Source organism: Tamandua tetradactyla, chromosome 7 (assembly GCF_023851605.1).
Source record: "Tamandua tetradactyla isolate mTamTet1 chromosome 7, mTamTet1.pri, whole genome shotgun sequence".
NCBI lineage: Eukaryota > Metazoa > Chordata > Mammalia > Pilosa > Myrmecophagidae > Tamandua > Tamandua tetradactyla.
This window is the reverse complement of record NC_135333.1, coordinates 119,792,217-119,864,305: the sequence shown is the minus strand read 5'-3', so window position 1 is coordinate 119,864,305 and position 72,089 is coordinate 119,792,217. Positions and strand designations below refer to the sequence as shown.

Below are 72,089 nucleotides of genomic sequence, written 5' to 3'. Positions count from 1 at the left end.
CCTTAGTAGGTATCTTATAATACTACGGTACTTGCCATATATCTTCTTTGTTATACCGTACTTGCCATTTATCTTCTTTGGTCAAGTGTCTGTTTAAATTATTGCCTATTTTATAATTTGGTTTCACTTTTTCTTACTGTTGAGTTTTGATAGTTCTTTATATGGTCCTGATGCAAATCTTTTGTCAGATATGAGATTCACAAATATTTTCCCACTTTGTAGTATATACTTTCTTTCTCTTAAACAGTGTCTTTTTAACAGAAGATTTCTCAATTTTGATGAATTGCTTTATATCAGTTATTAATGGATTGTGTGTTATGTGTTTGTGCTAAGAAATTGTGACCTAACCAAATATCAATATTCATTTTGCATTAATTTTTGTAAATAGTCCATGGTTTGAATAGTTCATGTAATGCCATATGAATATCCAGTTCTGTGGTATTTGTTGAAAAGAAAATCCTCCAAAGAATTATTTTTGCATCTCTATTAAAACTCAGTTGATCATCAATATAAGGGATTATGTCAGGAATTGCAACTCTCTTTCATTGATCTCATGTTTATTTTAATGCAAGTATCACACTCTCTTAATTACCAAATCCCTACAGCACATGTTAAAATCAGATAGCGTAGGTTCTACAACTTTGTTCTTTTTCAGATATGCTTTGGTTATTCTAGGTCTATTGCATTTCCATTTAAGTTGTACTCAACATATCAATTTATATATAAATCATGGTTGGATTTTGATTGGGATTGCACTGAACCTAGAGATTGAACTGAAGTCAACAATATTTAGTCTTTTGATCCATGAAACTGGTATATACCTCCATTTGTATGTCTCGTTCTAGACTTTGTCAGCAAAATTTGTAATTTTCAGTATACAGTTTTTTCACATCTTCTGTCATATTTAGGCCTAAATATTTCATGTTTTAGGTGCAGTTTAAAATTTTTAATTACTATTGGTCTTCTCATTAATGTACCAATACATTTGGATTTTGCTTGTGGATCATATACCTGTAGCACTTAAAGCTCAATTGTTACTCCTACTGACATTTTTTGTAGAAATATATGATTTCTACATGGAATATTTTCTTAAAAGCAAATAAGGACAACTATCTAAATCCATCCAGTAGATCTAAGCTTTTATTTCTTTTTTGACTTAACTGCTGGACCATAACCTCTAGTAGAAAGTTGAATAGAAGTGGCAAGTGCAGATATTCTTGCCTTACCCTGCTTCTAGGGGTGAAAGCATTTCAATTTCACAATATTAAGTGTGGTATTAGTTATAGTTCATTATAAGTGTCTGTCTTAGCTTTCTAGGGCTGCCATAAGGAGGTCTACAATCTGGGTAGTTTAAAACAACAGAACTTTATTATCTCATGTTTCTGGGATCTAATAATCTGAAGTAAGTTGTAGACATTTCCATGCTTCCTCTGAACTCTGCAGGGTCTGGCAGTGATTTATCTAAAACCCAGGGCATTTTCTGCCTCTGCCACATGGCCACCTATCTCCATCTCTCTGTCTCTGTCCCATTTTCTTTTCTTATAAGGACATCAGGCATGTTGATTAGGGCTTACCAAGGTCTAATTTGGCTTTAACTAAAATTATCTTCAAATATCTATTTTTAAATAGGATTTTAGTATGGTAGGCAACTAGGACATGACTATATTTTCTTGGGGGAAACAGTTCAACTGATATCCTTGCTTGAGTGAAGAAATATCCTTTCTCTACTTGTGTGATGAAAATTTTTTGATGGAAATGGATATGGAGTTTTCAAATGCTTCTTCTGCATAATTTGATATGGCCACATGTATTAGTGTGTTAATCTTCTTATATGCAATATATCAGAAATGGAACAGCTTTTAAATGGAGAGTTCAATAAGTTAGAAGTTTATAGTTCCAAGGCCATGATAATATCCAAATTAAGTCACCATCAAAGCTTACCTTCACTCAAGAAATGCTGATGTGGTCCAGAACACTTGTCAGCAGGGAAAGCATGTGGCTGGCACCTTTTGGTCCCTTGCTCCTGTGTTCCCTTGCTTTCAACTTCTGTTTCCTGTGAGGGTTCCTTACTTGGCATTTCTGGGCCTCCACTTAGCTCCTCTAGGATGCAGTTCTGGGTTCTGACTTGCTTAGCATCTCCTGGGAAAGCACATGTTGATGTCTACTGGGCCCCTGCATCCTAAACCTTTGGGTCTTGTGTTGGCTTTGTCAGCTCTGAAGCAACTGTTCTCTAAGTGTCTGCATTTGCTCTGAACTCTCTCCAAAATGTTTTTGTTTTTAAAGGAATCTAGAAAACTAATCAAGAGCCACATAGAATGGGTGGAGTCATATCTCTATCTAATCTAAATGTTACACCTGCAACTGGGCATACCATATCTTTGTGGAAATAATCTACTAGAATGTTTCTTCCCAATGGTGTTGAATCAGAATTAAAAGCAGTATCTGCCCACTCAAAATTGGATAAGTATTAAAACATGGCTTTTCTGTTTTTATACATAATCTGTATAATATTGCATAATAATTTCAAACCTGCACACCATATTTATTCATATTTTTCACTTTTCATCTCACAATATGATGAACTACATGGACTGTTTTCCACATATTTATTTATGCCATCATTAAATAATCATGGTTTCATTTTTCCTTAGCTATATTTATATTTTTTTATTTATTTTCTTGGCCCTTTCAGTGGCAAGCACATCCATTTTTTTCTTGAACTTAGACTCTGCATTCACTTTTTCATCACTAAATAGAGTGCTGGTTGTAGACTTTTTCAGAAATTCTGTTTCAGATTAAGAAAATTCCCTTCCATTCCTTGTCAACTAAGAGATATATCATAAAGGCTCATAATTTTCATGCATTTCTACATCTACTTATATTCTCAAATAATATTTCCTCTTTCCTTTAATATTTGGTATAAGAAAAAAAAGGATTGAAGTGCCTGTCATATGAATCAGAAATTTCATACCATTTATAATTTTAAGAATTCTGAAGCACAGGAGAACCAGAAAGACTTCTGCAACCTAAAACAGAGCTCCTCATTCTCTTTCTTTACATATTAGCATGACCATTGTTCAAGAAATTATGTAGGTCTTGGTACTTTCAAGGGTTTGTGTCAGGTTTTTTAGACCTTAATTTCATAAGTAGTTTCAATTATTTGTTATTCATCCATATCTACAATTTTTGATATAAAAATGAAAAGTGTACTAATATTCTGACGTGACCAGGATGAATCATCCACAAGAAACAGGAATTCCGTGCATAAGGTATATTAATCATGACATGTTCCCTCATGTTACTTTTCATATTCCATTTAAGTTCAATTACTCTCTTTCTTCCTTCACCCTTTTTATAGTCCTTTAATCAAGTTTCTACTTTTTGAAGGTAGATTTTATTTCCTTTTCTGGAAAATTGGCTTACATATTTCATACATCATTTGGAGTTTTCAAATTACCATTACAAAGTATTTTCCGATCCTGTGCCTTATCTGAAAAAGGTTTACATTTGGTACTATCAACATATTTACAAACTCTGTTTTTTGTGATATAGCATAGCATTAGCAGAGAGATCAAAAAAATAGCCAGCACATTTTATATCCATTAAAATTGCAGTATTACTCTCCATTCCTTCTCCCAAAACAAAATGATGCTTTTCCTATGTATTTAAATATTCAATGACTTAGATCAAGATACTCAGTGACTCAGATCATGGCTATAGAATAATTAAAATTTAATAATTTAGGATTCCATCTAAATATCCCAGATATCATTGTGCAGGTGTTCACAGACATTGGCTTTTGAAAATCCTTGTGTAACCTGGTCCATCCACTCCCATGGAATTTACGTGGTTGTTTTTTAGAAATCACAGCCAGTTACACTAAAGGGAAGAAACTTCAGCTTATATATCCATGCATGATGTAGTAGCTTCCTAGACTTGCTGTAACAAATTACCACAAACTTGCTGCTTAAACAATAGAAATCTCACAGTTCTTCAGGCCAGAAAACCAAATCAAGGTGATTTAGGATTATTTGCTTTAGGATACGCTGAGGGAGAATCTGTTCTAAGCCCAGTAATGCAATTGCTGGGTTGAAAGGTAAATCCATTTATTTTTAAAAGGAACTGCCAAACTACCTTCTTAAGGTAGCTGTATCATTTTTCCATCAGTAACAGGTATGTATGAGTGATACTGATTCTCTGCATCCTTGCTCATCAGCGTTTTGTGTTATCACTATTTTTATTTGACCTTTTGTGCTAGTTTGAAAGGATATATGTACCCTAGAAAAGCCATGTTTTAAATCTAATCTCATTTTGTAAAGGCAGCCATTTATTTTAATCCCTATTCAGTACTGTATGTTTGAATCTGTAATTAGATTATCTCCCTGGAGATGTGACTCAATCAAGAGTGGTTGTTAAACTGGATTAGATGGAGACATGTCTCCACCCATTCAGGTGGGTTTTGATTAGTTTACTGGAGTCCTACAAAAGAGGAAACATTTTGGAGAAAGCAGTAGATTCTGAGAGAGCAGAATGGCATAGCTACGAGAAGCAGAGAGTCCACCAGCCAGTGATCTTTGAAGATGAAGAAGGAAAATGCCTCCTGGAGAGCTTCATGAAACAGGCAGCCAGGAGAGAAAGCTAGCAGATGACTCCCTGTTTGCAACATGTCCTTCCAGCTGAGAGCGAAACTCTGACTGTGTCCATCATATGCCTTTTCACTTGAGAGAGACCCTGAACTTCAATGGCCTTCTTGAACCAAGGTATCTTTCCATGGATGCCTTTGTATGGATTTTTCATTAGACTTGCTTTAATTGGGACATTATCTCAGCCTCAGAACTGTAAACTAGCAATTTATTAAATTCTCCTTTTTATAAGCATTCCATTTCTGGAATATTGCATCCAGCAGGCAGCAAACTAGAACACCCATTCTAATAGATGTGTAGTGCATATATTGTGGTGAGATTTTCATTTCACTAATGACTAATCATATTGAACATTTTTTCATGAGCTCTCTACACATCCTCTTTCTTGAAATGTATGCTTTTTTATTAAAAATAGGAACTGTATGGAAGCTATAGACCAATTTAAGGAGATTTAGCATCATTATCTTCTAATTGTTGCATTTAATGTGACTATCCAAGAATAGGGATGCTGTTATTGTTTATCTGTTTGTTTTTCCCCTTGTGTCCTTTTATTCATTCTTCTGTTTGAATCACTTATTTTATGCCCTAGTAATCCTGCATTAAATTTTCTTTCAGTAATATTCTATAGGCTTTGTGATGATATAAAATTAAATATATAAATGAATGTCTCTCTAATACGTGAGTACATACACACATGCACAGACACATATTCATATATTTTTTCACATACACACATATAGCTACACACATTAATTATTTTGTAATTATTTTATAATTATTTATATTTTATATGTCTTAATTTTTTTCTTTCTCCTTTATATTTATTCTTCTTATAAATTTGATATTTTACCAAATTTGGAACATTTTCAATCACTATTACTTCAAAGGCTTTTCTTTTCCAACTTCAATTTACTCAGGCTATAAACAGACATTTATTAAATACTTCATATAATCTCATAGATCACAGAATTCTGCATGTTTCTCAATATTTTTATGTTGTAAAGTAAGATATCTTCTCATGTTCAATTTTCAAGCACACTGACACTTTCTTCTGCCAATCTTAAAGCTACTCAGAATTGTTTATTTCAGTTATTTCATTTTATTGTACTTGAAATTATGTTTAGTTCTTTTTATGATTTCTATAGTTTGCCTTTATTTCTAAAATTTTTATTTATTATCACAATGTTTAAAATATTCTTTTCATTTCTGTTGTTTTTAATGCAATTTTATTGTGCTATTTTCATATACCATATAATCATCAGAATTATACAATGAATGGGTTCAGTATCATCATACAGTTGTGCATTCTTCACCGCAGTCAATTTGTGAATATTTTTATTTCTCCAAAAGTACATATAAGAATAAAAATGAAAATAAAAATGAAAAATAACATCCAAAATATCCCAGGCCCCTTAAAATTCCCTATAATTTATTGTGCTTATTTTCTTACTCATCTATCCATACACTGCATAGAGTGTCAGTCACACATTTTGATAATCGCACCATCACAGTGTTAAAACTTATAAATAATCATCTTCAAGAATCAACTCTACTGTGATACAGTTCATTCATTTCAGTTATTCCCTTATATACTACTATACTGCAAATGATGGAGGGAAAGCTATAGAATGCTTAAAAATACCCTCCAGAATGACATCTCAACTCTATCTGAAATCTCTCAACAACTGAGACTCTATTTTGTTTTATTTCTGTTTCACTTTTGGTCAAGAAGGTTTTCTTAATCCTGTAATGGCAGGTCCAGGCTCATCCCCAGGATTCAAATCTCAATGCCAGACCATGGGGGGAAACAATGAGTTCACCTGCTGAGTTGGATTAGAAAAAGAGGCCACACCTGAGCAACAAAATGGTTCTCCGAGGCTGACATTTAGGCCTAATAATAATTCTATATAATTTTAATTATAAATATTTTTTATAATTATAAGCTTCACAATTATGAAACTTATTGCAAGATTAAGTTTCGTATGGGCAAACACCAAGATCAAAAGTTCATCTCATTATATTGGTAATCCTCAATACTTGTAAGACTACCTGGAATTCCCCAGGTGGGGAAGTTTAACATTTCTGCATTTCTGCAGTCACTCAACGGGACTTTGCAAATACTTTTTAATTTCTGCCCCATTGATCTGGTATATGTTGGGCATTGCAGTAACTTGTTCAAACCACACGATTTTTACTCAGTATTCATGCTTCCATGTACATGTGATTATTGAATAAACTCACAACACAAGTTAAATTGGATAGTGTGCTGCAGAAAATATAAATTTTGTACCAGATAAACATCTATTTGGTCTCACCCAAAAGTTGATGTTTTAAAACCCAATTAAAATTATCCTTTACCATTTAGTCTGATTTACCTTAGTCCTAACCAGATTTGTTTCATTCTTAAATTGAAGACTGATTTCTTTTTCAGCTTTTTTCACAGTTGCTGTATGGGGTAGACTTTCATAGCTGTAGATCTCTATCTCCTAGTCTCAGGTATCAGAAAGATACCCAAAGTTCCAGGGACCGACCTGGTTATTCACAAAGAGAATTTAGAAATCATTTCAGAATTTAGAAATAAAGGTTACAACTCAGGAATTGACATGACTGCTGTAAGAACTTATATTTAGGAGCCTTTACCATAAGGCTTCTCCTGATAAACCATGCTCTTGAATTCAATTCTCAGCATTTGCACATTTTAGTTAGTCAATATTAATATGGCCTTATAATGTTTGTCTTTTTGTTTCTGGCTTGTATCACTCAACATACTGTCCTCAGATCCATTCAGTAGCTGCATGCTTCACAACTTCATTCCTTTGTGAGCCCCTCAATACTCCATAGTATGTATACACCACAGTTCACTCTTTTGTTCATCAGTTGATGTATCCTTAGGCCACCTCCATCCATTGCAACTTGTGAAGTCTGACATAAACACCAGTGTCCAAATGTCCTGGTTTCAGTTCTTCCAAGTGTACACTTAATAATGGGGTTTCAGGACCATATGGCTTCCCTATGCTTAGCCTCCTGTGGAACCACCACACTGCTTTCCAGAGGGTCTAAACCATTCTACTTCCCTATGAACACTGAATAGAGAACAGTACGTCCAAATTCCACTTTTCTCCAGCACTGTATATTTCTGCTCATTTTTAAAACAGTTTCATTCACACGCCATACAATCCATTCTAAGTAAACATTCAGTGGTTCCTGGTACGATCACATAGTTAAGCATTTACCACCACAATTGACATGAGGACATTTCCATTTCTTCCACAAAGAATGAAGAAGTGAAAGAAAAAAAATGAAAACTAAAAAGTGAAGAAATAATGAAAAAAATACAAAAGAGAAATGCCAAAACCAAGACCAAGAATCCCGTGTCTTTCCTCTTATTGATATTTTGCTTTGCTATATTGTCTTAGTTTCATTTACTGGAAGCATATTACAATGTTATTGTTAACTATAGATGCTAGTTTAAATTGAATGAATTTTTCCATATAATATGCCATTTTCAACACCTTGCAATGTAAAGTTAGCTCTTTCTCATATAAAAGTACTTGTATACTTGTACATTTAATCACCATCATTGACAACTCTAGGTTTCACTAAGTTATAAAATCCTAGTTTTTATCTTCCATCTTTCCTTCTGGTTTTATACATGCACCTAGCCTAATTTTTTCCACTACACTCACCAATTATCTTTGCTCTGTGTACTTATAATAATGTGTTACTATCAGAAAGTATTGTGCTATACACTTCTAGACCTATACAATCAATCCTTTTGTGCAGTCTAAACTCTTTCAGCATTAAATATTCGATCTCTACCCTCTATCTCCTGATAACCTCTGTTCTCAACTTTAACTCTAGAAATTAACTCATTAATGTTAGTTCATGTTAGTGAGGCCATATAGTATTTGTCCTTTTGTTTCTGGCTAATTTCACTAAATATTGTTGTTTTCTTCATGATTTTATTCTTTCTCACAGCTGCATAATTTTCCATTGTATGTATATACCACAGTTTGTTTACCCGGTTGTCCACTGATGGGCATTTAGGCTGTTTCAATTTCTTGGCAATTATAAATAATACCACTACAATCATCTGTGTGTAAATGTCTGTTCATGGCCCTGCCTTCATTTCCTCTGAATATATACCTAGTGATGGGATTGCTGGATCATTTGGTAATAATATATTTATCTTCCTGGAGAATCTCCATACTGCCTTCCAAAATGGTTGCATCATTCTACATTCCGCATAACAGCAAACAAGTGTGCCTCTTTCTCCACATTCCCTCTAGCATTTGTAATTTTCTACTTTTTCCTTTCCCTTGATAATGTCTGTTCTATAAGATTTGAAATAATATCTCATTGTGGTTTTGATTTGCATTTCCCTACTAGTAGTAAAATTAAGCATCTTTTCAAGTGTTTTTAGCAATTTGTATTTTATCTTTAGAAAAAGTGTTTTTCTATGTCTTTTACCCATTTTTAAATTAGATTTTTTTGTCTATTTGGTGTTGAGTTGTAGGTAGTATTTATATGTTCTAGATATTGAATCCTTATCTGATATGTGGTTTCCAAATATTGTCTACCATTGAATAAACCGATTTTTTCTTATTCTGACAGTCTTTTTGTTTGTTTGTTTTTATAAGCATTTTTTTATTAATTAAATAAAAAAGAAATTAACACAACATTTAGAAATCATTCCATTCTACATATGCAATCAGTAATCCTTAACATCATCACATAGATGCATGATCATTATTTCTTAGTACATTTGCATCGATTTAGGAAAAGAACTAGCAATACAACAGAAAAAGATATAGAATGTTAATATAGAGAAAAAAATAAAAATAATAATAATAGTAAAAAAGAACACAAACAAACAAACAGACGAACAAAAAAAATCCTATAGCTCAGATGCAGCTTCATTCAGTGTTTTAACATGATTACTTTAAAATTAGGTATTATTGTGCTGTCCATTTTTGAGTTTTTGTATCTAATCCTGTTGCACAGTCTGTATCCCTTCAGCTCCAATTACCCATTATCTTACCCTGTTTCTAATTCCTGCTGGTCTCTGTTACCAATGACATATTCCAAGTTTATTCTCGAATGTCGGTTCACATCAGTGGGACCATACAGTATTTGTCCTTTAGTTTTTGGCTAGACTCACTCAGCATAATGTTCTCTAGGTCCATCCATGTTATTACATGCTTCATAAGTTTATTCTGTCTTAAAGTTGCATAATATTCCATATATCACAGTTTGTTTAGCCACTCTTCTGTTGATGGACATTTTGGCTGTTTCCATCTCTTTGCAATTGTAAATAATGCTGCTATAAACATTGGTGTGCAAGTGTCCGTTTGTGTCTTTGCCCTTAAGTCCTTTGAGTAGATACCTAGCAATGGTATTGCTGTGTCGTATGGCAATTCTATATTCAGTTTTTTGAGGAACGGCCAAACTGCCTTCCACAGTGGTTGCACCATTTGACATCCCCACCAACAGTGGATGAGTGTGCCTCTTTCTCCGCATCCTCTCCAGCACTTGTCATTTTCTGTTTTGTTGATAATGGCTATTCTGGTGGGTGTGAGATGATATCTCATTGTGGTTTTGATTTGCATTTCCCTAATGGCCAGGGAAGTTGAGCATCTCTTCATGTGCCTTTTGGCCATTTGTATTTCCTCCTCTGAGAGGTGTCTATTCAAGTCTTTTTCCCATTTTGTAATTGGATTGGCTGTCTTTTTGTTGTTGAGTTGGACAATCTCTTTATAAATTCTGGATACTAGACCTTTATCTGATGTGTCATTTCCAAATATTGTCTCCCATTGTGTTAGCTCTCTTTCTACTTTCTTGATGAAGTTCTTTGATGCACAAAAGTGTTTAATTTTCAGGAGCTCCCATTTATTTATTTCGTTCCTCAGTGCTCTTGCTTTAGGTTTAAGGTTCATAAAACCGCCTCCATTTGTCAGTTTCATAAGATATCTCCCTACATTTTCCTTAACTGTTTTATGGTCTTAGACCTAATGTTTAGATCTTTGATCCATTTTGAGTTAACTTTTGTATAGGGTGTGAGATACGGGTCTTCTTTCATTCTTTTGCATATGGATATCCAGTTCTCTAGGCACCATTTATTGAAGAGACTGTTCTGTCCCAGGTGAGTTGGCTTGACTGCCTTATCAAAGATCAAATGTCCATAGATGAGAGGGTCTAATCTGAGCATTCTATTCGATTTCATTGGTCGATATATCTATCTTTATGCCAATACCATGCTGTTTTGACCACTGTGGCTTCATAATATGCCTTAAAGTCTGGCAGCATGAGACCTCCAGCTTTGTTTTTTTTCCTCAAGATACTTTTAGAAATTCGGGGCACCCTGCCCTTCCAGATAAATTTGCTTATTGGTTTTTCTATTTCTGAAAAGTAAGTTGTTGGGATTTTGATTGGTATTGTGTTGAATCTGTAAATCAATTTAGGTAGGATTGACATCTTAACTATGTTTAGTCTTCGAATCCATGAACACGGTATGCCCTTCCATCTATTTAGGTCTTCTGTGATTTCTTTTAACAGTTTTTTGTGGTTTTCTTTGTTTAGGTTTTTTGTCTCTTTAGTTAAATTTATTCCTAGGTATTTTATTCTTTTAGTTGCAATTGTAAGTGGGATTCGTTTCTTGATTTCCTCCTCAGCTTGTTCATTACTAGTGTATAGAAACACTACAGATTTTTGAATGTTGATCTTGTAACCTGCCACTTTGCTGTACTCGTTTATTAGCTCTAGTAGTTTTCTTGTGGATTTTCCCGCGTTTTCGACATATAGTATCATATCATCTGCAAACAGTGATAGTTTTACTTCTTCCTTTCCAATTTTGATGCCTTGTATTTCTTTTTCTTGTCTAATTGCTCTGGCTAGAACCTCCAGCACGATGTTGAATAATAGTGGTGATAATGGACATCCTTGTCTTGCTCCTGATCTTAGGAGGAAAGTTTTCAATTTTTCCCCATTGAGGATGATATTAGCTGTGGGTTTTTCATATATTCCCTCTATCATTTTAAGGAAGTTCCCTTGTATTCCTATCTTTTGAACTGTTTTCAACAGGAAAGGATGTTGAATCTTGTCAAATGCCTTCTCTGCATCAATTGAGATGATCATGTGATTTTTCTGCTTTGATTTGTTGATACGGTGTATTACATTAATTGATTTTCTTATGTTGAACCATCCTTGCATACCTGGGATGAATCCTACTTGGTCATGATGTATAATTCTTTTAGTGTGTTGCTGGATTCAATTTGCTAGAATTTTGTTGAGGATTTTTGCATCTATATTCATGGGAGAGATTGGTCTGTAGTTTTCTTTTTTTGTAATATCTTTGCCTGGTTTTGGTATGAGGGTGATGTTGGCTTCATAGAATGAATTAGGTAGCTTTCCCTCTGCTTCGATTTTTTTGAAGAGTTTGATGAGAGTTGGTACTAATTCTTTCTGGAATGTTTGATAAAACTCACATGTGAAGCTGTCTGGTCCTGGACTTTTCTTTTTAGGAAGCTTTTGAATGACTGATTCAATTTCTTTACTTTATATTGGTTTGTTGAGGGTATCTATTTCTTCTTGAGTCAAAGTTGGTTGTTCATGTCTTTCCAGGAACCTGTCCATTTCATCTAAATTGTATTTATTAGCGTAAAGTTGTTCATAGTATCCTGTTATTACCTCCTTTATTTCTGTGAGGTCAGTGGTTATGTCTCCTCTTCCATTTCTGATCTTATTTATTTGCATCCTCTCTCTTCTTTTTGTCAGTCTTGCTAAGGGCCCATCAATCTTATTGATTTTCTCATAGAACCAACTTTTGGTCTTATTGATTTTCTCTATTGTTTTCATGTTTTCAATTTCATTTATTTCTGCTCTAATCTTTGTTATTTCTTTCCTTTTGCTTGCTTTGGGGTTAGTTTTCTGTTCTTTCTCCAGTTCTTCCAAGTGGACAGTTAATTCCTGAATTTTTGTCTTTTCTTCTTTTCTGATATAGGCATTTAGGGCAATGAAGTTCCCTCTTAACACTGCCTTTGCTGCGTCCCATAGGTTTTGATATGTTGTGTTTTTGTTTTCATTCGCCTCGAGGTATTTATTAATTTCTCTTGCAATCTCTTCTTTGACCCACTTGTTGTTTAAGAGTATGTTGTTGAGCCTCCATGTATTTGTGAATTTTCTGGCACTCCATCTATTATTGATTTCCAACTTCATTCCTTTATGATCTGAGAAAGTGTTGTGTATGATTTCAATCTGTTTAAATTTGTTAAGACTTGCTTTGTGACACAGCATATGGTCTATCTTTGAGAATGATCCATGAGCACTTGAGAAAAAGGTGTATCCACTTGATGTGCGATGTAATGTCCTATAAATGTCTGTTAAGTCTAGCTCCTTTATAGTAATATTCAGATTCTCTATTTCTTTATTGATCCTCTGTTTAGATGTTCTGTCCATTGATGAGAGTGGTGAATTGAAGTCTCCAACTATTATGGTATATGTGTCTATTTCCCTTTTAAGTGTTTGCAGTGTATTCTTCACGTATTTTGGGGCATTCTGGTTCGGTGCATAAATATTTATGATTGTTTTCCCAACCTTTCACTTTCAACCTATGTTTATCTTTGGGTCTAAGATGTGTTTCCTGTAGACAGCATATAGAAGGATCTTGTTTTTTAATCCATTCTGCCAGTCTATGTCTTTTGATTGGGGAATTCAGTCCATTAACATTTAGTTTATTACTGTTTGGATAATATTTTCCTTTACCATCTTGCCTTTTGTATTGTATATATCATATCTGATTTTCTTTCTTTCTACACCTTCTTCATACCTCTCTCTTCTGTCTTTTCGTATCTGACTCTAGTGTTATTAGTATTTCTTGCAGAGCTGGTCTCTTGGTCACAAATTCTCTCAGTGACTCTTTGTCTGAAAATGTTTTAATTTCTCCCTCATTTTTGAAGGACAATTTTGCTGGATATAGGAGTCTTGGTTGGCAGTTTTTCTCTTTTAGTAATTTAAATATATCATCCCACTGTCTTCTAGCTTCCATGGTTTCTGCGGAGAAATCTACACATAGTGTTATTTGGTTTCCCTTGTATGTGATGGATTATTTTTCTCTTGCTGCTTTCAAGATCCTCTCTTTCTCTTTGACCTCTGACATTCTAACTAGTAAGTGTCTTGGAGAATGCCTATTTGGGTCTATTCTCTTTGGGGTGCACTGCACTTCTTGGATCTGTAATTTTAGGTCTTTCGTAAGAGTTGGGAAATTTTCAGTGATAATTTCTTCCATTAGTTTTTCTCCTCCTTTTCCCTTCTCTTCTCCTTCTGGGACACCCACACCACGTATATTTGTGCACTTCATATTGTCATTCAGTCCCCTGGTCCCCTGTTCAAATTTTTCCATTCTTTTCTCTATAGTTTCTGTTTGGTTTTGGAATTCAGATGTTCCATCCTCCGATTCACTAATTCTAGCTTCTGTCTCTTTAAATCTACCATTGTAGCTATCCATTGTTTTTTCCAGCTTTTCTACTTTGTCCTTCACTCCCATAAGTTCTGTGATTTGTTTTTTCAGGTTTTCTATTTCTTCGTTTTGATCAGCCCATGTCTTCTTCATGTCCTCCCTCAGTTTATCGATTTGGTTTTTGAAGAGGTTTTCCATTTCTGTTCGTATATTCAGCATTAGTTGTCTCAGCTCCTGTATCTCATTTGAACTATTGGTTTGTTCCTTTGACTGGGCCATATTTTCAATTTTCTGAGCATGATCCATATCTTCTGCTGGTGTCTGGGCATTTAATCAGATTTCTCTGTGTGTAAGACCCTGCTTGTTGAAAGATTTTTCTGTGAAATCTCTGGGCTCTGTTTTTCTTATCCTTCCCAGTAGGTGGCACTCGTGGCGCTCATCTGTCTGCGGGTCCCACCAGTAAAAGATGCTGTGGCCCCTTTAACTTTGGAAAACTCTCGCTATGGGGGGGGTTGCCAGCCGAAGCGGCTTTGGGGAGTGCCAATCCGAATCTCCCAGCCGGCCCGGGGATCTGCGCGTGGGGAGGGTCGCCAGCCTCCACAGCTTGGGGGAACGCCTGTCCAAATTTCCCAGCCAGCCCGGGGCGCCAAGCGTGGTGGGGGGGCTCCAGCCGCCACGGCTTGGGGAAGTGTCTATCCACCGTTCCCAGCCGGACTGGGAAGCCACGTGTTTGGAAGGGACCCCAGTCACCGTTCTCCGCAGCTTGGGGATCTCAGATCCAATTCTCCCAGCTGGTCCTGGGGGCCGCGTGTGGGTGGGGTGTCAACCGCTGCAGCTTGAGGGTACCACCTGTCCAATTCTCCCAGCCGGCCGGGGAAAGAGGGAGGGAGGGACTCTGGCTGCCTGCCGCCCCAGCCTGGAGAAGCCCACACTCCTCGGTGATCTCACCGGAGCGGGTTCTCCCAGCCAGTCAGCCATTCCAGAATAGGGTACGTTGTCTTCTTGGTCTCTGTCATGACTCCGGGAGCTGTTCTGAATCATTTCTACTTCTCTAGTAGCTGTTCTGGAGGAGGAACTAAGACCCGCGTGTCTTACTAAGCCGCCATCTCCTCCGGAAGTCCCTCTAACAAAGTCTTTTGATGCATCAATGTGTGCAATTTTCAGGAGATCCTATTTATATATTTCTTCTTTCCCTGCTTGTGCTTTGGGTGTGAAGTCCTGGCAACCACCTACTATTACAAGATCTTTATGTTATTTCCTACATTGTCTTTGAAAAGGTTTTCAACCTTAGTTCTAAGGTTTTGGTATTTAATTATTATTATTTTATGATCTTTGATTCTTTTTTATGTATTTTTTGTATAAAATGTAAGGTAGGCATCTGCTTTAATTCATTTGGATATGGATATACAGTTCTCGAAACACCATTTCTTGAAAGAGGCTGCTATGTATTAGTTGAGTTGGCTTTACTGCATTATCAAAGATCAGTTCTCCATAGAAGAGAGGATCTATTTCTGAAAACTCAGTTGTATTCCATTGGTCTAATTTGTCTGATATTAGTATTGCTAATCCCCTCTTTTCTGGCTTTTTGCAACAAATAATCTATTCTGTCCTTTCACTTTCAACCTATTTTTGTCCTTTGGCTTAAATTGAGTCTCTTTTAGACAGCCTATGAATGGGTCCTGTTTTTTAATCCATTCTTCCAATCTGTGTCATTTTTTAGGGGTGCTTAGAGCATTAAGGTTTAATGTTAGTACTGTAAAGGCAGTACTTTTTTCTATTATTTTGTCTTTGGATTTTATATGTTATATCTTTGCTTTTTTCTTTATCTTTTTACTCTTCCTGATAATCTTCATTATTAAACTCGTCTCCAAATCTTTCTTAACTGTTTTATGTGCTTATAATATTCACTTTAGTATTTCTGGTAAAGCCAGTCTCTTTTTAATGCCCTCTTTAAGTGTCTGTCTGTAAATATTTTAAGCTCCACCTCATTTTGAAGGACCGTTATGCCAGATATAGAATTCTTGGTTGTCTCTCTTTCTGCATGTGTTTGTATAAAGATTTAAAATTTTATTTTGGATGGTTTACATTTATCAACTTATAAATAAAATCTTTAGGAGAAATAATAATATAATTAAAATATAACTTATCATGGCCATGTAATCTTCAATGCTTTCACATATACTAAGATATTTAATTTTTAAATGTTTTTATTGAGTAATTTTCCTACACATACATTCCATACAAAGTGTACAGTCAACCCAAATGTCCATCAATGGGTAAATGGCTAAACAAGCTGTGGTATATACATATGATACAATATTATTCAACTGTAAGACAGAATGGTCATGAAGCATGTAACAACTTGGATGAAACTTGAGGACATTATGCTGAATAAAATTAGCCATAAACAATAGATTTTCTCTTTCACTACAGTAAATATATAATAGTACTGCATTCTTGCCTCCATGGTTTCAGCTGAGAAATTTGCACCTAGTCTTATCAAGCATTCCTTGTATGTGATGAATCATTTTTCTCTTGCTGCTTTGCAGAATTCCCTCTTTTTGACATTTGACAATCTGATTAGTAAATATTTGAAATAGGTCTTTTTGAATCTACTCTGTTTGCTGTACAATGTGCTTCTTGTATCTTTTATGTCTTTCATAAGAGATTGGAAATGTTCAGTGATTATTTCCTCCATTATTGTTTCTGCTTCTTTTCCCTTTCTTCTCCTTCTGGGCATCCATAACATGTATATTAATGCACTTCATGTTTCCATTCAATTCCCAGAGACCCTGCTCATATTTTTCCTTTCTTTTCTATATCTGTTGTTTAGTGCATAGTATTTCAGAGGTTCTGTCCTCTAGTTCACTAATCCTTTCTTCTGTGTCTTCACATATGCTGTTGTGTATTTCCATTTTGTTTTACATCTCTTCTACTGTGCATTTCATTCCAATACATTCTGCCATTTGTTCTTTTGAATTCCTCTTTATGTTTGCCAAACATCTTCCTTACCTCCTTCATCTCTTTTGTCATATCTTCCCTCAACTCATTGACTTGATTTTTATATGATGTTGCATGCTTGTTTGAGCATCTTTAATTAATTGTTTCAGCTCATGTATCTCATTTGAAATGTTAAGTCCTTTGACTGGGCCATTTCTTTGTTTTTTTCTTAGTATTATTCATAAATTTCTGCTGATGTCTAAGTGTCTGACTTCCTTGATTATTTTATTCTGGAGGTCAGTTTTACTCTTTTACCTATGGTTTTCATGTTAGTTGGCTTTGTTCTCTATCTGTTCTTTGGTGTTTGGGTCAACTTATTCTATACCTCTAGCATAGCTTCTGTTTAACTGCTCAAAATTTTTCAGCTCTTATTTTTCTGGCTCTTTCCCTGTGGTTCTCCAAATATAATTGACTTGAATCAGATTTTTCCAGACCAGACAGGCCCAATTCTCAGGAGGAAGGTACAATCAGTATCAGATTTCTTTGAATGTGAGATCTAGCTGTGTGAAGCCTCTTGACTCTGTGGTTTTCCTGTCCTGCCCAGCTGATGGAGGTTGTCAGTCCTAAGCTCTTTGTAATGTAAAGTGATGTGGTGCCTTTAATTCTCAGTAGACCCTCCTTGCCAGATGTATGGGTAAGATAGTGGCTGAGGTGGAAGACAAGCATATATTGTTTCAGTTTACCAGACCCTGGGGCGTGATCTCTGAAGGAGGACTGCCACTTGAAGTGGGCCCTGCACCCCCCTTTCTTGTTGTAAACTTACACTCTTTAGGGAATAATCTCACCCACTTGACTCATTACTTTGTCTTTGTCTTTCAGACCTATCTTAATTCAGCCTTTGCCTGGGTCCTGCTTACAACTGAAAATGTCTGATTCTTTCTCTAATGAGCTACTTAGAAGAGTTTATAAAAAGAAGAAAAAAGGAAAAAAGTGTCCATTTTTCAGAGCCAGTCTCCAGTCTCAAGGCTTTCCAGTCAAGAGCTGGAGTTGGTATCTCACTCTACTGCCCCCCTTCTTGGGACATAACATATTTCTGTTAGTCTGAGCTCAGCTGACATTAAAGCCCCCACCTTTACTCTTTTTAATTTTATTTAATTTCATTTTTTTTTGTCTGCTCTGTCTCCTCTCTGCTGGGAATAAAACTGAAATTGGAGTGTGACTGAGATGCCTTCCCTTCCTCCTAGTAGAGACTATTAAAAGATGTACCTTTAGAGAATTACTTCCTCTATCTGTCTAGTTGGAGTGTCATCTCTCAGATATACCATTATTCCACACTTGCCTGGGCTAGGCCTGAAGCCTGATAATGGCTACAACTCTTCTAATAGGCCATTAAAAAGTAAACAAACAAACAGAAATGGAAAGAAAAAACTTCCTTTCAGTGCTAGGCCTGGCCCTAGTTTTGACAATCAAGAGCTTTGGTTGGTACTCAGCCTTATGTGCCCAATTTCTTGGTGTCCAGTCCTTTTCCAGTATTCTGTTCTTGTCCAACTCCAAAAGATTTTTTTTTCATTCAGCCAATTACCTCTGCTGGAGCAAAACCTCCCAGTTCCTCTCTTGCTTTCTCCAGGTTTTTCTGTGCTCAAAGATTGTACTCAGAAGTCCAAATTTGTTAATTAATTGGAGTTTGGTTGAGCTACTTTCTTTGCTCCTAGTAGAGAGGGCTTCTTTTCTCTTAGAGACCCACCTTCAAGAGAGATTTCAGTGCCAGTGGGGAGGAGGGAACAACAGCCTCCATGGCTTTTAGGGGGCTTACAGTTCTGCATGGTATCTTGGCCATTCCACCAGTTCCAGACTGGTGTATGTTGTGTATCCAGTCATTGAAAACCCTCAAATAGCTGTTTAAGATAGTTCCCAGCTATCTACTAGCTGCTGTAAGAGACTAACTAAATTCCACCCCTCACTACGCCACCATCTTTCAGACTATATTTTTAAATATGCTTTTCATATCTGCTTTAATTTACTTATCTGTTAATTCCAACATGATCTGAAACTTGTCAGGGTTGTTTTCTATTTAATGTTTTCCTTCTGGTTATGGGCCCTAAGGCTAGCTTCTTTGCATACCAGGTAGTTTTGTTTAATATGCTGGATATTCATGCATTTTTCTTTAGATATGGTTGATTTTTTTCTTTTGTTGATAGATACTTTAATTGTATGTCTTCTAGATGTTTTTGAGACTTCTGAAGTTTTTCTAGGTAGATTTACAAAAATGATCATATTCTGTGGTTATATTAGCCCTACGTTTAAAATGTGGATGTTCAGGTATTGCAGTTGAATAACTAAGGGTTCTAGAAATCTCCCAAAGATCTGACAGTTCAGAAATTCTATGCATCCCAACCTCAAGAAACCATCATATTTCCTTAATGATGAGCAAGGAGATTTCAAAACTGAAGATAGAAATTCAAATAAAAATTCAGCCTAGGCATAATTCTGGAATTCTCAAACTTTCAGCATAGATAAGGTGTATATGCAACCTATAAAATCTATCACTGCACTCATCATTACAGAGAGGATGCTGTTTGGGTCATATCTCAGGTACTCTAAATTAAGTTTAAGTGTCTGTTCCTGAAGATGTAATATTGGCTTTCTTAATTGTTGTTTAGGGAACAGTGAGTATGGAGATCATTACCTTGTCAATCCCAATTTTCAGGTATTGTAATACATAGAGGGTTGATACAGAGTAATGATCTTACTTGATGGAATGTGGTAAAGATACAGATTACATCATTACAATGTTGAGGGCATTCTAATGCGAATCAACCAATATCATAGAAGTGATATCTTGAACCACTAAGCTAAATATTTGCAATAATTGACTGTTAATGATTTCCATCAACATGGTATTTAATTATGGTTTGAAGTGAAATTTACTTCAGGATCATCTCGAATAATTAAAGGACTACTTCAAAGTCAGCCATTCTGTCATAGTCAATGTATGAATAATATGCTTACAAATATTGTCAGAATATCAAACTGTCTGCTGGGACTCTCTTTGCAGTAGGAACAGCTTTTTGCCCATTTAGGTCCTTTGTTTGTCCAGAATTTTATTAGCCCCATGATATTTTTGTTTGCCATATGACTTTGCTTCTCTCTTATTCTTTAAAGAAGTTCTCAGGGATATGATCGCATGGTCTCTAAAAAGTCACTTTTGTGTAAGGTGGTGTTTTGGGACTCACTTGCAGATTACTTATATTAGGGTAAATACACTTGGAAAATACAGCTTTATTTAATCTGGATGTCTCTGCTATATCTGTTTTGGACAAAATGGTTCTTTATCCAAATGTATTAATTTACTCTTATGTCAATCAATTATTTTCTCTTTCAGGGTTGGCTTCATTTCCTTTGTTCATATTCTGTTAAATTGGCCTTTTTTTTTTCACCCTTCATTCAGGAAGTTTTTAGTTAGTTCAGGACCACCTTTAGTCAGAGTGATCAACTAAATATTCTTTGATAATTAATTTCTAAATAATTAATCCTGCTAAAATAAAGAGGTAGCATAATTGTGGTATGGGTATCTATTCCAAAGTTTGTAGTTTAGGAATATCCAATGAAGAGCTTTTGTCACTCTGGAAATATGATCAAGAATGGTTTCAGTGAATCATTCAAATGCAATTCCCATTGGGTGAAAATTAAATGCTAGGATGAACCTGTATCTCAGAGCCTAGGCACATTGATGTAAAGGAACCTATTTCAGGAATCTATCCTGAGAATCCTTTAGGTTGGAACATACATATAAATACGTGTTTGAAGGAATATCAGTGGCTAAGGGTAGCCGAGTATTTTCTATCGCTCCTTGCATCTTTTGAAATCAATTGATCACAGACTGTAGCTTTTTAAAATCTTTTGTCCTCTTTTTTTGTCCCCCTATGAAAGGACATAATTATAATTGATATTCATGTGTTTATTTCTGTATATCTATTAATACATAATCCCACATATACTACCTTCTCAAGAGAGGGTACATATACTTTTCTTTTTTTGTACATATGCTTTCAACCTTAGTTTTTTTTAACAACCCTTTATACTCTTCATTGTTCTATCTTAAAATATAGCTTTCAGTTTTGTATAGGATAAAATACAAAGTATATACTAATAAAATAAATATTTCCTATTTTACTCTACACACATAAGATAAAGTGCCAGGCAGGCGATGGTGGTGCAGTGGCAGTGTTTTTACCTGCCATGCTGAAGACGTGGGTTTAATTCCTGGTGTCTGCAAAAAAAAAAAAAAAAAAGGAATGCTAGCTTTTGTTAATTTTTTTCTTCCAAGAATCTCATATTTTTTCAGTTATCGTGACTTAAATTATAAGTGTTTTCAGGATCTATAGACATTCTTAAGGAGTCCCATGAGCACATAGTGATGCTAAACATGTGCGTCAATGTGGCATTTTATCCTGTAACAAACACAGGTTTTAGAGTCTGACAGACATGGAGTTTTGTTCTGACTTTACCACTTACCATCATCTTTACCTCTCTAAACTTTAATTTAGCTATTTGGAAAGTAAAGATAAGATAAAACATCTCTATAAATTAAATAATAAAAATAATAAGTTTCAAGTGATTTTTGAAATGGCAGCTGCTGTAATGATTGTTATCACAATGCCAAGATGAACACTTTAATGATACTATTATTTCATGATTTAGAACTCATCTTTTATTAAACCGACTGTCTTTAAGCCATTACTTTCCACACTTGAGTGCTTATTATAAAATCTATAATAACCTGGAATGGTTCCTAGATTCCAAGAGGTCCTCAAAAGCTGGAATTGGTATAGGCAAGAAGCATATTACTCAATCTAGAATATTTATAAAGATGAACTTATTGATTCTGTTTATTTTATTTGTTTTTTCATTTTTAGTAAGATTTGGTTAGATGTGAAGTCACCATTTCATTTCCTGAAAATAGATTATATTCTCTTACTGATAAAGGTAATTCTGATAAAGTTTCCCTGATAGGAAGGAAAGGAACAAAAATTTAAATCTATTAAGGAATAACGATTTCCAAGAAAATTGGATTCTTCTGTGGAAGTAAATTTTCTTACTTCTTTGAGAACAATATAACTTTTTGATTGAGTCATTTGAGGCCTGTTTCACTTGCTTGTTCCTCAGGGTGTAAATGAAAGGGTTCAGCATAGGAGCAATGGAAGTAGCTAACATGGTCAAATACTAATTAACAGATATGATTCGTATGATTAAAGTTTGACACAGGTGGAGATACAGCTCCCATAGTTGAAGGAGGCCACAATCATGTTGGAAGTAGGGAGAAAATACTTTTTTCCTTTGTTGGGCAGAAGGGAATGGTAGAAAGGTCTTGATTATGTATATGTAGGATGGAAGTATGCATAGAAGGGTCATGAAAAGTTCAATACAGCACAGGCTATGACCACCTGCTCTATGAGCTATGTGTCTGAGCACGAGATATTGGAAAGGGGTATGCATCACAGACAAAGTGGTCAATGACATCAGAGTCACAGAATTCCAGATTTAGGCCCATGCTGAAGCTGGGGGTAGAATCAACAAGCCAGCTGTCCAGTTACAAAGGATGCGTCTCTTACAGACCCTGTGTTCATTATGGTCATATATGCAGGGGGTTGCAGATGGCTACATATTGGTCATAGAACGTGGTGGCAAGTAAAAAAAAATCTGTAACAACAAAGAAGTCCACAAATTTTGGATGGCACAATCATCATATGGTATAGTCTTATCACCTGTTGATAGGTTGTACAAATGTCTAGGAATACAGGTAGATGTAAGTGAAATTTCTAAGAAGGAGAAATTTCATAGTAAAACGTACATGACAGTTTTAAGATTTGACTCTATGACTGTGAGGGAGATGATTGTCAGGTTCCCGGTTATACTCAATATGTAGGTGAGAAATAGAAAGATGGAAATCAGAACCTTCAGTTGTAGTTATCAGTCCATCCCAGCAGGATAAATGTTGTTATTGTGTGGCTCTTTATCAATGCATCCTAACTTATGTACAATCAGCATTCATAATTCAGAGATATTTGATATGAACAGAGAAGTGCTAACATCACTTTGCAACTGTTAATGGCTCCACAGACTAAGCCAGCAATTTCATGTGCAAGGTTTTACAAATTTTGTTTTAAGCAGCATCATTGCAGTAGAAGCTTAGTTTCCACAGTTATGTGTTTTGGAACCACCATGGAATATTTCTTAACAAATCAAATTACTTTATCCATTTCACAAAGCAACATATTAGGAATTCTCCCATCTTACCACTTTTTACACAGAGTTTATATTTTATTTATCCATTCATGAGTTTTGACCTATCAATATAGCTATCTTGAACTGGTAACTGCAGATGAATCTTAAAGTCAAATCTTAAACTTCTTCAATAATTTAATATCTTTGCTTGTAGTTTGGTTGGTGAATAAGTACATTTACATGCCAAATGTTTGGGTCTCACTGTACAGGTTCTTCATATATTTCGCTTCTGATTTTGATTTCTACATTATTAGAAGTTTTAAAATTTGCATTTTTCTTTCATCAGCTTTATACTCATTCTTTACCATCTCGTCCTCATATAATTCTGTCTAAAGTTATCCTCATTACCTAGAATATACAAGTACATTGAATGAGTTATGCACAGGGTTGTATGGCATAATTGCAGGACTTTTATATTTTCCATCTGTTAAATGATTTTGAAACACACTCCAATAACTTGGCATCAATGTCACTAAGTGTAAAAATCAGCTTTTCTGTACTAATCTCATTCCCCAAGCTCTACTTGTTTTGCACTGTGATTTCACTGTGCTGTTTCTAATATGGAAATAATAATGTATTCTTCATATAATATGCATATAATATAGCATATATTATATTATACATAATATAGCCGATGGCCACTGCTTCTTCATGTTGAAAATGGGTGTCCACATTACAGGTAGGAGTAGGCAGCTTTTTGATATTCTAGGAGAGACGGGTACTTCTAAGTTTCAGAGGTTATCTGGAATAGGAACAATCTGGAGGTTTTCAGTTTCTGAAAAATAAACTAAATAAGCAAAACTTTTATAAAGCTTTAGATATATCCCTGCGTTTTCTTTAGGGTTTTCAGGAATACTTTTGGTTGGGGCTTAGCATACTGTGGCAATATAAAATATCTAGATGAAGTTTGAATAAATAAATCTCCAGATTTGACCTCTCGGCTGTGTTTGAAATCTCTTGGTCATTAATACCTTATTTTGTTACATTTCTCTTCCTCTTTTGGTCAAGCAGGCATTCTCAATCCCATGATACCAGGTCCAGGCACATCCCTAGGAGTCATGGTCTATGTTTCCAAAGAAGCTTATATACCTGAACTTCAAGTCCTTGGCAGGGAGTGTAGTGAGTTTATTTGCTGAATGTGGCTTAGAGAGAGACCACATCTAAGCAACAACAGAGGTTCTCTGGAGGTGACTCTTATGTATGTTTATAAGTAGGCTTAGCTTATCATTACAGAAATAAGTAATGATTATTTATTACTTATTTCAATCCTAGTACTAATAAGATTGAGGGCTTGGCTTATTAGATTGGGAGTTCCCGATGCCTGAGAGAATATCAGGAATTTCCCAGATGGGAAAGTTTAATAGTTCCATAGTTTTTCTCCATTGCCTTAAGGGACTTTGCAAAAAAAATTTTATTACCTGCCCCAAATGCTCTGTACTGTATCATGGTATTACATTCAGCTATACAGAATCATCAGGCCTCGTTTTCTATTTCAGGCTTCATGTATTAGGTTGTTTAAATAGACTGGTCAAACTGGTTAAATTAGTGTTCAGCAAAATTTAAACTTTTAAAAAATATTTTTATTGTTAAAACAGCATAAAAATATACAAACATTCTTAACATACAAACATTCTATACATGGTATACAATCAATGCCTCACAATATCAGTTCATAGTTGTGCATTCCTCACCAGTACCATTTTTTTTAACATTTACATCACTCCAGAAAAAGAAATTTAAAAAAACTCATAAATACCATATTATCCCTCACCCCTCCCTCTCATTGAACACTAGTATTTCCATCTACCCAATTTATTTTTAGGTTTGCTTCCCTCTATTATTTGCTTATTTCGTATTTATATTTTTTACTCATCTGTTCATACCCTAGTTAAAATGAGCATCAGACACAAGGTTTTCACAATCACACAGACACACTAAAAGCTATCCCTTCAGCCATTCCAATATACCATAAGCTAAAAAGGGGATATCTATATAATGCTTAAGAATAAACTCCAGGATAACCTCTCAACTTTTTTTGAAATCTCTCAGTCCCTGACACTTTATTTTGCCTCACTTCTCTCTTCCCCCTTTTGGTCACGAAGGTTTCTTCAATCCCTTAATACCAGGTCCCATCTCATCCCAGGATTTCTGTCCCATGATGCCAGGGAGGTTTACACTCTGGGAGTCATGTCCCAGGTGGAGAGGGGGAGGGCTGTGAGTTCACTTGCCATGTCAGCTTAGAGAGAGAGAGAGCACATCTGAGCAACAAAAGAGATTCTTTGGGGGTGACTCTTAGGCCTAATTTTAGGTAGGCTTAACTTATTCTTTGAGGAATAAGTTTCATAGGGGTCACCCCCAAGATTGAGGCCTCAGCCTATTGATTTAGTTGTCCCCACTGCTTGCTAGAATAATAGAAATTCTCCACATGGGGAAGTTGAATATTGTCCCCTTTCTCCTCATTCCCCCAAGGGGACTTTGCAAATACTTCTTTATTCACTGTCCAAATCTCTTGGGGCATGACCCTAATCTGGACAAACCAACAAAATCTATTTAAGATTCTACGTACTTATGGTGTTCAACTAAACAGACCATACAAGTTAAATTAGGAAATGCACTACCCAGTGGCCAGGAGGAAATAAACTGTTCGAGAAATATTATATTATACAAATATAAGTAATTAACCTGTCACTTGTTACTGTACAAAATCTAGGGATACAAGTAGATGTAAATAAAATTTCTAATAGGGTGAAATTTTGTAGGAAAAAAATACATGGGTGTTTTAAGGTGGCTGTCCACTAAAGTGAGGAATTGGATGGTCAGATTTCCAGTTGTATTCAACATGCAACTGAGAAAAGAAAAATAAAAATCGGAATCTAGGTGTAGATCATCTGTCAGTCTCAACAGGTTGAAGGTTGATATTGTGTGGTTTTTCAACACACTGACTGGTAAATTTTATCCAAAGTTCACATACAATTTAGAGTTATGTTATTTAAATAAAGTAGTATCTCAGCAAAATGGCAGTGAATAGTGACAACCAGAGACAACAAGCTGTCACATATATTTGTACCTATAAATTAGCAATTAATATTGGTAGTACTCTGGTAAGCTTAGCAACTCAATTGTGTTTTTATGTTCTTTGTAGATATATGATAGATTTTTAAACATATTTAAAATATTAGTCTACTGTCCCAATTTCCCTTTTTGTCATATTTTAATGTACATCCAGGATTGGATTTTCCTGAGCAATTAATATTTGGCTGATAATGTAAGATTCATCAAAAGTATTATTGCTTTATAGGTCTATAACTTCTTCTCCATTTTAAAGGTGATTATTTAAACATAATCATTTGTTCAAGTCTTTTCTTGAAGATTTGACCCTTGAAAAAATGTAAATATCTAACAAATAATTTGCACTCTGTATTCAGGCTTTATCGATCCATCTAAATTGAATTGTATGTTTCAGTACTATGATCAAATATGTATTTTTGTTGCTTTGTTTTGTGTTTGAAGGACAACTTTTACATTGGTGGGTGCTACTTTTACACTTTTAACAATCTTATTTTTATAGATTCTTAAGGTGTAATTATAGGTCACATGAGAATTTTCTTCCTAATTTTCTTCCTATAATATAATACCATACAAATCCCTTGAAACATTAATTTTGCTGCATTCCCCTTGATACATTAGGGTTTCATTTTCATTAATTCCATTTACAATATCCAGCTTAAAATATTTTTCTTTTTCCCATGTAATTTTTTTTCTTGGATATATGGATTAGTAAGTGAGTTATTTAATTTCAAAATATTATAGTGTTTTCCAGATATCTTTCCTATATTGATTTAAATTTTATTTCATTCTGGTCAGTGACCATTTTCTCTTATTTCAATCCTTTAAAAGTTTTTGCTCTCTTCTTTATGTCTGTTTTGTGGGTGTTTAAAAGATTGTACATTTACCTGTTTTGTGGCATAAGGTTCTTTAAGTAGTAGTTGGGCCAAATTGGTTCATTGTGTATTTCAAGTGATTTTTCTTTGATGATATATATCCCACTTATCTTTATTATTATTCCTGCTCTGAGATCTAAATTTTCTGGTATGTATATAGCAACTATCAACTTACTATTTGTTTTCCGTCCATCTGTGTTTGGTAATTTTTTCCTTTTTCTTGCCTTCTTTTGTACTGTTTTTATGATTCTACTTTATCTCCATTATTTCTCCTTAACTATACTCTTTGATGTGTTGCTGCTCTGGGTTTTTCAATATACATTTCTAATTTATCACAGTCTATCTGCAAATAATATCATGCTACTTTATGTATTATATAAGAATTGTACTGTGGTATACTTCTGTTTCCCCTAGCTGTACCTTGTGCTTATTTTAGTCTTCCATTTGATTTCTACATGTTATAAACCCAGATCCTTAATTTTATTTTTAAATTCACAGCAATTAATATTCTAAAAATTATTATAGAGGTAAAAAATCATTTACATATACCCATATGCTTTCTATTTTATTCTTCATTCTTGCAGATCTTTGTTTCCATCTGGTGTAATTTTCCTTCTACTTGAAGGAAAGAGGTTCCTCCTTTGTCTTTTGTTCTGCATTGTTTATGATAGGAAGTCTGCTGACATTCTATATTTATGCCTTTTTACACAATGTGCCTATTTTTTCTTCATATCTGCTTAAAAAAGTTAACAAACAAAACATTTAGATATCATTCCATTCTACATATACAATCAGGAATTCTTAATATCATCACATAGTTGCATATTCATCATTTCTTAGTACATTTGGATCGATTTAGAAAAAGAAATAAAAAGACAACAGAAAAAGAAATAAAATGATAATAGAGAAAAAAAAAGACTATACATACCATACCCCTTACCCCTTGCTTTCATTTACCACTATTTCAAACTGAATTTATTTTAACATTTGTTCCCCCTATTACGTATTTTTATTCCATAAGTTCTACTCTTCTGTTGATATAGTAGCTAAGGGAGCATCAGACATAAGGTTTTCACATTCGCAGAGTCGCATTGTGAAAGCTGTATCATTGTTCAATCATTATCAAGAAACATGGCTACTGAAACACAGCACTACATTTTCAGGCAATTCCCTCCAGCCTATCCACTACATCTTGAACAACAAGGTGATATATACTTAATGCATAAGAATAACCATTGACACTTTGTCTCATTTTACTCTTCCCCCTTTTGATCGAGAAGTTTCTCTCAATCCCTTGATGTTAATTCTCAGCTCATTCTAGGGTTTTTCTCAGTCTCTTGATGCTGAGTTTCAGCTCATTCCAGGATTTCTGTCCCACATTTCCAGGAAGGTCCACACCCCTGGGAGTCATGTCCCATGCAGAGAGGGGGAGGGTGGTGAGACTGCTCGTCGGGTTGGCTGGAGAGAGGGGCCACATTTGAGCAACAAAAGAGGCTCTCTTGACTCTTAAGCCTAAATTTTAAGTAGACTTGACCTATCCTTTGTGGGGTTAAGCTTCATGTGAACAAACCCCAAGACTGGGGGCTCAGCCTATAGCTTTGGTTGTCCACACTGCTTGTGAGAATATCAAGAATTCAACTTGGGGAAGTTGAATTTCTCCCCACTCTCACCATTCCCTGAAGGGGGCTTGCAAATACTTTTCCAGTCACGGAACAAATCATTCTGGGATTCATCGGGGGATCACTCTGGATAAACCAACAAAATCTCATGTCCTACCTGAGATTCCAAGTACTTATAACATTCAATCAAACTATCTACATGAGTTATGTTGGGAAATGCTCTAGTCAAAATCTAAATTTTGTAACAAGTAAACATTTTTTGCTTTAGCCTCACACATAAGGTGACATTTTAAAGTATTAATTATCATCTATTTTCGGCACCCTGCAATAATGACATTCCTTTGTTCTTTCTCATGCAAAAACATTTTTAAAATTTGTACATTGTACATTTCACTATTATTATGCACTCTAGGCATTCCTAGATTATACCATCTCGATCTTTACCATCTATATTTCTTTCTGATTTCATTTATGTCCCCAGCCCTCCTCCCTCTATCATTCTCACATGCAGCTTCATTCAGTGTTATAACATAATTACATTACAGTTACGTAGTATTGTGCTGTCCTTTTCTGAGTTTTTGTATCCAGTTCTGTTGCACAATCTGAATCCCTTCAGCTCCAATTACCCAATATCTCACCCTATTTCTATCTCCTGATGGTCTCTGTTACCAATGACATATTCCAAGTTTATTCACTAATGTCAGTTCATATCAGTGAGACCATACAGTATTTGTCCTTTAGTTTTGGGCTAGTCTCACTCAGCATAATGTTCTCAAGGTCCATCATGTTGTTACATACTTGATAAGTTTATTCTCTCTTAGAGCTTCATAATATTCCATCGTATGTATATACCACAGTTTGTTTAGCCACTCGTCTGTTGATGGACATTTTGGCTGTTTCCATCTCCTTGCAATTGTAAATAATGCTGCTATAAACATTGGTGCGCAAATGTCCATTTGTGTCTTTGCCCTTAAGTCCTTTGAGTAGATACCTAGCAATGGTATTGCTGGGTCGTATGGCAATTCTATATTCAGCTTTTTGAGGAACGGCCAAACTACCTTCCACAGTGGTTGCACCATTTGACATTCCCACCAACACTGAAAAAGTGTGCCACTTTCTCCACATCCTCTCCAACACCTGTCATTTTCTGTTTTGTTGATAATGGCCATTCTGGTGGGTGTGAGATGATATCTCATTGTGGTTTTGATTTGCATTTCTCTAATGGCCAGGGACATTGAGCATCTCTTCATGTGCCTTTTGGCCATTTGTATTTCCTCTTCTAAGAGGTGTCTGTTCAAGTCTTTTTCCCATTTTGTAATTGGATTGGCTGTCTTTTTATTGTTGAGTTGAACAATCTCTTTATAAATTATGGATACTAGAACTTTATCTGATATATCATTTCCAAATACTGTCTCCCATTGTGTAGGCTGTTTTTTTACTTTCTTGATGAAGTTCTTTGATGCACAAAAGTGTTTAATTTTGAGAAGCTCCCATTTATTTATTTATTTTTTCAGTGCTCTTGCTTTAGGTGTAAGGTCAATAAAACTGCCTCCAATTTTAAGATTCATAAGACATCTCCCCACATTTTCCTCTGTTTCATGGTCTTAGACCTAATGTTTAGCTCTTTGATCCATTTTGAGTTAACTTTTATATAGGGTGTGAAATAAGGGTCCTCTTTCATTCTTTTGTATATTGATATCCAATTCTCTAGGCACCATTTATTGAATAGACTGTTCTGTCTCAAATGAGTTGGCTTGACTGCCTTATCAAAAATCAAATGTCCGTAGATGAGAGGGTCTCAATCTGAGCACTCTATTCAATTCCATTGGTTGATATATCTATCTTTATGCCAGTACCATGCTGTTTGGACCACTGTGGCTTCATAATATGCCTTAAAGTCAGGCAGCATGAGATCTCCAGCTTCGTTTTTTTTCCTCAAGATACTTTTTGCAATTTGGGGCCCCCTGCCCTTACAGATAAATTTGCTTATTGTTTTTTCTATTCTGAAAAGTAAGTTGTTGGGATCTTGATTGGTATTGTGTTGAATCTGTAAATCAATTTAGGTAGGATTGACATCTTAACTATATTTAGTCTTCCAATCCATGAACATGGTATGCCCTTTCATCTATTTAGGTCTTCTGTGATTTCTTTTAACAGTTCCTTGTAGGTTTCTTTGTATAGGTTTTTGTCTCTTTAGTTAAATTTATTCTTAAGTATTTTATTCTTTTAGTTGCAATTGTAAATAGAATTCATTTCTTAATTTCCCCCTCAGCTTGTTCATTACTAGTGTATAGAAACACTACAGATTTTTGAATGTTGATCTTGTAACCTGCCACTTTGCTGTACTCATTTATTAGCTTTAGTAGTTTTGCTATGGATTTTTCAGGGATTTTAACATATAGTATCATATCATCTGCAAACAGTGATAGTTTTACTTCTTCCTTTCCAATTTTGATGCCTAGTATTTCTTTTTCTTGTCTAATTGCTCTGGCTAGAACTTCTAACAGAATGTAGAATAACGGTGGTGATAGAGGACACCCTTGTCTTGTTCCTGATCTTAGGGGGAAAGTTTTCAATTTTTCCCCATTGAGGATGATATTAGCTGTGGGTTTTTCATATATTCCCTTTATCATTTTAAGGAAGTTCCCTTGTATTCCTATCCTTTGAAGTGTTTTCAACAGGAAAGGATGTTGAATCTTGTCAAATGCTTTCTCTGCATCAATTGAGATGATCATGCGATTTTTCTGCTTTGATTTGTTGATATGGTGTATTACATTAATTGATTTTCTTATGTTGAACCATTCTTGAATTCCTGGGATGAATCCTACTTGGTCATGATGTATAATTCTTTTAGTGTGTTGGATTCGATTTGCTAGAATTTTGTTGAGGATTTTTGCATCTATTTGCATTAGAGAGATTGGTCTGTAGTTTTCTTTTTTGTAATATCTTTGCCTGGTTTTGGTATGAGGGTGATGTTGGCTTCATAGAATGAATTAGGTAGCTTTTCCTCCACTTCAATTTTTTTGAAGAGTTTTAGCAGGGTTGGTACTAATTCGTCTGGAATGTTTGGTAGAATTCACATGTGAAGCTGTCTGGTCCTGGACTTTTCTTTTTGGGAAGCTTTTGAATGACTGATTCAATTTCTTTACTTGTGATTGGATTGTTGAGGTCATCTATTTCTTCTTTAGTAAAAGCTGATTGTTCATGCCTTTCTAGGAACTTGTCCATTTCAGCTGCATTGTTGTATTTATTAGCATAAAGTTGTTCGTAGTATCCTGTTATTACCTTCTTTATTTCTGTGAGGTCAGAGGTTATGTCTCCTCTTCCATTTCTGATCTTATTTATTTGCATCCTCTCTCTTCTTCTTTTTGTCAATCTTGCTAAGGACCCATCAATCTTATTGATTTTCTCATAGAACCAACTTCTGATCTTATTGATTTTCTCTATTGTTTTCAATTTCATTTATTTCTGCTCTAATCTTTGTTATTTCTTTCCTTTTGCTTGCTTTGGGGTTAGTTTGCTGTTCTCTCTCCAGTTCTTCCAAGTGGACAGTTAATTCCCGAATTTTTGCCCTCTCTTCTTTTCTGATATATGCATTTAGGGCAATAAATTTCCCTCTTAACACTGCATTTGCGGTGTCCCATAGGTTTTGATATGTTGTGTTTTCATTTTCAGTCACCTCGAGATATTTACTGATTTCTCTTGTAATTTCTCCCTTGACCCACTGGTTGCTTAAAAATGTGTTATTGAGCCTCCACGTATTTGTGAATTTTCTGGCACTCTGCCTATTATTGATTTCCAACTTCATTCCTTTATGATCTGAGAATGTGTTGTGTGTGATTTCAATCTTTTTAAATTTGTTGAGACTTGCTTTGTGGCCCAGCATATGGCCTATCTTTTAGAATGTTCCATGTGCACTTGAGAAAAAGGTGTATCCTGCTGTTGTGGGGTGTAACGTCCTATAAATGTCTGTTAAGTCTAGCTCATTTATTGTAATATTCAAGTTCTCTGTTTCTTTATTGATCCTCTGTCTAGATGTTCTGTCCATTGATGAGAGTGAGAAATTGAAGTCTCCAAATATTATGGTAGATGTGTCTATTTCTCTTTTCAGTATTTGCAGTGTTTGCCTCACATATTTTGGGGCATTCTGGTTCGGTACATAAATATTTATGGTTGTTATGTCTTCTTGTTGAATTGTTCCTTTTATTAGTAGATAGTATCCTTCTTTATCTCTTTTAATTGTTTTACATTTGAAGCCCAATTTGTTGAATATTAATATAGCTACTCCTGCTCTTTTCTGGTTGTTATTTGCATGAAATATCTTTTCCCAACCTTTCACTTTCAACCTATGTTTATCTTTGGGTCTAGGATGTGTTTCCTGTAGACAACATATAGAAGGATCCTGTTTTTTAATCCATTCTGTCAGTCTATGTCTTTTGATTGGGGAGTTCAGTCCATTAACATTTAGTGTTATTACTGTTTGGGTAGTACGTTCTTCTACTATTTTACCTTTTGTATTTTATATGTCATATCTAATTATCCTTCTTTCTACACTCTTCTCCACACCTCTCTCTTCTGTCTTTTTGCATCTGTCTCTAGTGGTCCCTTTAGTATTTCTTGCAGATCTGGTCTCTTGGTCACAAATTCTCTCAGTGACTTTTTGTCTGAAAATGTTTTAATTTCTCCCACATTTTTGAAAAAAATTTTGTTGAATATAGAATTCTTGGTTGACAGTTTTTCTCTTGTAGTAATTTAAATATATCATCCCACTGTCTTCTCGCCTCCATGGTTTCTGCTGAGAAATCTACACATAGTCTTATTGGGTTTCCCTTGTATGTGATGGATTGCTTTTCTCTTGCTGCTTTCAAGATCCTCTCTTTCTCTTTGACCTCTGACATTCTGACTAGTAAGTGTATTGGAGAACGTCTATTTGGATCTATTCTCTTTGGGGTGCGCTGCACTTCTCGGATCTGTAATTTTAGGTCTTCATCAGAGTTGGGAATTTTCAGTGATAATTTCTTCCATTAGTTTTTCTCCTCCTTTTCCCTCCTCTTCTCCTTCTGGGACACCCACAACACGTATATTTGTGTGCTTCATATTATCATTCAATTCCCTGTGTCCCTGCTCATATTTTGCCATTCTTTTCCCTATAGTTTCTGTTTCTTTTTGGATTTCAGATGTTCCATCCTCCAGTTCACTAATACTAACCTCTGTCTCTTGAAATCTACCATTGTAGGTTTCCATTGTTTATTTCATCTCTTCTATTGTATCTTTCATTCCCATAAGTTTTGTGATTTGTTTTTTCAGACTTTACATTTCTTCTTTTTATTCATTCCTTGCCTTCTTCATGTCCTCCCTCAATTCATTGATTTGGTTTTTGATGAGGTTTTCCATTTCTGTTCATATATTCAGAATTAGTTGTCTCAGCTCCGGTCTCATTTGAACTATTGGTTTGTTCCTTTGACTGGGCCATATCTTCAATTTTCCTGGTGTGATTTGTTATTTTTTGCTGGCATCTGGACATTTAATTACCTTAATTAGTTTATTCTGGAGATTGCTTTCACTTTTCTTACCTAGGGTTTTTTTGCTAGATGAGTTTGTTGTCTATCTGTTCTTTGACCTTCAGTTCAGCCTTTTCTGGACCTCTAGCTTAAGTTTTGTTTAACAGAGGGTAATTTTTCAATTCTTGTTTTCTTGTTTCTTGTCCTGCTTGTAAGGTGCCTTTTCCCTCCCCACCCTTAGGAGGGTCTACATAGGTATTACAGGCTTCAGTGGGGTTTTCCTGGACTAAACTGACCTCCTATTGGGGGAAGGAGTCACCTGCATCAGTTTTCCCTGAGGGTGAGACCCAGCAAGTTGAAAGACTTTCCTGTAAAGTCTCTGGGCTCTGTTTTTCTTATCCTTCCCAGTAAGTGGTGCTTGTCTATCTGTGGGTCCCACCAGGAAAAGATGTTGTGGCTCCTTTAACTTTGGAAGGCTCTCCCTGCTGGGGGCGTGGTGGAGACAGAGGAGAGTTTGTAGGTTGGTTTTAATGGCTTCAAATTGCCAAGTCCTGGGGTCTGAATTCCTTGAGAGAGGGATTCCACCTAAGTTGGTCTTCACCTCTCCCCTGGGGAAGGCACACATGGGAGATAGCCCTGAAAGCAGTCTGTTTCTGCCTATTCCTGGGGCAGTGGCAGCCTGAGTAGTCTCACCACTGAATCCAGAGGCAGCCAAGCCTCTCTAGAAATAGCCACAAAACCTGTTTTGTCCCCTTTCCTCTTTTTCAGTTAGCCGAATAAGCGACCTCCACCTTGACCAGTTTCACCTGAGCTGGGGGCCTACTTTTAGTAGTCAGAATTTGTTTATTAATGCCACAATTGGTGTTTGGTTGGACTCAGTCCCTGCTACTGTAAGAATCTCTTTCCTTTCCCTGTGGGAAGCTGCCTGTGGGGGAGAGGCATCAGCTGCTGGCAGTCACGGCTTGGGGAACTCACTGTTCTGGGGACTCGCAGCCAGTCCAGCTGGTCCAGACTGGGGTACGCTGTGTGTCCAGTCACTATCGTGGCTCTGGGAGCTGTTCTGTACTGTTTCTGGTTATTTAGTAGTTGTTCTGGAGGACTAACTAAAACACACACATTTCTAAGCTGCCATCTTGGCCCTGCCCCCCTATAAACTTCTACATACATCATTTTAATAGATATTATGTTTTAAAGCAGTTCTAGGTTTATAGAAAACTTACAATGAAATTACAAAAAGGTGTCTTAAACCTTCTCACCCAATCACCTCACGTAAAGTTTTCTCTAATATTAACATATTGCATAAATATGGTCTATTAGAATTGATGAATCCTTAATTATACATTATTATCTAAAGTTCATAGTTTACATAGGGTGCACTCTTTCTGTTGTACAGTACTACAGGTTTTTATAAATGCATGATGTGATGTATTCACCATCACAATATTATATATAACAGTTACACTGCCTTATAGATATCCTGTGTTCCATATTTTCTTCCCTACTCATTTTACTTGAGTCCTGACAAACAATGATCATTCTACTGACTCTATAGTTTGCTCTTTTCAGAATTCTTACAGTGAGAATCACGCAGTATGCTGTTTTGTTAGATTGGCTTCTTTCACTTGTCTTTTTGCAACTTGGTAGATCATTTTTAAACACTTAATAATATTCCACTTTAAGGGTGAACCACAGTTTATTCATTCACCCATTGAAAGGCATATGGTTACTTTCAATTTCTGGCAATTATGAGTAAGCCCACTATAAACATTATTGTACAGGTTTTGTGTGTACTCACATTTATCATTCATTTGGGCAAACACAAAGAAGAGCTGTTAAACGGTAAGCCTATAATTAATTTTGTAAAAAACTGACAAGTTCTCTTCTGAAATGGCATTACTATTTTTCATTTATGTTGTTTCATGTCCTGTCCAACCATTGGTCGTGCTAGTGTTTGGATTTTAGTCATTCTACTAGGTGTCTAGTGATATCTCATTGTTTTGATTTACAATTCCCTAATAATATATTGTGTTGAACATCTTTAATATGCTATTTGCCTCTGTATATCTTCTTTGATGAACAGTCTGTTCTCATATTTTCTCTATTTTTAAACTGGGTTGCTCATTTTGTTATTGCTGACTTGTAGGAGGTCTTTTTATATTTTGGATACAGTTCCGTTATCACTAGACATTTTCCAAATATTTTTCCCAGTCTGTATCTTGTATTTTTATTCTCTTAGTGGTGTCTTTCACAGAGCAGAACTTTTAATTTTAGTGAAGATCACTTATCAATTTATTCTGTCACGCACTGTTTTTTGTGCTGTATCTAAAATAAAGTCACTTATATTTCCACATATATTTTTTTCTAGAACATTATATTTTTGCATTTTATACTTAAGTGTATGACCCATTTTGAGTTAATTTTTGTGAATGGTATGAGGTCTGTGTTTATATTTCTTATTTTTCCATATGAATGTCCAGTTGTTCCAGCATCATTTGTTGAAAAGATTATACTTTCTCCATTGGATTTCTTTTGCTCTCCTGTCAAAGATCAGTTCAGTATATTTACATAGGTCCATTTCTTCCTTCTCTATTCTGTTGCAATGATCTATTTGTCAGTTTTTTTTTCACAAATAATACACTGTCTTGATCCTTGAAGCTTTAAAATATGTCTTGAAGTTGAATAGTGTCAGTTCCTCATTTTTGTTCTTCTTCAGTATTGTGCTGGTTATTCTGGATCTTTTGCCTTTCCAGATAACTTTAGAATCAGTTTGTTTACATACACCAAATAACTGAGATTTAACTGGGATTGCATTGGATTTACAGACTGAGTTTTTAAGTATTAGCATCTTAATTATATTGAATCTTCCTATCTCTGTACATGGAGTAGCTCTCCATATATTTAAATCTTAGATATACTTCATTAGACTTTTATAGTTTTCCATATAGAAATCTTGCACATATATTTTCTTTATTTGTACATAAACATTTCCTATTTGGGAGCTCATCTAAATGGCATTGTTTTCAGTTAAAATTCCTGTTATTCATTGATGATATAGGAAAATAATTGACCTGCATGTAAGCTTGCATCCTGCAACATTACTATAGGTGCTTAGTAATTCCAGGAGGTTTTTGTTGATTCTTTGGTATATTTTACAATGATAATCATGTCATCTGTAAACAAAGACAACTTAGTTCTTCCTCCCAATTTGTGAACTTTTTGTGTCTGTTTCTTGTCTTATTGCACTAGCTAAGAATTGCTCCTCATGTTATGGTAAATAAGGAAGTGTCTCACCATTCAATGATGCTGACCATAGGGTAGTTGTAGATGTTCTGTATCAATTTGAGAAAATTAATCTCTACTCCTTGTTTGCTGAGGGTTTTTATCAAAAATGTGTTTTGTATTTTGTCAAATGCTTTTTTTTGGTGCATCTATTTATATGTTGTGATTTTTGTTCTTTAGTACGATGATGTCATGGATTGTATGAATTGATTTTCAAGGGTCAAATCACCTTCCATATCTGGTATAAAATCTCACTGGGTTATAATTTATTTTTATGAGGATAGGAGAATAGAGGGGAAAGAAAGGAAATTGGAATAGTGTAAAATAAATAAAAAGAGCTCTGCTGGATATCCATCTGTCATAAAGATGATGTGGCAGAGCTTCTAGCTGTCCCAAAATGTCTATTCCTTCTTTATATCTTTTAAACATAGAGTTTTTAGTTTTAACTGGGAACACATAGGCATTTGTTAATAATACATTTAAAAATTTCTCTTGAAGCTGCCTGCTTGACTATATTCTGGTCAATCTACTGGGAGGGGAAATCAATCATCTGTGCAAATCTATGATAGAATGTAACAGGAGAGGCATACACACATCTTCTTTTCCTGGTACTTTCTGATTGGAACATGCTCACAGTGGTGAGAGACCTTGGACCACCTGGAAGATAGCAACAATAAGGTCTAAAGCAACAAAGAGACAAAAGGAGCTGTGAACCCTTAAATTTTCAAATAGAAGAGTCACCATAACAATGAAGACTTTTAAAGGACAAAGAAGGGTGGATTATTTTAAGCTATTATTAATTGGGGAGTCTGTTATGGTAGGTCATCATATATCCTATATAACACAGATAGTTACACTTTTCACTTATGCAATGAAGATAAGGGAAAAAAATTCAGTGATGTCTGTATGATTTTCAATGATATGTGAAGTGATAGATGCATAAGAATCTATTAATAAGTTTCATTCTGACCATGCAATGATTAAAATGCCATAAATACATTTAAGCTATAATAAAAACTCATTGTTGATTTCAATAATTTTGATTGAATTCTCTTTTTATTATTGTTGAAAGCCATTTAAAATGTTATAATAGAAAATTCAACTACATTTGATGTTATTATAGTTGAGAAAGGCATGCTTTAAACATATTAGAAAAGGCAGGCACTATGCATATTAAAGAGTTCAACATTGACAAAGTCTTTTTTGATCATTGATAAAGCATATACACAGCTAAAGAGCAAATGTGATAGGAGAAACACAGGCTGTTACTACATGACACTTGTTGCCTGTTTGGGGCCGTTACTACATGACACTTTTTGTCTGTTTTGGGGCAAATTATATAGGCAGGCAAGAATTCCCAGTAGGAGTGAATTTTAAACTGAGAACTAAAAGATTAAGAAAATGAATGGAGCCAGCCAAAGAATGAGGAAACTATTTTTTTGACAGCCAAAGAATGAGGAAACAACATATGGAATGATTAGATATTGAAACAGACAGAAAACATAGGTTCAAATGCCTGGAGTGCTGCAGGGTGAACGAAATCATTTTAGAGGATGAACTGTTGGAGCTTATGATTTGCGAGGAAATTTATGTGGTAAACAGTTTGTGTTTTCCAACATTTTACTATTTGGGCCAAAAATATTTTATACCTTTATATATAGATGTAATATTCCTTTATTTTTCTAAGTTTCTAAGATCCCATATCTCTAGCTACTTTTATTTCTTTGATGTCTTTCATTTCTTGGCATTTGTTTGCTATCTAAGTGGCACACTTTGCTAGTATTTTAAAATATGTAAATACCATTGGCAGGTATTTTACTAAACTAAAATACTTAAGTTCCTCAAAATACTCATCATCTATTTTCACCATCTTCCTTTTAACCTCAGGTATTTTTTTTAAAAGCTAATACTCCTGCAAATTTTAGTTACTATTAATTCAAAATACTTTACAAATCCCATATCTTTACCACTTTCACATTTTAAATGCTTTTCCAGAATTCTGAAGTGTATAACTCCCTACCATGACAAAAACATGTATTCGAGTACAAGTTGACTTTTCTGATTTTTAAACATAAAATGATTTCTTTTCCCTCTCAAAGTCAATGGAGCTTTTTTGGGGGGGGAGGGCTGATTTCATTCTCTGTAGTATTTCTTGTGCCTGAAGCAGTACTTGCCTTAAAGAAAGTACCAATACATATTTGAGTGATCAATTAATACATCTTTTCAGAGGCTTGGACTGGAAATAACAATGACAACTATTACTTATTCTTTAGCTGGAAAATATGTAATATATGATTTTTCATTCATAATTTGGAGAAATAATTTTTATTTTAGTTTTTCTTCTTCCTAATTTGGAGGTAAAGGCAGAATATGTAACCTGCCGTTTCTGGTTGGATGTGGCCTTAAAAAGTGTTTTGTGAGAAAAAGAGTGGCTAGACCAGAACGAACTGGAGTGTTTTTAAGAAGGTAACCTAACCAGAGAATTTGGAAAGTTTACCATATATTGTATTGGACTTCACAATCCCTTATTTCTCAGAAAACATTACAATTCTATTGACTGAGTCCCTGAAGGCTTGTTTTACCTGCTTGTTCCTGAGGGTGTAAATGAAGGGGTTCAGCAAAGGGGCGATGGAAGTTGTGAGCACTGTTACACCCTTGTTAATTGCCACTGACTCTTTAGCTGAAGGTTTGATATAGACAAAGATGCAGCTGCCATAGGTGATAGAAACAACAATCATGTGGGAAGAACAGGTGGAAAAGGCTTTTTTCTTTTGCTGGACAGAGGGAAATCTTAATATTGTCTTGATTATATAAATGTAGGACAAAACAACACACATAAGTGTTATAATGAGAGTCAACACAGCACAGATTATGATCGTCTGCTCCATGAACCAAGTGTTTGAACAAGCGATCTTCAGGAGGGGATATGCATCACAGATAAAATGATCAATGATATTAGAATCACAGAATTCCAGATTTAGGCCCAAGCTAAGTGGGGGGATTACAATCAACAGGCCAGCTATCCAACAGCAAAGGACAGTTCTTCTGCAGACTGCACTGCTCATGATAGTCGCATAATGCAGAGGTTTGCAGATGGCCACATAGCGGTCATAGGACATGGCTGCCAGGAGAAAAAATTCTGTTATTGCAAAGAGGTCAGTGAAAAATACTTGGCTAGCACAAGCATTATAGGTAATGAACTTGTCACCTGTTGCTATGTTATACAAATATCTGGGAATGCATGCAGATGTGAATGAGATCTCTAAAAAGGAGAAGTTTTGTAAGAAAAAGTACATGGCTGTTTTAAGGTGATAATCCAATATGATAAGGGAGATGATTGTAAGGTTTCCAGTTATGCTCAACATATAAGTGAGAAAAAGAAAGGTAAATATCAGAACCAGCAGTTTTGGATCGTTTGTCAGTCCCAGCAGAATGAATGTTGTTACCGTACCATTTCTCATTGTTGACTCCTAACTTCTGTCCAATCTGCATGTAAAATTTAGAGACATTTTATTATTGTGTATATTACCAGTACTTAATTTAAATGTTCAGGATTTTTATTAAAAAATCCTATAATTAAAAAAATTACTCTTTACTTCTGTACTTCTATTCTAGCTGTATGAATAAAAAAATTTTTTTTTCTGTTTTTGATTATAACATGCGTGTTTTTTCCCAAGAACAGCTTTAAAGTCTACACGTGCTTGCACACACACACACACACACACACACACACACAAAACCTGCCTGGCTCCTGCTAACACTGACTCCTTCGATTTCACTGTCCCTAAATCATACTTGTATTCACAGTGGTACACAACACAAAATGTTTTAAATTATAATATACTTATAGTTATCCTTTCATGAAGTCCTCTGATAAATGAGCTTCAAAGATAAAACAGATGATATTGTTTCTCTGACCTTTTTTCCTCTTGTTTGTTAGCATTTTCTTCATCCCTCTTCACTTCTCACCATACTGATCTTAGCTATGTATTTTCACCAATGGTTTGAAAAATCATCTTTAAGTTGATGATTATTAATGTGGATCTTTGTTTTATAATAGTCTTACTTGATTATCAGATACATATATTCAACTTGATATATCTACTGAATATATCACATGGGCTTTTAATTCACCATGTCCCTACTAAAACTCATGGTCTTGTCCATCTCTTATCCTCTTCCTCTTCCTTTTAAACAAAGCTAATAGGCCACATTTATTGAACACTTTCCATGTGCTGGTTATTTTAGTGAACACTCCCCACAAAATCTCTCTTCCCTGTCTAATTCACCAGGCTAACCTCTGTTAATCTATTGCTTTTTCACTTTCTCCTTCAAGCGCCCTGGAAGGACTACATATCTCAGACATGCAGTCAGTGTCCAGGAAATGTTTCTAAATGAATACAGGCATCTCATATACAACTACAAAGATATTTGCCTTTGACAAATTAGTATTACATTGCTCTCTACTTTATTCACTTACAATTTTTTACATCTTTGAATCTATTGTTGAATTTTCTTTCGATATTTCTTTATAAAGAGGATCAATTTTTTTACTTTTTTTGGTTTTATAAGCTGCTTCACAGCTAATGAAAGATAAACTGCCTTCTCTTTGCCATATCTCCCAGTAAAAATACAGCTTTTTAGTTTTGTGGATGGTATTTTGCCTCACAGAGCATCTGTCTATGAGATGTTGAACCCCGAGGGCGTGGGCTCTGTGATTCTGTGTTTGTGTTTAATAGCCCTTCAAGGGATTCTTATCAGGCATTGGCAATTAGTTACACTACCATGGACTCAAATATTTTCATTAGAATATTAATGTTTCTGGGCTTGAAATTTTCCCACATCAGTGAAATTATGTAAAGTATTCTGTGAAGACTCCAGTTTATTTGTACGTAGACTCATTTTACTGTGGAAATGTGTAAAAGAAATGTGTTCTTTTACTGAGTGGGGGCAGACTCAGTTCTATGGTCTAAGTTTGACTACACTTAAGGCCTCCCCAGGGTTATAGTTTACAACCTCAGAAGAACTGACTTACACTTGTGGTTTGCCTGACAGAAGTAATACTCTCAAGGAATTTAGGGATGAATTCAGTAATTATATTAAATCAAATTGAGATGAGGAAGAAATATTTCAGCTGCTTACCTACCTTCTTCCAACCCTCTTTCTAGTCTCTCAGGCAACATGAGCATCACTGAGTAAATTTTCTCAGCCCTACCAACTGTGGGCATTGTTCAATGCTCTAAAAACATTTCATTCCAAGATATCACAAGGTATAAAAAAACGAGATTTAATAGATGACTCTCAGGGCGGTGCGATGGTGACTCAGTGGCAGAGTTCTCGCCTGCCATGCTGGAGACCCAGATTCATTTCCAGGTGCCTGCCTACACACAAAAAAAACACAAATATGTATATATATATGACTGACAGGGAAATGTGACTAGTTGGCTTTTGTTTATTATACTTTCAAAATTCATGTTTGCAATGAGGACATGGGTCTTTAACGAAGTGAGGAGTCTTCAGCCAATGTGTCATTGTTTTAAGAGAGGTAGAGGTATGCTCATATAATTATATGCATATAGAGATACTTTTTAATGTGAGGTTGACAATATAGATAATATAATTCCATATATATGATAATATATTATAATGTAGATAATAAAATTCCGTATATATATGGAATTGTATATATATATATAAAATTTTCACTCACTTAAGTGCCAATCTATATTTGTGCATAAACATTTCCCAGAGAATGACATTTATATATCCAAAGAAACTATATTCTATAAAATAAAAATATGGATATTTATCAAATATAGAAATTATCACTCATATTTTAAATTTTATTAGAAATATTTAAAATCTGTTTTGTTTTCAGGATTTCCAGGGTTTATGCCTAAATTCTCAGGCAAGTTAATATAATTAAAATGACAAACATATTACTTTCTATTATGACTGTCAATCATATTTTCTGTTGAATACATCAACTCTTAATTACTTCTAAATCGACAATTATAGTTGAGATGAAGATTTCCATATGAATACCTGGTCACTTTTGCTTGTAAATCCAACATTGCAATTACGACAACTCTAGAATGCATAGAGCTCTCAGGAAAATCCATCTTCAACCAATTATGCAGACTTACTTGTGCTAGTATAATCCTGTTGAAAATGAGCAAGAAATTCTCTCTCTATATATGAGTGTGATGGAATTTCAGGATTCCTCTCCTCTTTTACTCTTCACTGTTCTTCTGACCTGTCAGGGAAGTAAGTGAATAGACAAAATTTAGCTTGACATCTGCTTTATATGATAAAAATGCAACTGTGTGAATAAAGAATCCTTGGAGACAGTGTCCTTGGAGACAGAAGGTTGAACATTGGCAACATGATTTGTATAATTGGATATATAAATTGTCAAATGTTCTTTAACCACTAAACCTATTGTAAATTAATTTACATGTAGTTATATATTATCATTTATTGGAATTAATTTTTTTTCATTATTAATGTTCTACAGGATTTTAATTAATTTGCTATTATAGGTATAAACTCTTGCTTTACTTTTCCACTAGTATTAAAAATTGCTGTTTGATTTATCACTGTTTAACTGACACCTAAAGCACATTTAGACTCTATCTGTATTTTTCACAATCAAGGATATATTCTGATAAAGGGATTTTGATACATAATTGTTAGTATAATTGTCAGAATGCATTTTGTGGCTCAAAATGATATGTTATATATTATTTTTGATGAGTACATAATACAGTTATGTAAGTTTATCTATAAAAATTTTGAATATTTTTAATTGAAGGATCCCTAATTACTATGCTATCAAAAATGCAATTTTAGTGTTTTTTTATATTAACAGTTGCACTAAATTTAAAAATCACAAGTATAAATCTCAATGAATTTTACGTGAGTATACAGTGGTATAATGCCAACAACCCAAATCAAGATATAAAACCTTTTTATCATTTCAAAAATTCTTGTTTTGGAATTAACCTGGGAAAGGACTATGTGGCAGGCCTACATTTAATTGTCTTAAATACAGTGCTACCCTCTGCTAATAATGATGTTGAATACATTTACACTTCTAACAGCAGCTTATCAGAAATGCAGTTCCTTCATCTCACTAAGCCTGGGATTGCTTTTAAAAAATATTGCCATTTTTGGGTGTGTAGTTGTTTATCATCATAGCTTTCATTTATATTCCTTGATGAGTAATGATGTTGTGAACCTTTAGTGAAATGCCCGTTCAGGTGTTTTGTTCTTTTGAATTGAACTTCATTTCTTTTCCTTATTAAATTTTTATAGAATTGCCAAAGATCTTTATATCTTCTTTGTAGGAAATTGACTATGTCTATATTGTGGTGGTTGAATTATTCTTTTTCTTAATAATATTTAAAAAGTAATTTTTTAGTTTTACTGAAGTAAAATGTGACATAATTTTCTTTTATGGTTAATATCTAAGAAATCTTTTTTTACCACAAGTGCATTCCTTATGTTTTCTTCTAGAACTTTTGTTATTAATTAAAGAATAAAAGGAAATTAACACAACATTTAGAAATCATTCCATTCTACATATGCAATCAGTAATTCTTAACATCATCACATAGATGCATGATCGTCATTTCTTAGTACATTTGTATCGATTTAGGAAAAGAACTAGCAAGACAACAGAAAAAGATATAGAATGTTAATATAGAGAAAAAAATAAAGATAATAATAATAGTAAAGAAAAAAAGAAAAAGAAAAAGAAAAAGAAAAAAAGACAAACAAACAGACAGACAAAAAAGAAACTTATAGCTCAGATGCAGCTTCATTCAGTGTTTTAACATGATTACTTTACAATTAGGTATTATTGTGCTGTACATTTTTGAGTTTTTGTTTTCTTCTAGAACTTTTATTTAGTATTTAAAGTTAGGTTTGTGATTCTTTTCAGATTATTGTGTATTGTATGAAGTAAGGCTCAGAGCTAATTTTTTCCCCCACAAAAATATCTAGATGTTCTAGCATCAGAATACAGTCCCACTGTTGTAAATGGGGTGCTGATGTATGCATCAATCTGTTGCTGAATTCTATTCTATTCCATTGACCTATTTGTCTTTCTCTATACCAATATCAGTTATTTTATTTTGCTGGAGTATTATATTAATTATTGAAATCTAAAAGTATAAGTCATTTTATTTTCTTTATCTTAAGATTTTCTTGGTGATTCTAGTTTCTTTGAATTTTAAATATATAATTTTAGGATGAGATTGTTTTATTGCAAAAAAGTACATCCTAGGCTTAAAATTTGGATTTTATTCATCAGTAGTTTAATTTGGGAGGATTGAAATCTTAAGAACATCAAATTTTCAAATCTATACACATGATATATCTACTTTTTAGTGCTTTCTTGTTTCTCTCAGCAGTGGTTTATAGTTTTCAGGTCATACATCTTTTGCTTTGAATTGTTTTTACGTAATAATATTTTATGATATCAATTTATAAAGTTACTTTATACTTTGTGTTGGTGCTAGGGTTATAATTAATTTTGTATCAAGCAATATTAAATACTTCTTTCATTAATTTAAATAGGATTTTTTCTACATATTTGTTATCAGTGAAAAATAATTATTTTAATTCTTCCTAATATTTACATGTTTTATTTCTTTTTTCCTTTTGTATCAATCTTTTTGAATTGTCTGGACCCTATATTTAACCTTGATAACAAGTAGTGGTAATAAACATCTTTGTTATACTTGAACTCATTGTGAAGTGTACAATATTCCATCATTAAGCATGGTGTTAGCTGCACAGGTTTGCAGATATCCCTTTTAGATCAAGAAAGTTCACTACTATTTGTTTGCTAAAAGAGTTTACCATTAAAACATATTGATTGGTAAGAGGTATTTTCTGCATTTATTAATACTGTCAAATAATGTTTCCTTGTTATTCTGTTAATGTTTGGAATAAGAAAAAACATCAAATTTATAATCACATGTTGTTACCATCAGAAAACATGGTTCTCAAACATCAGGCCTGCTTGATTCTGCAGCAAACAGAGAAACAAGTCTCTTTTTATTTTGGTGAGAAGGTGAGTTTATTGAAGATGCATCATCAAGGAGTAAAAGCTTGCCAAGACCAGTTTGGAGTGAGACAGACAAAGAAATGGCAAAAGTCCAGAAGAAATCAGAAATAAATTTTAAAAACTAAGTAAAACTCATCAGATTCATTAAAATTGATTAACAGTCTCTTGCTTCATTTTGCTTGGCCAGCATGTCCTGTTTTCTGGTATCCTTCTTTCTTTGTTGACCCTTCAGGCCTTTGATCTTGTCCTTCAACAGAAGGAAGGTGCTGATATTAGTTCATTTGATGTTTCATTCCTGCAAGCAAAGCAAGGGAGGTTTTCTGGGAACAGAGAGCAAGTTCTTTGAGATGAGACCAATGACAAACTATTTCAGCAAAGTCTTAAAGTAATTCCAGGCTGCTTGAGTGAAGTGATTATATCAAATAGCTTTTTAGCTACTGAAGACTATACTAAGCATTTTCCAACTAATGGATTATATTGAGTATTTTTTAATTTATCTAGCTATCAGGGAGAGAAATGTTATACATGGACGAGTTATACTAGTAATTTGAATTGATGCAGAAAAGGTATTTGACAAAATTCAGCATCCTTTCTTGATGAAAACACTTAGAAAGTTAGATATAGATGGATGTTCTCTCAACATAATAAATGGCATATATAAAAACCCATAGCTAACATCATACTCAATGGGGAAAGCCTGAAATCATCAATTGAGATGATCATGTGGTTTTTCCCTTTTGATTTGTTGATGTGGTTATTACATTAATTGACTACCTTGTGTTGACCCATCAATGCACATGTGGAATAAGACCCACTTGGTCTTGGTGTATAATTTTTTAATGTGCTGCAGGGTTCAATTGCAATTGTTTCTTGAGGATTTTTGCCTCTATATTCATTAGGAATTGACATGCAATTTTCATTTCTTATAGTATCTTTGGCTTTAGTATTAAGGTGATGTTGGCTTCCTAGAATGAGTTAGGTACCTTCTCTCCCTCTTCAATTTTCTGGAAAAGTTTGAGTAGGATTGGTACATATTTTTCCTGGAATCCTTGGCAGAATTGCATGTGAAGCCATCTGGTCTTTACTGTTTTTTGTTGTTGTTGTTGAGAGATTTTTGATGGCTGATTCAATCTCTTTGCTTGTAATTGGTTTGTAGAGTTCTTAAGTAATGTATTTTGTAGAATCTCTTTACTTGTAATTGGTCTGTAGAGTACTTAAGTCATGTATCTTGTAGAATGCTGTCTATTTCATCTAAGTTGTCTTAGTTGTTGGTATACAGTTGCTCATAGTATCATCTTATCTCTTTCATTTCTGCAGTGCCAGTAGTAATCCCCGCCCCCATTTCTGATTTAATTTATTTGCGTCCTCTCTCTTTTTTACTTTTTAGTTCAGCTAATGGTCTGTCAATTTTACTGATTTTCTTAAAGTACTAACTGTTTCTTTTTTTTACTATGTTGTTTTATCTAATTTCATCTCTAATATTTGTTATTTCTTTCCTTCTCTTCACTTTGGGGTTAGTCTGCTGTTCTTTTTCTTGTTTCCTCAAGTTTGCAGTGATGTCTTCAATTTTAGCTCTTTTTCCTTTTCTCACGTAGGCATTATGGAAATACGTTTCCCTCTGAGCACTGCCTTGCTGAAGTCCATAAGTTTTGATATGTTGTGTTCTTATTTTTATTTGCTCAAGGTATTTATTGATTTCTGTTGTAATTTCGTTTTTGAAATTAGCACAGTAATCAGTATGCAAGTCTCATACTCTGCTTTTTTGAAGGATAGTTTTGCCAATTACGACTTTCTTGCTGGACAGAGGTTTTAGCACATTAAACATGCCATTTCACTATCTGTAACAATGGTTTCTGATAATAAATAGTTAATCTCATTGAGTGATAGTCCTTTATGTGAGATGAGTTGTTCTTTTCTTGCTACTTTCAAGGCTATTTCATTAGCTTTTGGCATTTGACTCTAAGGTATTCATATGTGTAGTCTCTGTGTTTATCCTACTTGGGGTTCATTGAGCATTTTGGATATGTACGTTTATGTCTTCTCTCAAGTTTGAGAAGTTTCCCTGAGTCCCTGCCAAATTTTCCCATTTTTCTCTGTTTGTTCTTTAGTCTCTTTGAATTTGGTTGATCTGTTATAGCTCACAGATTCTTTCTTATGCCTCTTCCAGTTTGCTGTTGTATGGTTCCAGTATATTTTAAATTTCATGTACAGTTTCATTCATTTCAATAGTATCTATTGTTTTTCTATCTATTCTTTCAAATTCTTTTTTATGCTTTTTGGTGTCTTCTTAGTATTCTTTATCTCTTTATACACATTTTCCTTCATTTCTTTTATTGATTCAAGAGAATTGTTTGAACATCTTTGACTAGTTATTCCAGATTCTGTGACTCCTCTGATGTTTTGATTTGTTACTTTGACTGGGCATTTCTTCCTGAGTTTTAGTTTGCCTTCTGATTTTTTGCTGGTATGTGTTCATCTCATTATCTTGATGGGTCTATTGTGAAGGTTGTTATCACTCACTTGTCTGGATTTAGTTGTCTGAATTTGTATTAGGGCACTGCTTTGACAATTGGATGGTCTGTATTTCTCAGCCAATATAGGACCAGGTACCACTGCATGGGATGCAGACCAGCTCTGATGTGCCTGAGATAGTGTCTGGAGAGAGTCTCTGCAAAGCCCTATTTCTCTCCTGCACTTTGCCACCTGCCCCAGCAGATGATGCTCTTTGGTTACTTATTCATCCTCCGAAACTGTTCAACTCCTGGATCCCAGGGACATCTATCCTGGCAGAGCTGAAACTGGGGTTCCTGTGCCCTCACTTTACTGGACAAAATATGTCTCATTGTGGGGCTGTGGCCCCCTCTACTTGGGGCAGGGGATGTCCCCCCCCAACCCACAGCCACCCTAGTCTGCAGCTGTCTTCCAGGTAAAGCTTGGGCTGCCTGCTGCTCTTTCCCTCAAGGATAGGTGAGCACCACAATCCACAGTTGGAAATACAGTTTTTGTCCATGTTTTCTCAGACCCTTCATCCCTCAGTGACCTTGAAATATCCTCCTCTGTCTCCCAGGCCCCAAAAGTTAATTTGCATAGTTTTTCTGCCTGGTTTCTTGCTGCTTTTGAGAAAAAATAAATTTTGCTTTTCCCTCCCTAATCTTCCATTTGGGAAACACCTCCTTAATGCCCTTTTGTATTCTACCCTCCTCAATAGCTTGTGTCCTGCCATGGATCCCTGTGGCTTGGGGACTCAGAGTCTGGATATAAGAGAAGGCCTGTTCCACTGCTGTGAGATTTTATTATCTCATCCTGGTGGGAGGTGGGAGGAATCCTGTCTCCTGCCTCTGTGCACTTTCAAAACTGCTGGGACCATGTGAGGTGGAGGAGAGAGGACCAGCCTGCCTGAGATAGAAGTTTCCTACCTGATATTTTTCTCTTTCCTCAGTTCAGCATTTGTAGGATCACTCTCCGCTCTTAACCTTTCTCCAGAGTTCTGAACAAGTGTGATTTGTCTTTTTTCATTGAATCTCTTGGGAAGGTTTTCAGTAACTGTCTTACATTGACGTTGATGATGTTACCACCTTATGCTAATCTATACAAAAATGAAAAGGATAGTAGCATTCCAACATCAATAGGATTGAGTTATCCACACAGGAAAGGGAATTATCTGTAAAAGTGCTACTTATCATGACCATTTTCCTTTGCACTACACGTGATATTCCATTACCATCTCAATTTCTGTCCTTCCTTCAACCTTCTTAGTGGGCATTTATGTGCGTCTCTTCTTTGTCTAAGTATAATTTATTTTTTTCTAGAAAATCAGCTTAAATAATTAATGTATCAATTAGGGGATTCACATTGAACTCACAAAATATTTTCTGGTCTTGGACTTTGCTGTCTGAAAAAATGACTTTCCTTTAATTCTACCAATAAATTTACAAATACGTTTGTTGTAACACATAACTATGGAGGTGCACCACACCAGATATCAGTTAAATAACACTATTATTCTCCATTCACTAATTTTCTTACATACCACTAAAAGTCAGTGACTGGGATCATGGCTAGACAGTACTGTTCAGTAATTTTCAATTCTCTCTGATTTGTGGACATAACCATATTCCTCATATCATTGTGAAGCATTCACAGGCATTAGTTTTCTCTAACTTCCATGCAGATGAAATGGCATTGTTCCTTTACCTTCTCAATTCCAACCAGTCACAATAAACTGAAATTTATATGTGGAAATTATCCATGGATGATGCATTAGTTTTCCAAAGCTCATAACAAATTACTACAAATCTGACTGTATAAAACAATGGAAATTTATTCCCCTACAGTTTTACAGCTCAGAAATCTGAAATCAAGTTGTCAGCCGAGTTGGTTCCTCTTGGCATGTCAGAGTATTAATCCAACCCATGCTTTTCTCCTGTTGAATGCAAAGGACAAGGAGAAGTTTCTATTGATCTCTTTTTGAAGTACACTGACTCTTCTGCTATCTTTAATTTTTTTTGAATTGTTTACTTTACATATTACATATTTGGAATTAGAAATTCCATTTTTTAATGAATGGTTTCCACTTCTTTGCTGTTATTTTCTGAATGTTCACATATTATGACAATGTTTGCCGCGTCCTCTTTTTCCTCCCCGGTTTGATACGGTTCCCTGGAAGGAAGGGCGGTGGCAAGGCCTTCAACGCCCCAGAAGAGGACGAGGCATAAAATGGTGTAATAGAAAAATACTGGGATTAACGACACTAATTGTGTGTTTCTTGTTGCTGGTTGTGCTCCAAGCATTATATCAAAACGAATCAGAAAGCAAAAGAATTGGAAAAAAATGATACAAATTGTACAAATTGCAAAACCTTGTTAATGGCTGTTTGGAAAAAATTAGTTTGGGACGCCCCCATTAAACAAGTCATGCTGCAGATACAGCAGGCAGAAGTGCTTTTAGAACAAGTCACAGAAAAGTACCCCATAGAAAGTAAACACTTACAATTAAAAAACCCTGCATTGAGCCATCCTGGAAATTTACTCCCCCACCACGGCACTGGTCCATTGCTATAAAACAATAAAAAATCTAAGTAAACAATGTAACCTTTTAATCAAAACAAGCTAAGCTTTAACCAGACTAAAATAGGTCTTGACATATTGCCTCACCTGTAGAATAATAGGAAAAGAAAGTCTAAACTCAGAAAACTGCAAACACAATGTCTGTAGTTTAAGCCAATATCTTGCTGCTATTAAAATCTTGTGTAAGTGTTCCTAAGAAAATCAAAACGTGTACTTTCGCTTTGCTTCCCTGAACCTGTAACTTTACCTAAAACGTAAGCCATGACACAACCATGATTCTGTGATACCTGTTTCCTTGCCAAGAATAAGGGTATAAAATCAGTTAAGCAAAAATAAATCTAAGCAACTCTTCTCAGAAAAGGGTTCTCTAAGCTGTCTCTTGGTGTTCTTCTCGCGCCGACGACCCTCCACACCTTCAAGCCCGTTCCCTCTGCTGCGGCTGGACCGCGGCAAATGTTATAATCTATTTTTTTAAATATATATGTAGCAATGATTTAGTGCCCCATTCTATTGATTCCAAATCTGTGCCACATCATAATTATTTCCTCTTGACTGTTTTCTGCTGGCTAAATTTCATGTTATCTTGCTTCCTCGCATATCAAGTCATTTTTGATGATATGCTGAAAATAGTGGATGTGTAATTTCTTTAAAGATAGTTTTCTTTTGAGGTTGCTAGGTAATTTATTTGTGTATCTATTTGATATTTTTGAGACTTTCTGAAGTTTTTGTAGGTGGGTTTAAAATATTTATCATATTCCAGGGCTATAGTAATCCCACTTCTAAGGGCATATTTTTAAAATTAAATCATCAGGGAGACCAGAAATCTCCATCCACGCTGATCAGAAGCCCTATACCTCCCAAATTCAAGAATCTTTTTTTCTTTTCATGATGAGCAAGGAGTTTCCAAAATTAAAGATAGGAAGCAGATCAAAGCTTAGCTCAGGTGCTTTGCTTCAATTCTCTTTAGCATAGATAAAATGGACACGTGGCCTATAAAATTAGCTGTGGTCATGATAATGCTATAATGGATGATGTCTGGGTCATATTTTTGGGGTGCTAAACATATTACACTTATTTTCTTATCAATTGAATATTAGCTTTCTCGATGGTTTGAAGAATGGTTTACTTAGGGTATAGTGGATATTGAGATTGATAATTTGGGGAATGCAATGCCTATTTTCAGGACTTTAAGATAAATAGAAGTCAAGGAATGTTGGAAAGATATGGATTAGATATTTGCAATGTTGAGGGCATTCTAATGTGGACCAACCAATGCCCTGTAAATGATATCTTGAACAACCAAGTTAAATATTTGCAATGACTGTCAATGATTTCTATGAACATGGTGGCTTACTAGGGTTTGGAGTGAAATTTGTTCCAGGGATTAATCTTGACTCATTAATGAAGTGCTTCAAATTTACCTAGACTTCCACAGACAATGTGTGAATTATCTATTGCTTTGATTGTTCTGAAAAAACTTGGCTGAAAAATTTAGCATGATCTGTTAGAATATTAAAAGGTCTGCTGGGAATTCTTTAACAGCAAAAATAGCTCTCTGCCCATCTAGGTCTTTTGTCTTTATGACCAGACTTCTATTAGGACAATGAGAATTTTTTGTATCGTATAACTTTGCACCTTTCCAATTTTTTAAAGAATTTTTCAGAAGGATGACTGCATGTGTTCTTAAACATGATTTTGTAATTGTGTGGAGGGGGTGAAATGAGGTTCAATTATTGATTTGTTACATTACAGTATCTAAATTGGGAGAATATGGAATTACCTTTTCACCATTCTGACGTAAGTGGAAGATATTCCCTCTGAGAAGCTCTCTCTGACTGACTAGATAGAGGATTCCATCTCCCAATCACTTTGGGACTTTTCCCCTCTATGGTGCTTGTGGTTGAATATTATCTCTTTTTCCTCACAGAATTCAATCTGGATGTGTATGCACATCTGTTTTGCAGAAATCCTACTTTTTTTTTCAGATGTATTACTTTCCTTTCCACTTATTGCAGTCAAAAATTACCACAAACTTATTTGAAACAGTAAGTTCTAAAAGTTAGGTGTCTGAAATCAGGAAGTTGGAAAGCCTGCATTCTTTCTGGACTCTTACAAATCTCTGTTTTTGCCTTTTTCAGTTTCTAGAGACCACTTGTTATTTCCTGTCCTGGTCCCTTCCTTGCATCACTCCAATCTCTTGCTTTCATTATCACATTTCTACTGCTGAGTTGATCCTCTTGCTTCCCTCTTTAAGAATCCTTTTTATTACTTTGGGTTCACTGGATAATCCAGGATAATATCTTCATTTTGAGATCCATAACTTCATCACCTCTGCCAAGTTCATTTTGTCATTTAAGGTTACATATTCATAGGAATTAGGTTCAAGAGATTAGGACAGTTTTAGGGGGCCATTACAGAGCCTATTACATGTTAATGGATTGCCCAGAGAGACATAATTATATAGACACATACTGTGCTATAGGTACTAATGGGTATATTTTATAATAGCTCAATAGTACAACAGCTCAAAGTTACAGAGTTTGGAGCAATTAACATACTATCTCTAATAATGTTGTTTGATGATTTTTAAGTTTTCAGTGGAGAGACTCAATATCACTCCTCCATGGGCCCACAAATTTCTTAGACTTAGCAAAACAATATGTTCTTCAATATACTGATAAATAAATTACAGTAACTGTTTCAAAAAACATGCATTTTTAGAACTCAAGACAGGATTTGATCAATGTCTCCCCAGCAAGAGTTAATGGGCTGCCAGTGAAGGGATAGGGACAAGGCTTATCAGAGACCTTATATCAAGATTTTCCTTAAGGGGGCCCTTATTATTTTCTCTTTCAAGTTGTTTGACTTTCTTTTGTTCATAGTATGTTAAATAGTTTGATCTCTTTTTTCCCACCATTCATTCAGGAAGGTTTCAGATCAGAGGGATCAATATAAATATACTCATTTAGTAATTTAATTTCTAACAATTAATCCTGCTGCAATAAACAGAAAGCATTATTTTGTTAAGGTTAACCATTACAAATATCAACAAAGTTTTTGTCAGTCTGGGATATGGGTAAGAATACTGTCAGGGAAAAACATGCGAGAAATTTGAAAAAATCTTTAAAATAAAATCCTCAGTATGTGAAAATCAAAAGCCAAGATTTATTAGTGATCTGAGACCCTAGGCCATTTTGATGAAAGGAGCTTATTTCACAAATGATCCTTGAAAGTCCATTAGGGCAGAACATATATTTATAAGGCCTGATTGAAGAAACATCAGTGGCTATGGGTAGCTCAATATTTTCTATGGATCCTTTCATCTATTAAAATTAATTGCTAAAAGACAGTGGCTTTTTAAATTCTGTTGTCCTGATTTCTTTGTGCCTTCCCTGGGAAAGTGTATAACTATGATTGATATTTAGGTGTTCAATCTGTATAGCAATTTTCATAGATATTTCCACTTATAGCTATCTTCTCAGGAGTGCGTACATATGTTTTCAAGCTCATTTTCTTGAAGAAAACCTTCCTGTTTTTCTTTGCTCTATGTTAAAGGATGAATTTTATTTCTGTAAATATGGTATTAAATACAAAGTCTGTTCTAATAAAATAAACATCATTCCATTCTTTACATATGAAGGCTTATATTAAAGTGGCATACTGTAATTTTGGCATTTTTTTCTCTTAGAAATCATTTACTTTTTCTGTTTTCATTAATTAAGCAGTTTCATAACTGGTTAATTATTGCTGGTAATTAAGTAATCACACACTTCACCATTTGTAAAATGTGTGCCACTGAAATGTCACATGCTGTAAAATCTCAGGCCATAGATTTGGATAAAAATGGAGTTGCATCCTGATTTACCTCTTACTAGCATTAATTCCCCTGAACTTCAATTTAGCAATTTGTAAAGATTAGATGAAATACCTTCATAAATTCTTTTACAAATATGCGACGTAATAGATATCTAATGATTTTCTAAGTGGTGAGTGCTATAATCATTGTCATCACAGTGCCAAGAGGAACATCTTTAACAAAATTATTGCTCCATAATTAAGATATAATCTTAAAATATTAAAATTACTGTCCCTAGAAAATTAATCTTCCCTGTTATTTAGTTAAAGCAAAAAAAAGGGACATAAAAAGTACCAGGAATCCAAATGGTTCTCAAAACCTGGAATTAGATTAGGCAATATGAACATTTGTTCAATCCACAAAATTTATTAATATGAACTGATTGATTATATTTAGTTAGTTTTATTAAGACTTAATTAAATACGAAGTCATTTTTGTTTCCTGAAAAGGTATTATATTCTCTTACTTAGTCATGTTATCCTGATAAAATCTTCTTGCTAGGGGTAAAAGAAATAAATGGTTAACGATACCTTGTAAGATCTAATGATTTTTGTGAAAAATTGATTCCTCTACATTAGCACATTCCACTATTTCTTTGTGAACAATGCTATTTTTTTGATTGCATCATAAAAGGCTTGTTTTACTTCCTTGTTCCTCAGGGTGTAAATGAAGGGGTTCAGCACAGGAGCAATGGAAGTGGTTAACACTGTCACACCCTTATTAACAGCCACCGACTCCTTTGCTGAAGGTTTGACATGGATGAAGATGCAGCTGCCATAGGTGATGGAGACCACAGTCATATGGGAAGAGCAGGTAGAAAATGCCCTTTTCCTTTGCTGGGCAGAAGGGAATCCTAGAATGGTTTTGATGATGTATATGTCGGATAGAAGTACACATACAAGGGTCATGATAAAGGTCAACACAGCACCGATTATGACCATCTGCTCTATGAGCCATGTGTCTGAGCATGAGATCTTCAGAAGAGGGTATACATCACAGGCAAAATGGTCAATGACATTAAAGTCACAGAATTCCAGGTTTAGGTCCATGACAAGTGGTGGGAGTAGAATCAACAAGCCAGCCAGCCAGGAACCAAGGATGAGTCTTCTACAGACCTTGCTGTTCATGATGGTCACATAATGTAGGGGTTTGCAGATGGCTACATATCGGTCATAGGACATGGTGGCAAGTAGAAAAAATTCTGTAACAGCCAAGAAGTATGTAAAAAAAATTTGAATGACACAATCATCATATGTGATAGTCTTGTCGCCTGTTGATATGCTGTACAAGTATCTGGGTATACAAGCAGATGTAAATGAGATTTCTAGGAAGGAAAAGTTTCATAGGAAAAGGTACATGGCAGTTTTAAGGTTTGAATCCATGAAAGTGAGGGAGATGATTGTCAGGTTCCCAGTTATACTCAATATGGAGGTGAGAAACAGAAAGATGAAAATCAGAACCTTCAGTTGTGGGTTATCAGTCAGTCCCAGCAGGATAATTGTTGTTACTATGTGGTTGCTCATCAATGAATCTGGACTTCTATTCAATCTGCATTTATAGTTCAGTGATATTTGATATGAGGAGAGAGGTGTTAATATCACTCTGCAATGATTAATGACACTACACACTAAGCCAATGATTTCATATGCAAGGTCTAAAAGCTTTGTTTTAAACAGTGTCATTAGAGTAGAAGCAATTTTACACAGTTGCATGTTTTGTAAATATCATAGAACACTTAACAAATCAGATTACTTTACCATCTCACACTCCAACATTTTAGGAGTTCTCCCATTTTACCAGTTTTTATTCTGTGGTTATCTGCGTATCAGGTGGAATGATCAATATAGCTATTATACACTGTTAACTGCAGTTGAATCTTCAAAGCCAAATCTTAAATATCTTCAGCAATTTAATTTCTTTTCTCTAATTTGGTTAGTAAGAAATTTCAAATATATATGACAAATAGTTTGAGCCTCCTTGTACAGATTCTTCACATCCTATGCTTGTTATTTTTATTTTTGCAATATTTCAAGTTTTAAAATTTGTGTTTTGTCATTTAGCAACTTTTTATTTACTCTTTCCCATCTCTTAACAAGTAATGCTATCAAAAGTTATGCCTGTTACTAATGTTGTGCAGAATATAGAGAGTTTTAATGAGAAATTTATTTGATAGAATACTAAGTTACATTGAGGATATAATACAGGGCTGTATATCATAATCACAATTGCTTTATATTTTCCACCTCTTAAATAACATTGAAACGCATACCAACAAACTGGTACCAGTGCCACCTAGTACAAATAAAAAACAAAACAGATTTACATACTAATCTCATTACCCAAGCTCTGCTTGCGTTCACTGTGATTTCCTTGTATCATCTCAAATATGAAAATAGTTATAGTATCCTTCATATACTATTGTGTTTAAAGATTGAGCTAGTTAATATACATGGAACTTTGTAAAGTACCTGTCTCATAATGTCTAGTATTTGTGAGTTAAATCTTTCATTGACCTGATTTGCAATGATTTTCCTTTTGTTTAGCACCATTCATTCTTTATTTAATTATAATCACATTTTTGCCGACCATTTTAATGAAATACTTACTGCCAAAATTTATTGATTTTTGCTCCAAAACTGTAGAAGACATCTACATGGATGGTTTGTCACAAAACACCTCACACAATTTTCCTCTCACTTTTTTTATTTTTAATTCCTGAGTTCTTTTTTCTTGCTAGTGTCTGTGACAGTTACTTTTCACATTATTCTCTAGTAGATCCCTTTAACTCAATAAATACATATTTATGAATATGTTCTTGAACTCCATTTGCTCAAGCTCCAAGAATTGTTACTTTTCAGAATCTCAGGCATCTAGACATAGATACCTCATACATGAATGCTACACACCTGCACCTCTTTCCTTTGCAGGCTTTTTATTTAAATAATCCAACTAATAGGTTTGTCCAGTTATTGAACTCATCACATTCAATGGATTATCTCTCTGAAGTAATCTGTCCTCTGATACTCTGTTTATTTCTTATCTATGCACTCCAAACCCAAGTTCCATTTGAGATGCACCAACTTAGTTATTGCTTTTTTTTAAAACATGTATTCTTCTGGGAACTTGATGAACTTCTGAACTACTGGGTGGAAGAACTTCATAGGAAGCAAATCTTACTCCTCTCTTAGGGCGAATGGTAAACCATCCACAACTGTCTCAGTTTCAGACGTGTACAATACCTAAGAAAAATTTACTGGAAAAAAATAAAACAACATTTTCCACATAGAGCTATATAATTTCTTTTTAGGATGTACCAAAAAACAAACAATACAAAACTGATGTGTAAGGAATTTAACTATTCAATTTGCTATATATGAGTCTAACATTTTGACTACTTTTATTTCTGAAGAAAAATTTAAATTGAAGTAAGATTTATCACAAAGATACCCTGTTCTGTTTATATTCATTACCGTTGCTCCTGCCAAAAGTGATATTTGGTTTCTACTCCTTGCCATTTGCCAAGAGAAATAGCTTTAATTTCATCCCTGTTGTTCTTGCTTCCCCTATGCAAACTTGAGAAGATATTAAAACCAGAATTAAGGGACTTTGAAGTTCTAAATTTGTGTCAATATTTTCATGACAGATTTTATTCTCAAAGAACGCAAACTAAATATTACAGCACCTATCCAAACAGTTTAAAAACTGAATTAATGCCCCCAAAAAGAAATTTTGCTGCGTATTTTCCTGGTGCCTCCAATTACTTTGTTCTGTGAAAAGTTTTACTACTCTCCTATTCTTGCAGTGCTAGTATGACAAATACCACGCAATGAGTTGAATTAAAAACCGGGATTTATTGTCTCACAGTTTTGGAGGCTAGAAGTCTGAAATCAAGTTTTGACAGGCTATGCTTCTCCTGGAGTCTGTAAGTGATCTAGTACTGGCTTGTTGTAACCCTTGCTATTCCTTGGCTTGCATCTTGGCCTCTGCACGTGATGAGTAGATATTGTTTGGCTTCTTCTGACCTAACTGGTGTCTTAAATTTCTCTACCCTATAAAGAGTCCAGGGATAAGGATTAACACCCACCCTGATTCAATATAGTCTCATCTAATTAGGACTTTGAATATCACAAGTGAGTCCACACCTAAACTGATAACACCATCAAAGATCCTATTTACAAATGAGTTTACAACAACAGCAGCTCTAAATAAGACTTGGGCATATTTTGTGTAGTATATGATTCAATCCTCAACCATTGTATTGCTTTGAAATGTTTCTTCCCTGCTGAAGAAGTGGCATTGTGGTCAGCTCGGAGCATGTGTTCAATTTCCAGGGTTAAGTTCCAGGAATTCAATCGCTATGATAGAGAAAGGGCATGGACTTCCTCACAGTTTGCCTGAGAGCTGGGGTGCTCTCTTATAATGTATGTCCAACTTGTCTTTTATAACAGACCATCTGCAGATGCATAAAGTAACATTTCTGCAGCCCAATTCTCTCCCCGAATTTGCTTTCTCTTGTAATGAAGACGCCAGTGCTTCATTGATGTAACTAATGCAGACTTGCTGACTTTCAATAGTTTCCAGTTCTAAAACTTTGTTTTATTTCAATCATTAACATTGTAACTATAGGAGAAATCTGGCATTAAAAATCAACTGCTGAAAAATAATTTATGTCAGTTATTATTGGTGCTTACTGTTTATATTATAACAGATCTTAAAATTTTGATTTCTCATGAGATGATGTGTGACATGAGTCAAAATGTCCATTTCGTTTCTTTAGTGGGCCATATTGCTTCTGAATATCCCTCAAGCTATATTGCTTTCTGATACACACCCTATTATTGCATAAAATGATCATATCAATGTATACAGTCTGTCTAAGAATAATACACCATAAAACTAGCATTTCCAAAATAGCCATATTAGCATTCAGATTTCAATTTTATACAGTTAGGAGAAACCCATTTGCCAGACACAAATATCATCCAGTCTTTGAAAAGAGAATATAACCCAAACAATAATTTATTATATTTACAGTTATGTCAATTAATTATAGCATCCCCAAAGAATTATTTAATTGAAACAAATATGGAGTTAGGAATTTGAAAATGAATGTCATGTTGAAACCACTCATAAACTTTTCTGGTCCCTTCTGTTTCAATGCATGTGAAGTTTTCAGTGAGCTGTATTTTTGATGTTCAATCAATTGCATAAAGTGCTTGCAAAAGACCTCCTTCTAGCTTTGGAAGAGTTGGTTTTCTGACTTCTCCTTGCTCAGAGAGAGGGATCAACAATATGAAGCTTGGCATTCATTTATTTGTCAAGTGCACAACCAAGTTAATAAACAAAAAGGGCTTGCTGACCCAGGTTCAAAAATTACTAACTGATCATTTGCGTCATGATATGTGGGGAAAAAAAAATCAAATCTAACACAATAACAGTGGGGACACGGCCTTTAGAGACAGGAAAAAACAACCAAAACATTTATTAGGGAAAGGTAGGAAAAAAATAAGAATCCAATTTTAAGAATCTAGATGTCTTACTTTTATAATTTCTAACATATAAGGTAACTAAATATTTTACTCCTCCTTTCTCTCTTTATCAATTTTTAATAAAATTAATAAATTGTATATTGCTTTGACAATTGATTGAATGAACAAATGCAGAAGTATGTATGCCAAAAGAATAAGGAAAATAATTTTTTATGCATTTGTATGGTTAGCAAAGAATTTACTTATCTCCAGCAAGTTGCAGACACCCACAATTGTCAATAAATACTATTATTTTTAAGCATATACATCCATACTTTCTTCCTATAAGTATATACATAAATGCCACATGTAATATTTACAAATGTGTGAATATTAAACGTAAAAAAACATATTTTTCATATTGAGTATATAGCTTGTAGGATGTTATTTTAACTTTAGATATATGCAAATCTATTTTTTTCAGTAATTAATGATATACTTCAGTTTAATTCCATATAAACTGGGTCCATGTATTAAAGTAGCATCAGTGTCTAAACCAAAATTTATTATAAATTTACATTCTTTCCTATTTTTTATCATTTAAAAATATATTTGTATAGTTATCAAATAATTTACTTACCTTCAACAAATCATTTTAGTTCCTTTTTCATTTTTCACAATTATTAAAAGTATCCAAGAAGTTTCCTTACATGAACTTTTCATTGCATATTGTCAGATTAATTGTCAGACATATAAGTTGTTTGGAAAATTTGCAGACACCCATAATTGAATCCCAGCCCACAACATAAGGATTTTATAAGCAAAGCCCTGCATTTTCTATAGATATCTGCTCACCTTTTTAGAAACTCACCTTTTGGCTTGATACCACATTAGTATACTAAGACCAAATACTGCCCTGTGGGCCACCAAATCACCTGACAACCTAACTTCCCATATGTTGTCTGATTCAGCAAGCCACAGAGCTGAGGGTGTACAGCAGCCCTCCATTATCAAATGGAAGTTAAAGAATGGGGTTAAACAGGCACTGAAGTCACAAGTAAGCTATGTGAAGAACTGGCACACATGCCAATGACCACTACTCTTGCCACATTTTCTTCTTTAGTCCAACCTGTAATGATGGTCTCTTGGGTAATTCTCTATGATCTGTTAACTGAGAAAGGAAAATTTAGCATGGTTTACAGGAGGCTGTTGACAATATGAAGGCACCAGATGAAAGTGGACAGCCTGTTTCTTGGATGTGCCTAAAGGTCAGTGGTGAGATAAAATCCTCTCAGATGGGAGAACGTCAAGCAATGCACCTTGTTACTCATTTTGGTTGAAGGAGAATTGATCAATATACATTAGTTTGCTTTCCCTAGAAATTTATATAAATGTACTTACTTTCATCTGGCTTATTTCAGAATATTTTTTGAGATTCATCCATGTCTTTGCCTGTATTGACAGTTCATTCCTTTACACTTCTGAGAAAAATTACAAAGTATGATATTTGTCATTTCAATTTCATAAGCAATTATAAATAAATTATAAATAAAATTACTCTGAATGTTCATGCCAAAGCCTCTGAAATGCCATGTACTTTCACCTGTACTGGGTAAATACTTAGGAATGAAATGGCTGGATCTTGGAAGGTATATTTGTCTTACACTGAAGGATATATTTAGGCCATAATTTCACAGGTAGCTACCCTTATTTGTTTTTCATCAACATCTGCAATGACTGATATAAAGTCAAAAAGTGTACTAACATTCTGACATTGTCAGGATGAATTATTCATAGAGAAATAGGAATTCCCTGCATAAAGTATATTAATCATGACATGTTCAGTCGTGTGGCTTTTTATTTTCCCTTTAATTAAATTACTCTCCTTCTTCCTTCATCCTTTTTATAATCATTTAATCAAGTTTCTACTTTTTTTAAAGATAGATTTCCTTTCCTTTTCTGGATAATTGTTTATACAGTTCACACATCATTTGCAACTTTCAGATTAACATCACAAAATATTTTCCGATCCTGTGCCTATTATCTGAAACAGGTTTGAGCTTGATTCTGTTAATATATTTATACACTTTGTTTTTGTTATAACGCATAGCATTAGCAGAGAGATCCATGTAATGGTCAGCACAATGATATCATTTAAAATTACAGTATCATTCTCATTCCTTCTCCCCAAACAAAATGGTGTTTTCCTACTTACCTAAATATTCAGTGACTTACATCAAGGTACCCAGTGACTCAGATCATAGCTATAGACTCTTGTTCAGTAATTTAGGATTCCATCTAACTATCCCAGATAGCATTGTGCAGGTTTTCACAGACATGGGCTTTGGGAGATCATTATGTCCTGGCTCTTTTATCTCCATGCAATTTACATGATTGATCTCTAGAAATCTTACACTAAAGGGAAGAAACTTCAGCCTATGCAACATGCGTGATAAAGCAGTTTCTTAGACTTGCTGTAACAAATTGCCACAAACATGCTACTTAAAATATAGAAATCTCATAGTTCTGCAGGCCAAAACACAAGGTCATTTGCTTTCAGAGGCTCTGAGGGAAAATTTGTTCTATGCCCAAGAACACACTTGCTGAGTCGAAAGGTAAATCCATTTTAGTTATAAAAGGAACTCCTTTCAATAGGGTAGCTGTATCATTTTCCATCATTAATGGGTACATATGAATGACACTATTACCCTGCATCCTTGCTCACCAGCCTTTTGTGTTATCACTGTATTTTATCCATTCAAATAGATGTGTAATGAATATATTGTGATGAGATTTGCATTTCACTAACCTCTAATCATGTTGAACATCTTTTCATGAGCTTATTTCCTATCTGCATATCCTCTTTGTTGAAATATCTGTTCATGTTATTAGTCTAGTTTTTTTACTGGGATTGCTTATTTTTGGTTATTTTAATGATGAGTTTTGAGAGTTCTTTATATATTCTAGATGCAAATATCTTGTTGGACATGTGACTTGCAAAAATTTCTTCCCAGTCTGTAATTTATCTCTTCATCTTCTTACTACAGTGTTAATTTTTGTAGCTAAATAAGAAGCCCTAGCATAGAGAAGAATGATTCTTCCCACTTCATTCTTCCTTTTTAAAACTTATTTTTGCTGTTTGTATTAGTTAGGGTTCTCTAGAGAAACAGAATCAACAGGAAACACTCGCAGATATAAAATTTATAAAAGTGTCTCACGTAACCACGGGAATGCAGAGTCCAAAATACACAGGGCAGGTTGTGAAGCCAAGGATTCAGACGGAGGGTCTGAATGAACTCCACAGAAAAGGCTCACTGGCAGAAGCAGGAAGAGAGCCAGTCTCTTCTGAATCCTCCTTAAAAGGCTTCCAATGATCAGATTAAGCATTACTCATTGCAGAAGACACTCCCCTTTGGCTGATTATAAATGGAATCAGCTGTGAGTGCAGCTGACATGATCATGATCTAATTCTATGAAATGTCCTCATCACAACAGACAGGCCAGCACTTGCCCAACCAGACAAACAGGTACCACCACTTGGCCAAGTTGACACATGAATCTGACCATGACACTGTTCTGCCTTTCCTTTGCATATACATTTTAGATTAAGCTTATATATGAATATATAAAACCTTGCTGAGGCTTTTTTAAAAATAAAAACTGCATGGAAGCTATAAACCACTTTAGGGAGATATAATACCATTATTTTGTCTTCTAATCTTTGAAGTCATGGTGACTATCAGAGAATAGAGGTTCTATTATTGTTTGTTTCTTTTTCCTCTTGTCTCCTTTTGCACATTCCTCTATCTGTTTGAATCACTTAATTTCTGCCCTCGTAATCATGCATGAAATTTTCTTCCTTTACAATTCTACAGACTTTGTGACTATATAAAATTAAGTAAATAAATGAATGTGAATGTCCCTCCAATACATGAGTATGTACACACATAAACAGACATTTATATTCATAATCTTTTCACATACATATAGCTGCACACATTTATTATTTTGGTCACTGCTTACATGTGAAAGGCAAGATGATATTAAACTGTTCCAATTCCTTAGCCAAAAATACCTCTTCGGAAATATCCCAAATATTTATCTGTGATTTGTTTACTTTCTCTTTTATGTTTTTTCTTCTTAGAAATTTGGTGTTTTACCAAATTTAGAATATTTTCAACCATTATTACTTCAAATGCTTTTCTTTTCCAACTTCTATCTACTGAGGCTATACATATACATTTACTAGATATAGATACTTTGTATAATCTCACAAATCATAGAATTCTGCATATTTTTCAATATTTTTATACTGTTCTAAATCAGGATACCTTGTCATGTACAATTTTCAAGAACACTGAAAACTTTCTTCTGCTGATCTTAAAGCCAGGAAGAATTGTTTATTTCATTTTATTGTACTTGAAATTTTTTGGTTCTTTTAATGGTTTCTATAATTTTCTATTATTTCTAAAATGTTTATTCATTATCACAGTATTTACAATATGTTTTTATCATTTTTTGCTGTTTTAATGCAATTTTATTGAGACATTTTCATATACCAAATAAACATCAGAATTGTACAATGAATGGTTTCTGTATCATCATATTGTTGTGCATCAGCATCACAATCAATTTGTGAATATTTTTATTTCTCCAAAAAATAAATATAAGAATAAAATGAAAATCAAAATGAAAAATGACACCCAAAACATCCCAAACCCCTTAAACCCCTTTTAATTAGTTAATTTATTATCCCTATTTTTATACTCATATACCCTTACACTGGGTAAAGAGAATGTTGGCCATAAGTTTTGACAATCACACTGTCTCAGTATTAAAGCTATATAGTTAAACAATCATCTTTAAGAATCAACCCTACTGAAATTTGGTTCATCAGTTTCAGTTATTTCTTTATATTTTACTACACTACAAATGAACAAGGGAAAGCTATATAATGCTTAAGAATAGCCTCTTTAAGGATAGTTGAGAATGATATCTCCACTCTATTTGAAATTGCTCAACCATTGAAACTCGATTTTGGTTCATTTCCATTCCCTCTTTTAGTCAGGAAGGCTTTCTCAATCCTATAATGTCATGTCCAGGCTCATCCCCGGGTGTCAAGTCCCACATTGCCAGGGAGATTTACACACCTGGGAGTCATGTCCCACGTAGACCATGGGGTGGAAACAGTGAGTTTACCTGATGAGTTGGATTAGAGAGAGACTTCACATCTGAGCAACAAAAGAGGTCCTCTGAGGGTGATACTTAGGCATTATTATAATCGTATCATTGTAATTATCGGTGTTTTCTTACATAAGATTCCTGAGGATAAGCAACAAGATCAAAGGCCCAGCCTATGATATTGGTAATATTCAATACTTATGAGACAATCTGAAATTCTCCAAGTGGGGAAGTTAATGCCTCCACATTTTTCCCCAGTCCCTCAAGGGAAACTTGCAAATACTTTTTTTTTCCTGCCTCATTAATTTGGTATCCCAGGCATCACAGTAACTTGTGCAAACCAATACAATTTTACTCACTATTCATAGTTCCATGTTCTTGTGGTGTTTGAACAAACTGTCAACAAAAATTAAATTGGATAGTGTGTTGGAGAAAATATAAATTTTACACCAAATAAATGTCTATTCCTTTGGTCTCACCCAGAAGTCGATGTTTTAGAATACTGTTAAAGTTATCCTTTGCCCTTTAGTCTGATTTACCTTAGTCCTAATCTGATCTACTTCATTCTTAGCTCTAATGGAGGACTGATCTCCATTTCACCTTTTTTCACAGTTGCTGTATGGGGTAATGCAGACTTTCATAGTTGCAGGACTCTAGCTCTTAGTCTCAGGTACCAGGCAGATACCCAAAGTTCCAGGAATGGACATGGTTATTTACAAAGTGAATTTAGAAGTCATCTCAGAATTTTAAATAACGGTTACAACTCAGGAATTGATGTGACTGCTGTAGGAGTTTACAGTATAGGAAACTTTACCATAAGTCCTCCCCTGATAACTTATGCCCTTGAATCACTTCTCAGCATTTGCACATTTTAGTTAATCACTATTCATGTGGCCTTATAATGTTTGTCTTTTTGTTTTTGGCTAATATTACTCAAGAAGCTGTCCTCAAGGATCACTCACCTAGTTGCATGCTTCACAACTTCATTCATTCTTTCAGCTGCTCAATACTTCATGGTGTGTATACAACACAGTTTGCCCTTCTGTTCATCAGTCGATGTACCATTAGGCCACCTCCATCCATTGCAAATTGTAATACTGCCACCATAAACACCAGTGTCCAAATGTCCTGCTTTCAGCTCTTCCGAGTGTATGCCTAGTAATAGGGCTGCAGGATCATATGGCTTCCCTATGCTTGGCCTCCTGTGGAACCACCACACTGCCCTACAGAGGGGTAAACCATTCTACTTGTCTATGAACACTGATTAGGGAACAGTATATCCACACTCCACATTTTCTCCAGCACTTGCATATTTCTGTTTATTTTTTAAACAGTTTCATTCACACACCATACAATCCATCCTAAATAAACAATTGCTCCTGGTATGATCACATAATTGTGCATTCACCACAACAATTTATATGAGGACATTTCCAATTCTTCCACAAAGAAAGAAGAAGAAGGAAAAAAATGTAGAATAAAAAATAATGAAATAATCTACAAAGAAGATACATCAACACCAACACAAAGAATCCCATCTCCCGACATCATATACTTACCTGTTTGATATTTAGTCTTGGAATATTGTCTTAGTTTCATTTAATGGAAGTACATTACCATGCTATTAACTATAGACACTAGTTTGCATTAATTATATTTTTTCCATATAACATCCTACTTTCAACACCTTTCAATGCTCACATCCTTAGTTCTTTCTCATATGAAAGCATTCTTATATTTGCACATTTAATCACCATCATGACCACTCTAGGTTTCATTAAGTTATAAAATCCCAGTCTTTATCTGCTATCTTTCCTTATGGTGTCATGCATGCAGCTAGTCTAACTCTTTCCACTATACTCACAATCATCTTTGTTCAGTGTACTTACAGTATTGTGCTACCATCACATACTATTGTGCTACATATTTCTGTGTCTGTACATTCTATCCTTTTGTACATTCTGAACTCTTTCAACATCAAATGCTCGATCTCTACCCTCTATCTCCTGATAACCTGTGTTCTCAACTGTAATTCTCAAAGTTCACTCATTAATGTTAGTTCATATTAGTGAGGCCGTATAGTATTTCTCCTTTTGCTTCTGGCTAATTTCACTCAACATAAAATGTCCTTTAGGTTTATCTATGTTGTTACATACTTCATGATTTTATTCTTTCTTACTGCTGCATAATATTCCATTGTATGTATATACCACAGTTTGCTTATCCAATTTTCTGATGATGGACATTTAAGCTTTTTCCATTTCTTGGCAATCTTAATAATACTGCTATAATAATCAGTGTACTGATGTCCGTTCATGACCTGTCTTCATTTCCTTTGAATATATACCTAATAATGGGATTGCTGAATCATTTGTCAATTCTCTACTTAGCTTCTGAGAAATTGCCAAACTGCTTTCTAGAATGGTTGCACCATTCTACATTTCCCCTAACAACGAATAAGTATAACTTTATCCACATCTTCTCCGTCATTTGTACATTTCTATTTTCTTTTTATAGTGGCCATTCTAGTAGGTTTCAGATGATACTTCATTGTGGTTTTGATTTGCATTTCCCTAAGAGCCAGTGAAATTGAGCATCTTTTCAGATGCTTTTAGCAATTTGTATTTTATCTTTGGAAAGGTGTCTTTCCATATCTTTTGCCCATTCTTCAATTTTTTTTTTGTCTATTTGGTGTTGAGTTGTAGGCAGTTTTTACATGTTCTGGATATTATACCCTTTGATATGTGGTTTCCAAATATTGTCTCCCATTGTGTAGGCTGCCTTTTTACATTTCTGACAAAGTCCCTTGTTGCACCAATATGTGCAGTTTTCAGGAAATACCATTTACCTATTTCTTCTTTCCTTGCTGGTGCTTTGGGTATAAGGTCTAGGCAACAAACACCTCCTGTCACAAGATCTTTACATTATTTCTTATATTTTCTTTGAAAAGTTTTCATTAGCTCTAACATTTTGGTCTTTGATTTTTTTAGGATCTTTTATTCCTTTTGATGCATTTTTTCTGTAGGGTATAAGGTAGGCATCCACTTTCATTCATTTGGATATGGATATTCAGTTTCTTGAAGAGGCCTCTCTGTAACAATTGAGCTGAATTAATCACCTTATCAAAGATAAATTGTTCATAGAAGAGAGAGTCTATTTCTGAAAGCTCAGTTTTATTACATTGGTCATTTTGGCTATATTTATGCCAGACCCATGCTGTTATGACCACTGTGGCTTTGTAATGTACTTTAAAGTCAGGTAGCATGAGATTTAATGTGGGGGGTCAGGAGCAATAAATCAGGCAATAAATCAGGCCTTAGCAAGAAGAAGGTATCTGGAGTCACAAGATCCAGGGCAGAAAGTTCCCAAGAGTTAAAAATTGAACAATAATCATTGTTAAGAAATTAAAAGAATGGGATGTATTGTGCAAGAGCAATGGCATTTCTCTGCTTCTGTAGGTAAGATTGCTTGCTTACAGCTGCAAACCAAGATGTGGCTCTAAAAGATAATGTCCTTTTTCCTGCTTCTGTGGATACGCTTGTGGTTTTTACCCTTATAAGCCCCCCTTGAGAACTCCTCGGGGCTGCTCTCTGATTCCTCCTTCTTGGGTTTCTGAGGCAGTCGCCAGCTGGCTAATAAAGACTCCTAATTGGCTTGCAAATTACTTTGACTTGTGTGGTCTCTCTTATGGTGGGCCCCACAACAGGATCAGGGTAGAGGGAGAGTAATGTTGAATTGGGTAGAATTTTCTATTATGAATGCTATAAATAGAGATTCCTGATTTAATATGTTGTCCTAGGTGCTGGGAGTGACTACTTGGACCCAAATGTGCCCCACTGATGAAACTGAGATTCCTGAACTTTCTTGCTATTTTGTGGAGGAACGCATTAGTATATTAGTATAGGGAGATAGAGATTATAATGTAAGACCTGTTCACCTATTTTCTACCAATATCCCCAGGAAAGTCCAGAGGACCCTCCCTGTACCAACACTTGAAAAATACACTGTTGAAGTGGACCTTATCCTCCCCAAGGGCTTTGTAGTGGCTATACTCTGATGCCCATGGTGACAACAAGAAATGGCACTAATGAAAAAAAGTCCCTCTTAATTCGATGGGATGATGGGAGTCTAGAGTGCAAGGACCAAATGCAGCAATTAAACCTGAGAAAAAAGGTAAATATAGTTACTATCATGGGCAGCAGAAACAAGGTGAAGATTACGGAGGTTTGACCCACTGAGATCTCTGGTGTTGGTAAATGATCATCTTGTCCTTAGGACTGAGTGGAGGGACAGCCTACTCCATGTTGCTTTATTTGTATAAGTTGAAGAGCTTAGGTTTTCTGAATTGGAGCCTTATTTGAATGACCACATTAGAGGGTCAGGTCATGTCTTCTCAATCAATTCCCAGACATGAGCCAGTTCACAGACTCATAGCCCCTAAAATAAAGAGGAGGTCATGTTTCCTTAAAGAAGGAACTTACTGCACTGCCAAAAATTTATTTAGTAAATTTTCTTCTTAGCATTCCCATATAACAGAGCTATGACCCATTCCTTACGTGACTGTGCCTTAAGGAAGTAGAAACAGTTAAAGTCTCATTATCTGGCAGAATCTACACATTCTTTCCCAAATTGTGGAGTAAGAGACATTATGATAAGAAATGCCAACAAAGTGTCTTTATTGGTTTAAAATAGTAAACTAAAGTAATATTACATACTTGAAAGAATTGTAGAGATTGATGTGAACATTAAGAGTTGAAAGATGTAGGCTTATGATTCTTGCCAGGTTTTACTAGTTTATTTGTGCTGTGCTGAATTAAAATGGGTTTTAGAGATTGACAGGATGTTATCATAAAATTAATCAGATAGTGACTCAATTGCTGCCGCTGTCCTTGATGTGGTTTTGGTCTGCAGCAAACCAACGTCTTCCATGGTACCTGGCAGGCAGTTATTGATGTGTCAATTGTTTCTCTTGCTATATCTGTACATTAGTATTACCTGATGTCAACAGAGATGATCCTGCAGAGATGATCCTGAAGGAATGCAGTGAAAAGATATCTTAACAGTAGGGAGTACTCTGAACCATGTACAGGCATACCTCATTTTATTGCTCTTCACTTTATTGTGCTTCAGGGATATGGGGTTCTGCAAATTGAAGTTTTGTGGCAACCCTGCATCAAGAAAACCTACTGGCACCATTTTTCGAACAGCATGTGCTCACTTTGTGTCTCCATGTCACATTTTGATAATTCTTAGAATATTTCAAAATTATCATAACGGTTATGGTGATATGTGATCAGTGATCTTTTATGTTACAGTTGCATTTGTTTTGAGGTGACCCATATAGGTTGGCAAACTTAAGCAATAAATGTTGTATGTGTTCTGACTGTTCCACTGACCAGTAATTCCTTTGTCTTTCTCCCTCTCTTTGAGCCTCCTTATTTTCTGAGACACAACAATATTGAAATTAAGCCAATTAATAATCCCACAGTGGCCTCCAAGTGTTCAAGTTAAAGAAAGAATCACACATCTCTCACTTTAATCAATAGCTGGAAATGATTAAGCCCAGTGAGAAAGATATGTCAAAGGCTGAGATAGGCTAAAAGCAAGGCCTCTTGTGCCAAACAGTTAGCCAAATTGTGAATGCAAAGGAAAAGTTCTTGAAGGAAATTAAAAGTGTAACTCCAGTGAACACACAAGTGATAAGAAAGCAAAGCAGCTTTATTGCTGTTATGGAGAAAATTTTGAGTGCCCTGGATAGAAGATCAAACCAGCAACAACAA

At 34.8% G+C, this 72,089-nt stretch overlaps 1 protein-coding gene and 1 pseudogene across 1 annotated transcript; both read right to left on the bottom strand.

The window, feature by feature from the left end:
* Window positions 1-40,187: 40,187 nt before the first annotated feature.
* Window positions 40,188-41,123, bottom strand: LOC143690067 (olfactory receptor 6C2-like). The gene has a single exon (XM_077168064.1). It carries the CDS (start codon window positions 41,121-41,123, stop codon window positions 40,188-40,190), a length of 936 nt encoding a protein of 311 aa, XP_077024179.1.
* Window positions 41,124-56,247: 15,124 nt separating this feature from the next.
* LOC143690065 (olfactory receptor 6C2-like) lies at window positions 56,248-57,183 on the bottom strand (annotated as a pseudogene).
* Window positions 57,184-72,089: the final 14,906 nt, after the last annotated feature.

Bases quoted from the DNA above. Each gene is read 5' to 3' on its own strand.
- LOC143690067 (XM_077168064.1), bottom strand. From the start codon at position 41,123: ATGAGAAATGGTACGGTAACAACATTCATTCTGCTGGGACTGACAAAC.